General features: G+C 44.2%; 1 protein-coding gene across 2 annotated transcripts; it reads left to right on the top strand.

Annotated features, from left to right (window-relative positions):
* The first annotated feature begins 31,143 nt into the window (after positions 1-31,143).
* LOC140647594 (amine oxidase [flavin-containing] A-like) lies at positions 31,144-68,687 on the top strand. 2 transcript variants are annotated; one of them, XM_072852384.1, is made up of 15 exons: positions 31,144-31,259; positions 43,304-43,398; positions 45,962-46,099; positions 51,889-51,993; positions 53,249-53,340; positions 56,423-56,564; positions 58,425-58,574; positions 59,940-60,099; positions 61,383-61,479; positions 63,037-63,090; positions 64,012-64,069; positions 64,499-64,596; positions 66,101-66,212; positions 67,755-67,817; positions 68,317-68,687. In XM_072852384.1, exons 1-15 carry the CDS (start codon positions 31,181-31,183, stop codon positions 68,470-68,472), a joined length of 1,599 nt encoding a protein of 532 aa, XP_072708485.1. In that variant the 5' UTR covers positions 31,144-31,180; the 3' UTR covers positions 68,473-68,687. The 2 variants fall into 2 exon arrangements, with proteins under 2 accessions (XP_072708485.1, XP_072708488.1); XM_072852387.1 differs by lacking the exons at positions 31,144-31,259; positions 43,304-43,398 and having other exon boundaries at positions 45,986-46,099; positions 51,911-51,993.
* The last annotated feature ends 2,998 nt before the right edge of the window (positions 68,688-71,685 follow it).

Below are 71,685 nucleotides of genomic sequence, written 5' to 3'. Positions count from 1 at the left end.
TCAGCAGAGCTTGTAAGCACATAGCTTAATTTGATTGGAGTCCCTGGGACTATTACATTGTGTGTTATTAACCATGTGCTTACGTGCTTTGCCAGCCTGGGAAAGGACTTCCCAGTTTTCTAGATCTCTAAGAGACAGTAGGAATGTCTAGACAGTGCCCAAAACAACCATCGTTTTTCAGTAGTTGTTGGTAGAAGCCTTTCTTCCTCCATCTATTTTGCAATGAGGCTTTGCCTGGATATTGCGGTGAGCCCAAGAGCCCAGGGTCTGAACGCACAGGATTTATGCAAGTTACATCACTGGATCCTGAAGTCCCAAGCTCTGCCGTTTGCCACCTCCGATAAGAGAAGTTTCAGAGGAGGCTGATTATATAGCTATTTCAATCAGCCAGCTGTGTTGTGTTCTGTCTTTCCTGCTCCATATTGCATGGCACTACTGAAGTGAGCTATTGTGTCTGTAAGAAAAATTGTGTTGCCTACATGTTTTTGTGAGCTGGGTCAATTGCTTATTTTTCTCAACCTCACAATGTCAAGACTGAAGATGGCCGGTCCTCTACTCCACAGATCCGATCTGCCCAAGAACTGGTCTAGCTTTTTACCTTCTTTTCAGTTTTCAGCTATTTATTTCATGCATAGAAGATGACCGGGGATTGGGAGATTGTAGTAATGGAAGAGCAGTTCTTGCACCCTTACAGGACATTCCTTCATGCTGAGCCCTGATGGGCCTCTCTGTCCACTTGTTGGATGCTTTTCATCAGGGATGCCTCAACAGCACCACGAATGCCTCCTCATGAATGCCTACGATGAGGCAGGCAGGTGCTACTACCACGTATGTATCTCCAATGAACGTCTAAATTAACGAAGCATAAAAATAGACGCAGGTCCTTGAAATCAATCACAGACTTCAATGGTATGAAACCCTAATGTCAGAGCCTTTCCGTGGAAAATGAAATGTCTTCCAAGAGAACAGATATTAACATTATAAATTAAAACATACCAAAGTCATAAATATCTGTCAAAAAAATGATTGACCTTAGATCATAGAGCTGCTGTGCTAGAACACTCTCCTGTAAACTGGACAAGAGAGGGATATAGCATTTAAAAGTATTAGTTATAACATTTGGGAAAAGCAGTGCATTTTCTCTTCTATGTATCAGAAATTGAACATTTCAGTGTTCATTCCCTGGTTGTTTGTGCCGTTTCAAAAGAGCAATTGCAATTAAAGGAACATATGACCTTCTTTTGTCCTCAAAGAAGACTCATGTAGTCCCCTGGTGTAATGCAGCTGGGTGCAGCAAACAAGATCTTGTAAGCCAATTATCTAAGTATAATGGCGTCATACTAAACCAAAGAAAACTTCCTCTAGCCATGTGTGCCAATGCTGGACACAGGGATCATGTGAGAATATCAGATGACCCATAATAAAACTCATGTGGCTCACAACGAAAATGGAAAGCGTAGTAAAAATCTGTGGATCTTTTTCTACTCTTTGGACATTGTTTCCAATTCAGATTTGTCCCTGGCATTCACCTATCTAGATTTTTGATGAACATATTACTGATTTTTAATAGATACAACGGACTATAAATCCTAGGTCTTAGGTCAGCGCACCATTTGCCTCCCAAACCATGCAAAGCGGAGCACGTAAAAATGACCTGGGGGCTGCGTGTGTGTGTGTGCAGAGGTGCACTACAGATTGCCAAGTGATTCTTTGCAGTAGGACCACACAGTTCACTACCTAAACTAGAAGGTCAAGGTTTTTTTATGCCTGACTTAGGCAGGGATGAGGCCAGAAGAAAAAGGAAGGTAACAATGTAAGAGTTTTAGAATATATGAATTTTAGAAATACAGAAAGTCAGGTAACTAAAATAAAACTACATATCTCTCAATTGATGCAGAAGGGCTGCACTTCCAAGGCGTGTTCTGGAAATGCTATAAGCTTTTCCAGAAAATAGGAAATAGGAGAGCTGGCACAGCCACGGGGAGAAAAGAAAAAGACATAGGTCCCTGTGTCAGGCCCACAGCATACAGATTCAGGCAACCCCTTTGCAACAGAGAGGGAGGGATTCTACTGTCATTTAAAAAAACAAACCCCGAAGCAGCGTGGTCCGAGTCAGCCATACCAAGCTATTGTCCTAGTACATAGAACAATCAGAAGCAATGAAAAAGATCTGTGGGATTTTGTCTTCAGTTTGCCCTTCTAAATCAGGAGAAAAATGTGAATTGCTTTTTCTTCAGTGGGTTTTTAGGTGGAATTAACTGAGACTGGAGTTCTTTCCTTGTAAAGACAGAACCATTAAGAGGCAGATGTCCGTGGAAAAGCAAACGGTTCCCATTGTCTTTCCTGAAGGAGTAACAAAATGAGAATAGTTCCGTTTCTATTGCCTTGCCACAGGAGAGGGGTAAAAAAAATGAACCCCAACAGTAGGGATTCCGAAGAGAAAAAGGTACAGAGAAAGCATCATTTGGCTTTCTTACATTTTATGGCAAATTTTGCGGGTTTGAATTTGCAATTAGCTCACGGTGCAGCTGGATGAAACTAATACAACACGCCTGCTGGGGGCGGCCAGCTCTAAGCAAACCCTGCTGTAAACCGAAGAATCCAAAGGATGTGCCAAACAGAGGATGCCAGGGGCCCTCCGCGCCGCGGCCGTGGCGTGGAACATCCTCCCGTCGGAGCTGCGGTTGCCGTGGGAGCAGGGATGCTTTCCGTCGCATCGGCATAAAATCTGTGCCCCCGCGCTCTGCCCTTACAACCCCGTGGACCTTTTCTCTGCAAGTGCGGGTGACTTTACAGACTTTGGGAGTTCTCCATGTTTGTTGAAAGGAGGAGGGTGGACGACTCAGCCCTGAAATTCTTTTCTGCCCCGCTGCATTTATTTTTTTTTGGGGGGGAGTAGGGAGGATGCAGTGTCATCTTTTTCATTTGAGCGTACGCTGCGTGCGAAGGGCTCGGTGCCAGGCAGGGATGCACGGAGATGCAGGGGGAGGCGCGGAGCTGCCGCGGTCAGCCCAGCCCTGGTCCCGGTCCCGGTCCCGGTCCCGGCCCCGGCCCCGGTCCCGGCCTCGGCCTCGGCTGCGGCGCAGCGCGGGGCGGGGCGGGGCGGGGCGGGGCGGAGCTGCCGGCGGCTTTCCCGAGCCGATGCCGCCCTCTCGCGGGCTGCGGGGCCGGCAGCCGGTGCCGGGAGTTCCAGGCAACCTTATTCCTGTAGAGGAAGGGAAAAAAAAAACCCCACTAAAATAAATCCGGGCTGCCCTCTGCTCTCCGGGCAAACACCGACCTTTCCAAACGCAGGGCGCACGCATGGAGGCTTGGCAGAAGCAGCATTTTGTTTTCTTTTTTTCCCCGTTATACATTCATTTACGTACTTACGGATCTATTTGTATGCGCCTCCCACGGCTGGGATGTGCGGGGTGTCATAACTACTACTAGCACAGACAGAAAGCTCCTGTCAGCTGCAGCCAGCACAGGCGAACCATTTGTGGGTCTGCTGTAGTGTTTAATTAGAGATCTGCCGAAGCAAACACGCTCTCCCTTCGAATCTAACACTCACCAGGCACTGGCTTTCCCAGGCAGCTTGCTGCAGAAAGCACTGTGTGTGAGAGCTTTCCCATGAGACTACATTGTCACTGGTTTCAGACACCAAAAAGCCCCGCAAAAGCCCCAACTTGTATGTGTTCTTTAGCAGTTCTTATGATAAAGAAATTCTCCCTTTGGTAGCAAGGCTCCAAGAAGTAAGGCAATCTGGAGCCAGACGGAGGTTTTGGATGCTGGTTTAAATCATGTGACCTCATCTGGTCAAAGCCACAAAGGCCGATGGTGTCCCTGCCCTCTAAAAGACTTTTCGTGGTGCTTTAGGCAATGCCTGTGTTGCTGGGACTTGACCTGGGTGCCTGGATGCCTCTGAGATGATGAGCTGGGGGCCTCAGGTTCTCACCTGGAAAACAGGTGCCTCTCTGCTCTGCTTGCACGTACAGGAAAGAGTGAGAGGACTCAGCTACTGTGAGACAGGAGCTATGAAAACTACTGTGACAAAACTTTAAGCATCACAGACTGAAGCATCTCTAGAAGCAAACGTGGTGCCTGCCCGAGGCCTGGCTGCATTGTGTTGCCCGCTCAGGAACCACAACAGGTGAGTTTGCACTAGGAAGAAGGGTTTACAGCTTCCTGACTCACCTGGGCAAAGATGATCCATTCCCATGTCCTGGTTTTGGCTGGGATAGTGTTAATTTTCTTCCCAGGAGCTGGTATAGTCCTGTGTTTTGGATTTAGGATGAGAATAATGTTGATAACACACTGATGTTTTAGTTGTTGCTGAGTGATGCTTACACTAGTCAAGGACTTTTCAGCTTCCCATGCTTTGCCAGGTGCACAGGAAGCTGGGAGGGGGCACAGCCAGGACAGCTGACCCCAACTGTCCAAAGGGCTATTCCATACCATATGGTGTCATGCTCAGTATAGAAACTGGGAGGAGTTGGCTGGGGGGAAGCGATCGCTGCTCGGGAACTGGCTGGGCATCAGTGGTGAGTGGTTGCATCACTTGGTTGGGTTTTTTTCACCCCCCTGGGTTTTGTTCCTCTCTCTGTCTCGTTGTTTTCCTTTTCATTACTATTACTATTTTTTTTTCCCAATTATTAAACTGTTCTTATGTCAACCCATGAGTTTTCTTACTTATGCTCTTCCGATTCTCTCCCCCATCCCACAGGGGTGGGGGGGGGAAGGTGAGTGAGCGGCTGTGTGGTGCTTAGTTGCTGACTGAAGCTAACCATGACACCCATTATCTGAGCATCTACGTTAAATGCAAACTCCACTCAGCGATAATTTGTAAGTTGGATGTGCATATTCCAACAGCTGTAACACTGGATGGTCTGAGATATTTTCAGGCTGTTGTGCTCTGCAGGCATTTCTTGGTTGGCAGCAGGCTTCAGGGCTACAGCAACAAGAAAGGCTGCAAACCAGCAGCAACAAGGAAGTCCACGCTTGCACCCCTACCTGGCCCCAGGGTGCAGGGGACCAAGGAGCATGGAGCAGCTAGGGGAGTGGGCAACATTTTTTCCACTAAATTAATCTTTCCATGGAAATGGAGTGCAGGAGCTCTCGAGACTTCATCTCAAGAGCAAATCCTATTTATTTGCTCCGTTTTTCACAAACCCCTTGGATCAGTAGCACCCAGCTTTCCAGCTCCCAGCACATCTGTGCAGCTGCACCTCGGAGCTTGACAGCAGTTTGGGCACCACGAGGAGACAGTGCTGCAGAGTTGCTGGTCTTGGACAGCACAACATGGAAGGATGACAGCAAACAAATGAGTGCTAGTACAAAAGGTCTGGAGGATATAGCTATAGCACTAGAGGGACCTGTAAGCATTTTACACTGAGTTATTTGTCCCCAGGAGTAAATGTAGCCCAAATGTAAAAGGTAAGAAGGCACCAGAGAAACAACTCCAGTACAAAAATACACTCACTGGCCAGTGCTGAAAACCCTCCACAAGCATGGAGGTTCCTCCCAGAGACTTTATTGCTTGTTGTAGGCAATAACGATTTATTTCAGTGTCTTCACTGTTAGAGATAATAGCCAAACAGAGGTATGAAAGACCCAAGCTGACACTCTGGTTGAAATCTATTGCTCTGCCTAATCATTGTATAACCAGTCATGGCTAAACAACAAATCACCAGTGTGGCTATAAATTGTGTATTTTCATAAATAAATAAACAGGCAGTCTTATGCATTCAGCTTTCCCATTGCATCATGTGGTTTCTCTAAAACACTTCTGGGGGCTTCTGAGTCTTGCTTCTCAAGCTCTCAAATCTTGAGCGATACCAGGATTGTCAGTTTTTTACCAGGCTGAAAAGCACCAATATTTTGTTTTGCTGAGCCCAAAGAACATTTGGGTGCACTTGGGCTGCAACCATTTTAGAGAAAGGAATCCAAATCATGCGGAAGAGGAAAGATTTCTGATAAAAAACAGAAGAGAGGTCCTGGGCATCTGTGGTCACGAAATAATCAGTTACCCTCCTTTACAAAGGTAGGGGGACTCAGCACACTCTTCTGGGCGCTGCCCAATCCTGCCTCTGAACTGAAATCTCCCCTGCAGCTTTACTGTTGTGTGTGGTTAAAAAGCTCCTGTTTTCAGCCCACCATGGACGTAATTATTGCTATGTATTCTCATTTGTAGCACACTTTGGTATCTTTGGGAAACAAAAGACAGCAAATGCATACAGAATATGATTATCCATAGATTTCATATTTTCTGGATGAACAGAGGGAGCAGCAGGCTACTAATCACATCTATATGAACCTTTACATTATGTTTGCTCCGTCTCAGTCCCTTTGGTGTTTGTTATTCCTTTCCCTTTCTGCTGCTTGATACAGTGAAGTAGACTTGGACACTTTCGGGTACCTTTAATAGGCTCAGTGCAGCAAACTGCATTCAGCTCACGCATGCTTCCGTTGATTTCAGGGAAGGAAAAGCAAAGTTAAGGGCAACTGCACTACTGTGTGTTTGCTGACTTAGTGTTGTGGTTTAGCTTCAGTTGGCAACTAAGCATCACACAACCACTTGCTCACCCTCCCCCTCATCCCACCAGGGTGGGATGAGAGAATCTGAAGAGCAAAAGTAAGAAAATTCGTGGGCTGAGATAAGAACAGTTTCATAATTGAAATAAAATATAATAATAATAATAATAATAATAATAATAACAACAACAACAACAACAACAACAACAACAATAATAATAAAATTGTAATGAAAAGGAAAATAACATGAGAGGAAGAAAGAGGAACAAAACCCGGGGGGGGGGAACCACATGATGCAACTGCTCACCACCCGCCAACTGATGCCCAGCCCGTCCCTGAGCAGCGATCGCTTCCCGCCGGCCAACTCCTCCCAGTTTCTATACTGAGCATGACGCCATATGGTATGGAATAGCCCTTTGGCCAGTTGGGGTCAGCTGTCCCGGCTGTGCCCCCTCCCAGCTTCCTGTGCCCCTGGCAGAGCAGAGGAAGCTGAAAAGTCCTTGACCAGTGTAAGCACTGCTTAGCAACAACTAAAACATCAGTGTGTTATCAACATTATTCTCATCCTAAATCCAAAACACAGGACTATACCAGCTCCTGGGAAGAAAACTGACTCTATCCCAGCTGAAACCAGGACACTCAGTCCTTCCAATTTTGCTCCAAATCCTTGCAAGAGTTCATTTACTTGCATTTAATGTAGGCCTGTAAACCATCTCCTCACCTTAAAAATGGCCCTTTGCCACAGTTTGTATCTACAAAGACTGAAGCACATGGCTGTTTTCCCCATCTTCTTTCATAGACTCAGTGCCAGGATCTGCACTTTAAGTGAAAACACAAAACAGCAGGAGAGAAACGGAGGCTTGGGAGGTCACCATGAGAAAGATAATATGACAAAGGGATAAAAGACTTGGCAGATCCGAATCCTTTTTTTTTTTTAAATCTGTTCATCATGGCTCTGTTTAGATATTTGTGTGCATACTGCACAGGTGGTTTACTTTTTCATATTGTTAACAACATTAAACACGAGTTACTAAACATCTATCTGAAATAATGAAATTTGGCATTAAAAAGGCATCTAATTTTAAGTTATTCTGTTTCTGTGGACACAGTGTGGTCCAACAAAAGGCTCAACATACCTCACCAGTTTAGAAATGGGCTTTTCAGATCATCCAGTCCTCTGATCTGTGCCTGTTGTTCCAGCTGCTCCAGTGCCCAGGAGCCCTGAGAGCCACCAGCCACAAAAGCCCTGCAGATCTTCAAATCCAAGGTTAAGGCAGGCAAGTAAGGGGGATTGTGGCATTGCCTGGTTCATGTTAAAAACATGTGAGGAGGATCATGGTATTGCCTGGTTCATGTTAAAAATGTGTTTGTGTGCTGAGCCCCAGATGTGTTGAAGGAAATGTCATTCTTTTATCCAGCTGAAGACCTCAGTAAGAGATATTTACCAGCAAGCTGTTAACTCTAAGATTCCCTAAATAATTTACCTTCAGTAAATTTTTCTAAACAGCTCTGGGCAAGTGGTGCCTTGGACCTGTGTGACATCCATAGCACAACACCAGAAGACAGCAATGGTCGTCTGCCTCCTCTAACAACAGAGGTGTGAGCTCCTATCCTCCTACCCTCACCAGCACAGGGGGCATTAATAACACACATCAGGCCTCTTCAGAGGTTGCAGTAGCTAAAACACCAAAACAATCATTTGGCCAGTTATTGGCAAAAGCCAAGAGAAGGCCTCAGGTCAGTTTCTCAGCTTCATCACATCATGCCTTCCTGATGAACCTCTCTGAGGCCAGCCATTTCCTTTGCAGATTGCTTTAGGCCTCTTTGCCAGTGCACTGTATGGCTCTGGAACGGTACTAGCTGGTCTTAACTGCTTAGCATGTCTTCTACTAACACAGATAAAATGTCTCACCCTGTTTCTTCTTATTTTAGAAAAGAAAAGGACTCCACTAGCAACCCTGTCAGCCCATGACTTCTCTTGACCTGGCTTATTTTTCCTCTATTTCCACCCACATACCCACCAGATGTAGTCTGCTGCTGGTTTAAGGGAGACCAAGCCTTTCTGTCAGTCCAGCTTATTAATTCCAACATAAAAATTCAGAAAGTAATGCCAAACAAATTTTACATAAGCTAGCCACGTCTCTAGAGCTCCTGCCAATCTTTAAGTCTAACCTGTCTTAATTTCTCCCCTCACAACTCCTTCTGATAGGAGCTGATCATCAAACAAGACTGACTAACCTTCAGTCCGTGTCCTTACAGGAGCAGACCATCTGCAATAAACATACCAGTGTTCATCTGGCCAACACAAAGCACCTCTACACTTATTGATGTTGATGTAATTTTTGTTGGGGTTTCCTGTCATTACATTGCACTCAATCGATTAAACAAGGAATCTCGATTGTTAGTCCTTTTGCTGGTATCTTGAGCCCCAGCTTGGCTACGGTCTCTGACTGGAACCATCCACATGAGACATACTCCACTGAAACAGAGCATCTGTTGTACATGAGAAGAACAAAGCCATAAAACAACAGAAAGCCCATAGCATATTTATCAGTCTGAAAGAAACCAAAGCCTGAGTGATAAACCTGGCTCTTCTTTGTAAGGATGTAATGCTAAAATGACTTCTTCAGAGGCATAGCTTCCAACTCTGGGAGCAGACTGCAATGGAAGTTACTTACATTCTTGCTCTGTCAGGAGCTTGCAGGTTTGGGGCCATAAGAATACTTAGCTGGTACCAGGGAGGACCACTTCTCTACAGCCAGGCCCAGGCAATGTCACCTAGATCTGGTCCAGTGACCCTTCTCAGATGGGTGCTTAATTTTTTTCCACTAACTCCCTACCCCTCTAAAAGCCCATACAGCTTTCTTCTTATCAGTATTTGAGAAGGGGCAGTGTGGGTTCCTCATCTCAGGTGTTCTTCAGACTTTTTTCAGTACCCATTGGATATTTCTTCCAGGCAGTCCTGTCAGGGAGATGTAAATAAGATGCACCAAAATGAAAACTATTGTCAGAAGTGGAATATTTTATTGATCCTTTCATTCATTTACCACATAGCCATTTGGGCTTCGGGCAAAGTCAGTCAGAGGTTTTGGTTTTTTCTACATTACTCCCTTTTCTTGGTAATCCAAGTCATGCAGGAGAAATAGGGGTTAGCAGTGTAATTTCTTGCCTAATGAAGCTTGAAATTATCGGTGGTGTCCACTGATGAATTAATAGTGGACATTGATCCAAATCATGGAGTTTAAGCCTTTTTAGTTCAGCAATTCATTAGCAACAATTAGCATACAGCATGTGGGACATCAGGCGTTCTTCGCTACAGCAATCAGTTAACTCCCTGTGCAGCCTGCCAAGCAAGTCATCTCGGGGTGTAGCTCCGACAGCACAGGTGGGGACTGGTCCATGTGTGAGCACAAACCAGAAGAGCTGAGGAGGAGAGGGCATCCATAAGAACCTGATCCCGCATTAATGAGAGCATTGCTACGCAACCATCATGTTACTCATTGATGAGGACTACATCTAATCCTGGTCATCCTGGGCACATCTTTCCCTGTCCTGTTCTTCTTTAGCTTGGGCTCTCATGAGCCAGTAAGTAACCCCAGAGATATCCTGAGGCTTACTGTGTGGGGACGCAATGCAGATGCCCGGCTGCACCTTGACCTTCGTCAGGGGAGTCCCCCCTCACGGGTCAGCACAGGCCAATTTTCATGCCCAATGCTGAAGCTAGGTAGATGAGAGGACTCAGCTTTTCTTCCGTTCAACAGATACAAGAGCAGCTATTTGCAGAACTGTTTCAACAGCACTGAAGCATTTGAGATGTGCACGCCAGCTAATGTGCCAGTGCTTCTTCTAAACTCTTCCATAGCAGGCTCCTTCTCTTTAACCAAGCTCTATGCATCTTGCTGTCCTCTTGCATGAACAACTTGCTCTGTTGGAAACGTAGAACTGATTTTTTTTTCATAGTATACTTATGGTGCTAGCTAGTAGCTTGATTTAGCATAGCCTAGCATACGTGGCTGGCCACTCTGCAGAGTACACAGGTCAGATCATGAAGTATATGTTAGAAAAATGCCCATTTTTAATGCTTACACCTGATAACCCCAAATAGAGCTCTTCACACAAAGCAAATATTACCAAGAACCTTAAAACATGAGATTAGACCGCGTAAGAAACAAGAAATACAGAAATCCGGGGGAAAAAATAGTTCTTTGTTCCCTCCCCAGGGGAGCCACTAATCTCTCTCAGTGCTGAAAGCTAAAGCTAAACAGGCAGAAATGACCAAGCAGTTTCCAGTGCCTGCCCACAACTCTTCCTCCAGCCCCCTCTCCCCCTTGCCTCCCTCCACTGGCTTCTCACACCCTGCCCTGGGCTACGCAGCGCTGCAGCAGCCGGAGCTTGGCCATGCCTGGGTCTCCCTGCCCGGACCCACACGTTTCCCCCCACAAGCAGGAGTGCCGCAGCTCAGGGCTGCAGCCCAGCTCCAGCCAAACCCAGTTAATTGCTTCTTGTCTGCAGCACTGATGGTCCTGGAGTATCAATTAGTGGGAGTTTACACATCTCACAGCATCGGCCTAAAATATCCCCAGACAATCTCTGTCAATATTAAATACGCTGCACGGGGTTTTTCTTAGAGAGTATCAAAGTGGTAAAATAAGGTCTAATGCCGAAACAACATTTTTTTATGTACAGGAATTAAATATTCAATTAAGATAGAGCGGGGCTGAGTCAATTATATTGGAGGCTGGTCTGGGACAACCTTTAAGACAATATTCTGCTTCAGGGTGGTGCAGGCCACAGTCTAGGTGGGACGCAGGATGAAGAAATGCCACCAGAGTGGCTTCTGCTGTCTCTAAAGAGCATTGCCCAGTAGGAGCCTCAAAAACACAGGTTCCCAGAGACTGTCCAAGAGAGAAAGGATCATCAGATCTTTCAAAAGATATAAAAATTTCCAAAGTTCTTGTGGCATCAGAAGTTATTATATCTTCTGAGAGAGATGATGACATTTTGTGTTTCATTATTGTTTATCTGATTTGGTTCTATGCAAGAGCCCACTTGGGAAGGGAGTTTCAATACGTTAACAGTATAAGTGGGGAAAAAAAAAAGAAGCAAAGAAAAAACATCATGTCTGTTAATGTCTAAAATCTTAATTTGAGTTTAAAGACCAGGAGTTTTGTTAAAGATCCAGTACAAGTCTGCAGTTTTGCTTTTCTGGCAGGCAGCCAAGTGTGAAGGAAGATGCCGATGCCTTTACTGAACTATTTCTGAAGCTTTCGGAGAATCACACTTTATCTCCTCAAAACCTGAAATACAAGACAGCGGGTAGCAATGGGTATTGCAGCAGCAGAAAGTGGCAGGTTTTTTAAAAGCCTCATTATAAAGCCCCGTTCCTTATCTGTCAGCCAAGGGGCTGCGTGCTCCTATGCTGGAGAACATCTTTCACAGCTGAGGAGTGACCCATCGGGAAAGCAAATGTCCTGGATTTTCCAGCCAGCCCATCAGAGGTGGCACGGGGCCCACTGGCAGCCTGCTCAGCAGCTGGGTACCGCAGGAGGTGGCTCCCCCAAACGCAACTTGGCTGCTTTCCTTGGAGAGGCTTTCCCACATGGTTTGGAGGCAGAGCACCCAGCGCAGCCCATGGGCTGCCTGCCCATTTGGGACAGTGCCCTCCTTGCTCACAGGTTACTCACCCCTCGACAAATTGCATCCCTAAGGCCGTTTAAGGAGTCTACTCAACAGGAGTGGGGATGGTCTAACCCATCCTTGATCCAGTTTGTGAAGACACACACTACCAAAACCCGCTGATTAGAAAAAGCCCTCCAAATCAGTCTGACAAAAGGTGTGTGAGGAGGGGAGGGGAAGAGGGAAGGGGAGATATCCAAAGGCGCTGGTACCAGAGGAGACACTGTGAGCGTGCTGCAGGTGTCCCTGGGAAGAGCAAGTGGCAGGGCGGGAAGGGGAGGCTGCTGAGGTGCAGGTACAGTGCTTACCCCTGCTGAAGGGGTGTAAGTCCATTACAAATGGCAAACAGGCTACGTAAGCTAGAGGGAAGCTCTGGTAAATGGGAAGGCAGGCTCAGAGAAGTTCCAAGGCTAGGAAAATAATCTAAAATGTTGCCTTTCCATTTTGTACCTCAGAGCCCTCTCCCAGAGAGTGAAATACTCAACCAAAAGTAAGTTGCAACCTGAAAACTTGATCTTTTGCTTTCCCAGAGTGCATACTTTCTTTTCACTTTACTGCTTTTAGAAAGAACTCACCTGACTCTGAAAAATAGGGGGTATATTTTACTCCTCCAGAGGTATCCAGCGTTAACAGAGCTACTCTGCATGTCTACCACCGGGCAAGCAGGGCACTCCCAGGACACGACTGATGGCCCACTGTCATGGAGGTACACTAAAACTAACTCACACGAGGGACAAGCTCAAACAACTTTATTTCACAAAACAGCCAAAACCACACAACAGAAACCAACGAGAAACAGGGGTAAACCAAAATCCATCAACACTCCGATAACATTTAACACGTAACAGGTTCGAGGTGTCAGTCGGGGCATTGTTACTGCACGTCCATACACACAAGAACGATGATCCACAGTAGGCACACACACTCACTCAAGGGGGAAACTCTCCCTCGTGGGTACCCAGAAGACAGAATTGCTCACCTGGGCATGGGGTGAGGGCTCACTCAAGGATCTATCCAGGATAAATCACTCACCACAGGAGGTGAGGGCACTCAGTCCCGGGAAGCTTCCTCAAGCGGTGTCCCAGTCTGAGGGGAGAGGTCCCGAACACAAGCCCGCTGCTCTAAGAAGACCACTCAAAGTGGGTCTCCGATGGCACCCCATTTATACCCTGGGTCGGATCTGAGCTGTGGTCATAATTGGTCATGATCTAGAAGCTTCTCGGAGCCAAGGCACCTCACTGGCTGTGGACCCTGGCAAGGGGTCTCACTTCTCCTGCTCCCCATGCCAAGGTGTGTGCGTACCTGGGGGCACGGCAGAGCATAAAAGGTGCAAAAACGAGGTGTGACAAGCCAGTGATTGCCATGTTAAAAGCCCCGATCTTTGGGGGGCGGGGGCGGAGTGTACCTGTCTCACCCACCAAGCTGGCAAGTCACACAGTCCAGGCTGATCATAGAATCACAGAATAGTTTGGGTTGGAAGGGACCTTTAAAGGTCACCTAGTCCAACCCCCTGCAATGAGCAGGGACATCTTCAGCTAGACCAGGTTGCTCAGAGCCCCGTCCAGCCTGACCCTGAATGTTTCCAGGGATGGGGCATCTACCACCTCTCGGGGCAACCTGTTCCAGTGTTTCACCACCCTCATTGTAAAAAATTTCTTCCTTACATCTAGTCTGAATCTAGCCTCCTTTAGTTGAAAACCAGTACCCCTTGTCCGATTGCAACAGGCCCTGCTAAAAAGTCTGTCCCCAAATGTGGGGGTCAAGTACCAGGAGCTGGAGAGAAAGAGGCAATGGAGTGACAGCCTAGGACTGCATAACCCTTTATTGCCACTGTTTTGGCTTAGATATCTTCCTTACTGTAAATTAGTGGCTAGGGTTTACCACCAAGATTTTTATTCATGTTCTGGAAGCAGGAGAAGGGATTCAAGCCAGCTATGTTGGATCACAGGAATGTTATTTTTCTTCGCCTGTGAGGTATCTGTAATCCACTATTCAAGGTCTGTTACAAGGAGCGCCTGTAGCCCCGATGTTACTTCTTTAGGTTAAGCTTAGCCAGCTTATAGTTTTATCTCTGAATATCTACATATAAGCCACTGGTGCCTCAGCTGCGATAGTGGCTGTCACACAAGCACATACCCTGGTGTCTCTCTCTCTTCAGACACAACTGAGGTTGTAAACTCCCTTGTGAAACATCATGATGCGGGCTGAATCTTTATAAAGACGACCCTTTCTGGTATGTTTAAGAATATGAAGTCGGACACATTCTTTCTCATTGCCATGTTTTCAAAATGCCTCAGTTAAATGCCACTGAAGCGAAGGTGAGCATCATCCTTTCAATTAACAAGTTATGCAAAAGACCAGCAATGTGCTCTGCCACCAGTGAGATCAGCAGCCTCAGACAGCTTGTTCCCCTTTTGTGGCTCTTAGCATTTGACAAATTTAAACAGAAACAGATGTGAAACTCCACCTCTGGCTCACTTTCCCCAGCAGCACTTCTATGCCTGGGCCACCGCCCCTGTCCTGAGCCCTGGAGCACCCTGAGGAAGGGACCCTGGTGGCTGTGGGACTTTCCTCCTTGGGTCTATGCAGAGCTCATGAGGCTTGGGAACGGGAGTCCCGTGGCAGAGCGGGGTCCAACCCATGGTGACAGGACTTCGGGGGGTAATACCACTGTAGGTGAGCATGTCCTCTATCCCGGCCCCATGGTCTCTGAAAAGGAATGCGTCATGTCTTGGCTTCCATCACCGTGCCCTGGGACAGCAGTGTGGAACCTGGCAGGGGTGGCACAGGCAGGCTCCCATCCACCAGCGCTGTGTGAGGAGCAGATAAGGGACAAGGAGATCAGTGAACACAGTGACGTATTCAGTGTCCAGGTAGCCTGGGAGCCTGCTCTTGCTGTGGTCTCTGGGAGATAACCTGCCGTTTGTAGTGCCAGCTGTGTCTGTCCCTGCCTGGAAAGCAACACTTGGTTTATACTACCTGTCTTATAGTGCCAACACCATGCATTAAGTGGATTTTGCATAACGTATTTGCAAATGTTGTATAAATATTTCACATGTCATCCCGCCTGTGTTTTGGTCTGGAAAGAAAGCAAGCAAGCATTTATTACAGCTGAGTATTAGTACAAGCACTGTAGATAAGTGTGGAAGGAAATCCGTGTTTCTAATTGTCATAAAACATCTTGTCTCCAGAAGCTTGCTCCTGAGGGTGCCATACGTTTCTATATAAATCATTATGCTTGGACAGAAATCATAATTGCACTACTGGAAATGCTGTATTTTTGTACCAGATGCCTCGGGCCTGACTGTAGAGAAACAGGAATAAAAAAAACAACCCTTGAAAGCTCAGGATTTCCCTTCTAAGAGCCATGCCAAAAATTTGGGGTGTTTTCTCAAAGTTACTACAGCTGTTGGATTCTCCATACAACTGAGATGCAAAGCAAGTACTGCCAATTCTTCTGACTCCACCAAAAATCTTGTGGTTATAAGGCTTCGTCTTTAAAGCTTTGGATTCCAGGGTCTTATGAGTATATGAAAATCTTGGACTGTGCTGTTTTTAAAGAAGTGAGCTTCTGCTGTCCATAGCTGCAGAGAAAAAGCTGCAGTTATAACTTTGATATAGGCTAACAATGCAAAAGAAATAGTAGAAATACGTCTTTTCTTTCTGGATTTTTCTTTTTTTCGAAATCTCAACAGTTTTAAGCCCGTTTTTTGATTTAGCAGGGCCTGTCTCATGGTGCTTGGGCATATACCACCCACAGTCCTGGAAACTTTGTGAGAATAAGAGCATGTGTACCCCATGATTTGGGGGCAACCACTGCTCATGTGGTTCTCTTCCATCACCTGCCTACATCTCTGGTCATCAGGCTTTATACACCAACAGATGGCTTCAGCCTTGCCTTCACGGGCAGCTGGAGAGGGACTGCTTAGCCACAGAGAGGTCATTTCTCACAGCTTACAAATTGTCGTTGGGCAGGAGAACGTCACATCCATGGGCTGTTGGGCTTCAAAAATGCTCCCAACACCACTTCCAGAGCATGACAAGAAAGAGGTATGAGAGGATGCAGAGTCTCTCTGAGGCATGAGGTCTCTCTGACAGTCACCGCCCTCCTCCTCCCCACCACACAGTGGGACCAAACCCATTGCTTGGAGCTGCTAAGCCTCTGGAAGGAAAAGTGGATGCCAGCTCCTGTGAGAAGAGTGTCATGGTTTAACCCCAGCCAGCAACTAAGCCCCATCCAGCCACTCGCTCACTCCCCCCATGGTGGGATGGGGGAGAGAATCAGAAGGGTAAAGGTGAGAAAACTCCTGGGTTGAGATAAAGACAGTTTAATAGGTAGAGCAAAAGCTGCACACAAGCAAAGCAAAGCAAGGAATTCATTCACCACTTCCCATGGGAGGCAGGTGTTCAGCCATCTCCAGGAAAGCAGGGCTCCATCACGCATAACGGTGACTTGGGAAGACAAACGCCATCACTCCAACATCCCCCCCTTCCTTCTTCTTCCCCAGCTTTATATACCAAGCATGACATCATATGGTATGGAATAGCCCTTTGGCCAGTTTGGATCAACTGTCTTGGCTGTGCCCCCTCCCAACTTCTTGTGCACCTGGCAGAGCATGGGAAGCTGAAAAGTCCTTGATTTAGTATAAGCACTACTTAGCAACAACTAAAACATCCCTGTGTTATCAACACTGTTTTCAGCACAAATCCAAAACATAGCCCCATACTAGCTTCTGTAAGAAAATTAACTCTATCTCAGCTGAAACCAGGACAAAGAGTCATCTTTGTAGTATCTCAGCTTTTATATCCCGTCTTAATCAGACGGAGCGTGGCCAGAAATGCTTAAAAATGCAAAATAATAGGGGAGAACTATAGCCTTTATCAGCGTCAAAGGTTGAAATGACCATAAAGCTGGCTTTGTGGAGTTTGAATGGATTCATCAGCCATGTTTCACCCCCACACATCGGAGCCGCACATCTGCTTCTGCAACAGGCGCTGTGAGTGTGGCAGCATGCAGTCACAGCAGCAGCCACAGCTGCCTCCAAGTCAGGCTTGTTCTTCTGACAGTAAATAAAAGCCTATGCCATGAACTGTGTATACCAAATTGCACAAGGAAAAGTGCTGCCTTATGGCACTGCATCATTTGAATTTCAGCTTTGCATCACCAGTCTGATGACGAGATTTTAGCCCTGCCTATGCAATCTCCAAGACTTTGTGCTTGCTTCAGAAATCAGGAAGGGTTAGGAAAAATAAATTTTTCTTGCTTGCCTACTTTTACAGTAAGCGTTGTAGGCACCTACCTGCTATTCATGGAAATGAGAGAAAAGTTCAGCTAACTACTACATTATCTGTACTAAAAAAAGTTCAGCAGCTGCTAACAAAAATTCAGAAATCAATTATTTTTAGGAAATGAAATTAATGTTAATAACATGTTTAACAGGTACTCCAGGATTTTGATGTTTTCTACATTCATGCCACCACAGCTGCAATCCTAGACAAGAGAAAAGCTTTCTCACTCCTTTTTTTTCTTTTCTTTTACAGGTGCTTAAAAATACCTGCTGCCTCCTGGAACAGATTTCTGCTAGATAACCAAAAACCACATTTGTTAACTACCTAAATATTCTGTTTGTTAATGTATTAGTTTATTTATGATAGGCTTTCCCTTTTCTGAATTAGCATTTTCATTTTTAATGGCTTTGTCAGCCTCTGGTGTAATGGATTGTGGAAGTAATCTTAGCCCATAGACTCTTGATTCTAAATTCTTTCAGACTAGCGCTGAGCAGAGGCTAGTGTGTGCTTGAACCTTAAGGATTTTGTGGGCTTATGTGTGTACACATGTATGTATGAATAAAAAATATTATATGCACACAGTTCCTCTGTTACAAGGATCTGGGAAACAAGAATGAGATTTTGGCTACAGTCATCACAGCCAAGTGTTTGCTAGACATACGCTTGTCTGACAGATTTTGTGCTGCAATATTAGCTGGTCAATGGCTGGCAACTACCAAAATGCAGGTAAAACTAGAAGCATGAAAGCTGGATAGTTACCTGAGCTGTCCAAATACTTCAAACTAAAAACCAGCCTGTCTTTATTTATTTAGACAAACTTGGTGATGAGCTCAATAAGAAATTTCCCACAGGGAGCAGAATAAAGTCAGCACATCTGCCTTGGGGATGATAGAATGGGAAATTTTTCTCTTGGGATTTCAGCACTTCCCTTTCCAGTCTCAGCCATGCCAAAGAAGCACTGAAGTGCACAAAAATATAAGTAGGAGCCCTGATCCTGTCTCTTGAGCTCGTGCATCTCATGACTCTACATGCCCGAAGTGACAATGAACCTGGAGATGGCATCCCTACATGCTGTGCAGGGACTTGTCTGGTCCATGTCATTTCCTTTCCAGTTCTAGTTGATGCTGGAAGGACAGTTTTATTTTTCTGAAGGATCTTTATTTTCTTTGCAAGAATGTATTTATATTGCCTACCACTGTCACACTTTTACCTGTAAATACAACTTAGGCAGGATAAATTGTGCCTGTGCAACACACCCCTCCCTCTGTGAACTGTACAGACAACCTAGGTGTCTTCTTGTTAGATGAAATCGAGAGAGATGAATTGTAGTCAGAGTTGCTCTCTCCTTATTTGGCCTGGCAATAAGGCATGCTTTTGGTTATGGGTGTTCTAGAAATAAATTAGTAACATCTGTTCACATACAGGAGGCTTGAAACTGTTTAGTCCACCTGGGTGCTTAAGCAGAAGCCATGCAAGCAGGAGATCCAACTTCTCCAGGCTTGGGGAAGAGGAGCCCAGCAGACAGCATGCCCTGCAGGTCAGCAGCTGGTCTGTTGGTTGGCAATGGTTCCATCGCCCTTGCTTCCAACCTGTTTTGCTTGCCCCTGGCTACTAGACTGTGGCTTTTTTTCCCAGTCGGAGGGAAAGCCCCATGCTAAGTGTGGGCTGAAGGCCTGGGACCTCCCTGGGGGGGGGTTAACACGGCACTGGCAGGGGACACAGCTGCTGCGAGGTACTAGAGACACAGGCAACCAGATTGTCAGCCCCACGCCACGGCAGGTCCATGGGGTTTGTCACTGGATGGGTCCAAGTCTGCAGCGAGTTGACTGGGAGCAAGTGGCTTAGCTGCCCAGCTGTGCAGCCAGGAGGACCAGAAACACCATACCCTGCCCAGGGCGATGGATGGGGGGCAAAGCGACAAGGAAGACTGCATCAATCCTTGCACCTGGAAGTTGCTCCTTTGCTCGAGTCTCCCAGTGCAGCCTGCCCCAGTGCAGCCTGCCCCTGTGCAGCCGTTCTGGACAGCCAGAATGCCCGCTCCTGTTCCCTGGCTGTGGGTGATCACTGCAACCTGTTTCCCAAATCACCAGGTCAGGGCTGCTCCACCCAAATGGCCATTTGTTCTCGGACAGTATTATCCTGCCAGCTCTGCATCTGCACTGATCGCTGACTGCAGCAGCCAGGATAACAAAAGCTTTTGTATCAAGAAGGATTTCTACTTTATTGCATACCACTGAACAATATATACAAAAAAACCCCCACATGCAGATAATCAATATGTTTTACTCCATAAGTATCTGAATTACATGGCATAATACATGAACAGATATTTTTCTTCTGTGGAAAATAAGATAAAAAGATCTAGCATAGTCCTGATAGAATAATATTTAATAAATGGGATTGCTTCCAATCAGATTTGTCACCAAGGGATCTGAATGTGATCAGCACACCTCAGACAAACAAGAAGTCTGAGGAGATAGCAAGCATGAACTAGAAAAGAGTAGCTATCGAAATGAAAACAAGCATAGCTCTTTCACAAGGTTGTGATTCAAAGAGGCACAGAAGAACATACAACAAAGTGTTCTGGGAGTGGCTCACGATAATACCCACGTCCTAGCCCACAAATACACAGGAACTGTAGACCTAATACTTTATTGTTATTTTGTTTATTCTTTCTTTTTCCAGGAATCTCCTGTCAATAGTCATTCGCTCATCACATAAATGTTTTCTCTGGAAAAAAATTATAACTGGGTATTATGTCCTTAGAAATATACTTGAAAACCAGTCAAATTGCAGAGGAGGTAAAATTCTCTTTTCAAAAGACTCAGTGATTCACCACTGTGTAACCTTCAACACCTGCACACACAAAACACCCTGCAGGTAAAAAGTTCAGGCCAATATAAAACCTCACATACAGGAGGTTCCCACAGTTCTAAAAGTGTATTTTCACACTAAAGAGAAAACACAGTGTATTGGTTATTGCTGTAGGCTCCTTTTAATAGCTCTATGACATTCAAGATAGTAAAACTAAAAACAGCCAGAAGTCAAAATCCAAAGGGCACCAAATAAGATATATGCTTACTTAAGCATTGTACAGTCGACACACAAAAATAGTCTTTATGCTGAGGCATTGCATTAGGTAAGGCAAGCGGCTCCAGTGTGGGCACCCCAAATTCCTAGAGGCTGGCAAGGCTGCAGGAACTGGTCTCAGGTGGCTCTGTCACGTAGACATGAGAAAAAGTCCAGAAAGGGAAATCAGGGTACAGAAAAATATGAAGTGAGATCCACAGTCAGACTGCTTGCTAATGCTGCTTGCACCTTCTGGCTTGGCAGGGCACTTCAGCCTGTGCTGTCACCCTCAGACAGACTCTGCAACCCATGGAGAAGTGACAAGCTTCCTCCGAAGGGGCAGAAATCAGTCTCTGGAGTCACCGTCTTTCTTCCAGTGCCTTCTTAATGCTTTGCAAATGCACAAGCAAAGGTGCTGTGAATCACTGCTCCCGGCCAAACCCTGGCGTAGGCATCATGTCACCCCGGACTGATGGTGCAGTCCCCTGTCCCTGCTGCCTCCCCTGGCACTGGATACCCAGACTGGCGGGCAGAGGGTTTCACCATGAGAGGTAGCTGATGGAGCCATGTCCATGGCTGTCCAGACTAGCATCGGGTGATTTTTTTCTCTCCTGCTGTGAGCAAAAAGTAAACGTACACTCCCATGTATGGTTTTCCCTCAGTCCTCTTTCCACAAGTGTAAGATGAAGACTGAACTCATGATGATGCCTGTATTTCATAACACTGCTCACAAGAATAAAAAACACTTTTACAGTTCCTTAAGAAAGACCCCAAAATATTTAGAAAATTGCACCAATTGCCCTCTCTCTTAAGCAAGTCATTAAGAAAAGAGACAACAGGCAGTGCATTTTTCTAATGACTCAGGAGTACAAGGTACCTGCAAAGCTACCTGCTGCTGCACCCCTCATTTCCAACTCTATGAACGGATGTGCAGCTTCATGGTCTGGTCATACGGTGACAGCAAGGACTTTGCCACCCCGACCTGGCACCTGCGCTGGCACTACAAGTACTGCACTACAAGTACTGCACAAGTACTGTAGCGTGTGCCAAAGGCGTAAGCAGAATATAAATACGACTGCCTCCTGCTGCTGTAAATTATACTTACATCCGTGCTCGACATTTTGGCTCTAGGTAAATCAGGGCCACTGAGGCAAGCAGCAAGCAGCTCACATTTGAGAACAGTTTTCCCACCCTCTGTCTCTCTTGCCCCGACACTACAAATTGAACTTGGATTGCTTTGCTCTGCCTGTATCGTATATGACCCTATGAGGCCCTGCAGACTCACGTTGCTTGCTGTGTAGAGTTGAAAGCAGCAGGGCTGCGTACCTATTTGTTAACCAAGAAGGTATGCGTAGCCAGGCACTTCCATTTGCCTTCTGGGACTATCTTTTTGAAGCTGGCAGTGGCTACTGCTGAACAGAGCTCTGAGAAACTACACAAGGTGCTGTTGATGGATATCATCACGGGGTACAGTCAGGTTTTTTTCTTTTACCGGAAGCACATTGCCAGACTTACCTTGATCAGAGATTAATTTCAGGGTTTTTTTTTTAAAGCTAGAGCCAGATTAAGACATTTTTTCTCTGAAGCAGTCAAAAAGTTTAATATGTTACTAAGTTGCAGGAAGCTGAAGTAATCAATAGCATTCTAGAGCATGTTTTGATATCACCAGATAAGCGATAGTGACTATCATAAATACCGCTGAGATCATATAGTTACACCAGAGGTCAATAAAAATTACTAATAATTCTCATTATTTTAACTTTAACCAATTTATTCACAGTTCTTAACTACAGAATCTGCTAATTCATTGCTTTGGTGAATTTCTAATAATTTATTATCTGAATTTGAGTAATTGTGCAAGGGAAAAGGATGCACTTCTCTCTAGGTCAGTCTTAGGAACGAGCATGATGTTATTTCCAGGGTTTGTTTTAACACCTAAAATCATTGCTTAGAAAGCTAAAAACTCAGTTTAGGATCTGAGATTCTCTATTGGGGTTTGCAAAAAGGAAAACACGCTATGAATGTTATTTACTCAGCACGAAAACGTGATTCCTTGGGTCACACTAGAAAGAGTGCTGAATCTATAGGGTAACTTCCAGACAAGGTCTTCCAAGAAAAGAAGAAATGGCATCTTGGAAATGCGCCTTTCTGTCTTTCTCAGTTCAGCTACCTGACAGAGATGGGGAAACATGTCTGTCTGACTGATTTCTACCTGGTGGTACTTAGGGCTGGGTCCAATTGCAAAGTGCCTGGGGTCACTGCACAGGCAGAGGAGGGCTGGCAAAAAGGGCTGTTAAGCTCCCAAACCCCTGCGGTAAATTTGGTTCTCGGGAGGGGTGCTGAGGGTTTTAGGTATTCGGTGAAGTAGTCATTAATCTGGAAGAGAGATGAAGCTGTCTACATGGCTTCGTCTGACTCCATCCCATACAGGATTTGCTGAGGAGAACAGCCTTTATTTCTTTTTGGATGCTTTCTATAGGTTTCCAACACTGTTTTACCTGATAGACAGTGAGAGGGCATGACAAATTTCTCTGACCTACTTTTAGCAAAGGTTTTTTATTTTTTTTGTTGTTGTATCAAAGGCTGGAGTTCAATGGCTCTAACTGGATTCTTTATTCCGGTTGGCATTTCCACCAGGCTCTTTCTTACTCTCGGATCAAATCTTACTGTACTCCTTTGGTATTTAACTGCACCCACTAATGATCTCCACTGATCTCCCCATATTCCTATAATGGCTGCTCTACTTCTAAAATCCTGTTCAAACTGCAGCCAGGGTTTGTGATCTATAACCAATTCTTGTTCTCCAAATGTACTATCGTGTTCACATTGTTGTTATCTCTTATACAAGCTTTGATCTAATCTCAAATGATACCAGCAATCCATGAGCTATATACAAACCACTTTTCTATGGATTTGGTAATTAAAGGAACATTTTGTTCATATCACTGAAAGTGCATTGTAAAACCTGATGCATAAAAATTATCTGATAGTGTGATGGTGGTGAAGGACACAAGGATAGAAAACTCGATAGCAGCAGTGACACTGCATGGTATAAATCTGTTTCATGTGCTTTAAAGAACATGAGCAAAGTTCAGTTCTTCACATAAAGTCCTATCCACTAGCTGGAGCATATGTTGTGCAATACCAACACTCCCCCTCGAAAGGTCAGAAGGCATTTGTCATATGGTATCTAAAGCCTGAAAAGCGAGCCTGGGCAGATCAGAAGGAGCTGCTAAACTAAGAATGGAATTAAGTCAATGTAATATGCCCTCAGAAATATAGTAGCGTAAGTCTGGTACACAGTGATGGAGCCAGAGACCTGAAATGTACAGGTTGAATGTTAAACCCATGCCTGCTGAGGAGCTGAGTCCTGGAGGGAAGACTCAGAAAACTCTCCTCATGTCTGGAAGCAAGGGCTGCTCTGCCACGGCTGCTCCTTGCCATCACCTACACGCCTGCCTGGGGTCTTTGTGTGCCTTTTGGCCAAAACTCTTGCAGAAATCTCCCAGTGGCAGCTATTTGGGCAGCTCCTTTCAAATGCAACCCCTGCTTGCATAGCCACTTTGGCTCCAGCTTGCTCCTTCTGTTGTGCAAGGAAAGCACCACGTGTGCTGCCTAGCAAGGTCTTCCCCCATGAAGATGGGAGGAAGGAGCTCCAGAGGTTTGAGCAGTACCTGGAGCCCTTCTAGATCTTCTTTGCAGTCTCTCCCACCTACTGACTTCATATTGGAGCTTATATTGAAGCTGAAAGTGTTAGTAGAACTAAGCATCCAGAAGGATTTATTTAATTTGAGCTTGTTGAAATCATTTCAGGGCTTCTTTTATTTGAAAGCAAAGACAGCATACACGTATTTTTGAAATCCGTATTACTACAGTCAGTGAATATATTTTATCTCATAGTTATTCAAATAAACTCCCCTTATAGGCAAATGAGTCATGAAGATAAATTAGAGAGAAAGGGAAAGACTTCATGTCTGTCGTAACACTGGCAGAACTAACGCACGTAGTTAAAGACAAAGGCTAGTGAGCTAAAGAGGTTAAAAATGAGTTACCAGCATAATCTTTTTAGTCACACATACTAACTTTAATTTGAATTGCCTCCATGTGTTTTGTTAGCGTGAGTCATATGCCTGAAACTATGTTGCTTTCACATCTTATGTAAAAAAAAAAAACCACCCACACACGGGGATTGTAAATTTTTAAAAGCAACAATAACATTTTGTGATCTCCTAGTACAGCCCCCAGAAGGTGTTTATCAAGAGGTTGCCTGGAATCTGCTGGTGCCACTGTAGTGGAACTTAACTAGTTATGAAATTATAAAGATATCTTAAAAATCGGTGTTTTCTTTCAGAAAAGCTGTATACAGAGGAAGGCCGAGTCCTGAGGAAAAAAAAAAGGCCTTATCACGCTTCACCTACTTCTTCCTGAAGCACTGTGTATCTGTCCTTTAATACGAGGAAGCAAACTCTCCTCACTCTGCCTGTGGCCGTATGGAACAAGCACTTTGTGCGAGAGCTGCCTGGGCACATCTGACTTCTTCTGGTACGCAGAGGTTTGGGCTTTATTTCACCCACTGATGAAGCCTGCCCAATGCTCATTAAAATGATGCTCAAATTTTCAATGTCTACTTCATTTAAAAATATTTCACGATGTTGAGATTTACACAAAGAGGAGAATTTGGGGCTGTTAAAAGATCAATAACGATTTTATTGAGCCTGCACAATCATTCAGGGAAGTTACTTTAAAAAAATTTAATGAGGTAATTCCGTTTCCTTCCCAAACTATCTTCTGAATTTTGGTACCCCACATGCCTAAGTATATTGTATTATAAAATGAAATAAAGAGTTGGAGTATTTCACAAAATGTAATTATTGATGGTGCCCGAGCACAGAAAGAAAACATATACCTAGCTCTTTGGTGGCTAAAACCACTTAAAACTTTATTGCACATTTTTGTGAAGTCAAAATATCTTTTGGTGGCCTGAGGTAGTGAGACTTTATCCAGTGAGTATGTAAGAGATTTCTTTGAGGGAACAGAAAACTTCATTGTGTGTGGCTGAGGGCGTTCCCCTTTAGGGCACAAGTCTCAGATTGTATTTTGTTATTCTGTTCCCTGGTGTAGAGGAGCACTTTGAAATTTGGATGAATGTTTTAAATATATTCTAGTAGATTTACCTAGGGACATTAAAGTCATAGTAGTTGACCTTTTCCTCATGGCTTTAAGAAAACTCCTTACATGCAGTCACCTATTTTGCCCATCCCCACCAGAAGTTTCCAGGCCCCCAAATGCAGTGCAGCCACATGAATGATGCCTTCTGCATCCGGCACTGCGGAGGCGACTAAGGTCTCCGGAGCGCTGCAGGGGATGGAAAGCAAATAAGTAGGTCTAGTGCCGATCGGTCACTGAAGAGCAAAAATTCTGCCAGTGATGGGGGCTGGCTTGGAGCACCCCACTCCCCACGTACCCCTCCACGTCCCACTGCCACTGTCTTGTACTCGGGACAGGCACCGCACCAGAAGGTCTGTTGGATGCTCGGTAATTGAGGAAGTGGGAAACACGGGTCAAGGAGAGGGAGAGCACTGAATTTTTATTGCCGGTGTTTATATTTCAGAAGGTTCCTGGTTGTGATTATAAGGTGAAATGAACTAATCAAATGTTAATAGCCACGAGCAATGATAATTTGCTTCAAGGTGCTTATTCATTGATTAGAGTTTAGTGCAGTGCCTGAAATAGAGCTAGCCAGGAAGCATGAAGTCGCTATAGTTGCTGAAAACACAGCAGTAAAAAACGAACAGTGATGAATAAACATGTCACAGACATCTTTGTGTACAAAAGCATTTCTCATACCAGTGAAGACTGTTTTACAATATCAGACTGGTGATTGTTTTCTGATGGTTTGGAATACACACCTAAGTAAAAAAGTGGACTTGAAAGCTAAGAATATAAATCCTGGTCAATAAAAATGTCCATTAATACTTTACAATACCATTCACAGCTTACCAGTTTGATTCTCAACAACCTGCCGCACAACCTCTTTACGAATCCCCTACTGGGGCCATTCCAGTTGGTCTAAATAACTACCTATTCGATGGACCAGAGAGAGGCAGAGAGGTTGTATGAACATCCGGTAGGATGGATCTGCCGGATCTGCTTTGGGCAGGAGGCTGGACTTGCCCCTTCCTTGCTGTTTGGGAATACATGTTTTCTTTCTTTCCACTTTGATAAAACCCTTGGAGAGACTTTGATCTGGGGTTGGTTGTTTGGATTTTGTTTGTTTCAGAGGAAAGCACTCTAAAGCTTGAAACATTTTAGAGAACAATATTTTCTTTTTTTTTCTACTCACAGTGTACAACATCGTGTATTTACATGTGCTACATTGCCTTTTATCATTTCCCTGACTGATAAAGTCCTTGGAAAAAAAAATCAATAACTCTGTAAACATCATCACCACTGTAAATTAATTTATGACCCCAAATTTAGCATAATGTAGTCTAAGATACTGTTCCAAGATAGAAAACTGTCCTTAGAAAATACAGTATCACCTACAGCTGAGGCTTGAAGTTACTCCATACTGTGCATGCTGTTGCCCAACAAATGGAGTCCCAACAGAACTACTGAGTCTGATGTTTGGAAGAGTTTGGGTGATTTTTCACAGTTTTTCATATTTCAGTTTGATGTAACACAGAGTACTAACCATATAATTACCAGAATTAAAATGTTTGGGAATGTAAATTCATGTGAATCAAGCTTTGCAAAAGGCTCTTAGACTCTCTGGAAAGCTCATCGTTGTGCCTGCAGAGCAGAGTGATAATCAGCACAGATGATGAGTTAAAGGCAAAAATTTCAGCTGGCGGTAACACTTAAGATGGCATGTTCTAGGATATTTCAGATCAGCTCTGTTGATATCGTTAAGATACAAGAATTGTTTGACTTTACAGGTGGCTAAGTGGTGGTAATTATGATCTTAATAATGACAATCAGTCTTCTAGTGATAATGCATTCTTGCCTTACAGCACTTAGGTTTTCTCTATTTACCTCTCAAAAGACATTCATAAAACAAATAAAGAACTAAAAAATTATACTGTATACACGAATGTACAATAGATAATGTTTCTTATTTTGACAAAAAACATTTTGTTTTAATGCCAGGGAGTTTCCCTATGTTTGTGTTGCAATTTTCAGATGCATTGGCAAAATAAAGTAAATCAGTGAAATCAGGAAGGAATGCAAAACAATTGTGACTGCCACAACGATTATGACTGATTTTACTCATCGTTTGGGGTACTAAGCAGGTGCAAAATAACACGTAACTGTGACTACTGATGACGTGACCCGACAAGTTTGACTTCCTCACATCAGTAGTTGGTAAACTGAAAGCAAAACACTTGTAGTACAATAAAGAACTTGGTGATTACACTTATCTTTGGATATTTTTCTTCATGTTCTTTGATCAAGAAATTGATGCATTTTTGCCCATTCTTGGGGCTACATGACAATTTTTATTGCTGCTGACAGAGCTGTGGTCTCAAGTGAAAGCCTTGCTCTGGATGTTCCATTGTATTTCTCAGCAACTTTCAGTGTTTTTTTCCTGGTAAATGCAAAATTCTATGTCAGTCCTGTGACTTTCTATACCTTCACATTAATGATCATGCATATTCTGCAAGATCAGCAAATTAATATTACAAGCCATTCACTGAAGCAGACATAAATCAACCAGACAGGTGGCTACGAAATGGCTTCAGCAAGAGTAGCTTCCCATGCCCACCCTTCAGACTTGTCCCATTTTTTTATAGTGCATAAGGAATAGGGCCCATTGGCAAGCATTTCTTTATTATTCAAGTCTCTGTTCTGAGCAACAATTAACTTATTTCCAAATAAAATTTTATCTGCCTGGAATAAAATTGCCTTTACTGTAAAATTTGCCATCCCTTTATCTTCTGTTGATTTCTGACCACATTTCAAATTTCTCCTTGAAAATGTGGTCATTACATTTAGGAAAGGAGGATCACTCTCAATATGACACATCACCTGCTTCCTTTCCTGCTTCTTGCATTTTCATCAAGTCCTCAGCAAACCCTGCTGGACCCAGTTGAGAGGTTGACAAGATCTCCTTGATCATCTCCCATTGGGTTCATCCCATTCTTATCAAGCAAGGCTTCAGTATCTGCTTGCTTTTTTTCCCAAATCCTAGATGTCTGCAGATCTGTATGAGTTGAGGTAGAATTATTCCGAGGTCTCTTATTTGTATCATGCAGATGCTAAGAGCTTAGCAGTTATGCGGTTCTGACAGCCATTGCTACCCCTGGAGGCTGCTAATGCCCAATATATTCCTTGGTAGCCCCTTAGATATTTTTTCGGTCTTTACTCTGAGGGTTGAGGCAACCACAATGTGTACAATTCATACTTTGATGTCATCTCCCATTGTTAGAGCTGCTCTAGGTAAAACCACTTAAATCTCTATTGCTCTTTAAAAAGCGCATTGCAGCTCCATTTAGCACTAGAGAATTTTTGGCAAGCTTATCTATCAGCAAGTTATCTAGATACACACAAGTTTCCTGTTCTTATCACAGAGGATGTTTTTGTAGTTTTCCTCCAAACTTGGCTTCTGGTTTATGAGGGAGGTGCCATTTAGTGAAGCTTTTTATTTGTCAGATTCCCTGTGACCTGCCTAATAGGCCCAGCAGAGCTGTGAGAGCCAGTATCCTTATCACCCTCAAGAAACAAAGACTTTTTTTCCCAATAAGCGCAGACGGCTGTTGGTACATTACATTTTCTGTTTCAGAATACATATCACTCTCACAGTCTTGGACTGTCCCCTTTTTGCTCACCTTTCTCTGGTATGGAAGCAGCAGCAATCTCAGTGATAATGAGCTTCTGTGTCAGTAGATGATCTCTCAGAGCAGTAGGGATCTTGTTGTTCTTGTTTGCTATAGCACCTGGCACTTGTGTGTCTGCAGCTAGTGCAACACACTTAATTAGCACTACACATCTACTTTACTTTTTAAAGTACCTGTCTTTATTTTGGAAGAAGATCCATTATTCTGTCTCTCATATTGTTGATCTACGTGGAGCTTGATGATTTCATAGATATTTCTGCCTTCAGTCACTGTTGTCATAGACATAGAATGGCTTGGGTTGGAAGGGACCTTTAAAGGCCATCTAGTCCAACCCCCCGGCAATGAGCAGGGACATCTTCAGCTAGACCAGGTTGCTCAGAGCCCCGTCCAGCCTGACCCTGAACGTTTCCAGGGATGGGGCATCTACCACCTCCCGGGGCAACCTGTTCCAGTCTTTCACCACCCTCATCGTAAAAAATTTCTTCCTTTTATCTAGTCTGAATCTAGCCTCCTTTAGTTGAAAACCATTACCCCTTGTCCTATCGCTACAGGCCCTGCTGAAAAGTCTGTCCCTGTCTTTCTTATGAGCCCCCTTTAAGGACTGAAAGGCCACAATAAGGTCTCCCTGGAGCCTTCTCTTCTCCGGGCTGAACAACCCCAACTCTCTCAGCCTGTCCTCACAGGAGAGGTGCTCCAGCCCTCGGATTGTTTTTGTGGCCCTCCTCTGGACCTGCTCCAACAGGTCCATGTCTTGCTCATTTGGCACAATTAGCACAACCCAAAAGTCCTGATTTTTCCCACTGTAAGAGAGCCAAGGCATTTCTGAGGACACCGATTGTGTAGTATTGCACTCTCATTCAATTCTTTGGTCATACCCAGGTATGGAATGTGATTGCAGAATTGGGCAACTCTCAGAACTTATATCAATATTTAACATAAAGTGGCACTAGGATTTTCTGTAATTGTGTGAATTGTAAAGGTCTTCTGTGCTTACTTGGAAGGGGATGGACAGGCTCTCTATTTTTTCTACTTAGCTTCACAGAGATGACATTTACACTTTGGCAATAAAAATTGTACGAGCTGTAAAATGCATGAAAAAAATCACAACCATCATGTATTTCAGAGCCGTAATAGTAGAAGTACAAACAAAATTGGTATTTCGGCAACCAGTTATTATTTCAGGCATTGTCTTTGGGAAGCTACTTTCGTGCAAAGGTTAACCCTTCGTTCCCTGGCTCAGGTTTGATTCCAGTCCAAGGTGAGGCTTGTATACTGCTGTAAGCTGCGACGCTCTAGCTCCATGGATCTCCTCCTCTCCCACACTCACCGCTAGCATACTTCCGAAGTTCTAGCAAATAAAAAGGGGGTAGCGAGTGCAGGCTGCTAGAGCTGCTCCATTCCGCAACGGGCACCCTGTCGCCTGCCTGCCTCCAGCCCGTCTGCTGCACCCGGGACGGGCCTGTGCGAAACCGAGCCGGCACCGAGCCGGGCCCAGGCAACAGTACCGAGCCGGGCCCAGGCAGCACGTTTACCCGCAGGCAGGGAGTGCCAGCGCCTCCCCGCCGCACCCCCGCCGCCCACCCGCTCCGCGGGGCCGCGCCGGGCCGGGCCGGCGGGGCGAGCACCGGAGGGGCGTGGCTATCATAGACCCCGCCCCGGGCGGCGCCCATTGGCCACGGCGGCGCGGGGCCCGCCCAGGGGCGGGTCCGGGGCGGGCGGGACGGCGCGGCGCTATCCGCCCGCCAGAGCCGGAGTCGCCGCCGCCGCCGCCGCCGCCGCCGCCGCGGGAGCGCGGGATGGCGACAGCGGCCGGGACGGGGAGCAGCGCCATGGCCGAGAAATACGACGTGGTCGTGGTCGGGGGCGGCATCTCAGGTGGGTCCGGGGGGCGGCGCGGGCACCGCGCATCCGCCGGCCTTCCCCGGGGCATCACCCCGGCAGCCGTCCCAGAGCCCGTCCTGCGCCGCGGGCGGCGGGGGGCACCGGTGCTCGGGGCCGGGGTGCTGCCGGCTGGGCAGCGCGGGGCCTGGGAGCGGCGGGGCCGGCAGTGGCTCGTCCCCCCGGCTGGCCCTAAGGCTTGGGCGATGGTTAACGAGAGTGTCGGGTCTCCAGGGGCTTCAGATACACTTGGGGGACAAGAGGGGAAAAATGATCCAGGTCGCTATTTTAGGATGAATTTGCTTCTTCTTGCGTTGGTTTGTACTTCGTGCTCATCAGAAGAGAGTCTGGAGGAAAGCTGACTTTACGGTGTCCACAGGTGCAGGGATACAGGCTGGGATTTTTGCATCCCGAGAAAGACGGCATGTTGAAGTTGTGGTTTTTTAGGTGGCTCTTGCAGTGCTGGCAATTGTATTCTTTTGATAAATACTGCAGAAAGACATCTGGGAATATCTGTAAAAACAGGTTAGGTTTTGTTACTGTGAGAAGAGCTGTACTACAGACAGCCGAATTCCCCCGGTGGGATGGGCTCTTCACACTTTACTAGGAAATACTTCCCAAAATACGCTTCAGATCTACTTTAACGCTAGCAAGTGCATTGTGGCCCCTGATCCTCATGCTTAAAAGAAAGAAGTAATTATTCTTATGGCATCTGATGAGATGAGAATGTACCTAAGATGAGAATGTTGCTGTGTTGAGAAAATCTGTATTTGGTTTGTCCATCAGATAAATACTGTGTTAGCAGCTTCGGCCAGGTTGCAGTTTTCAGGGAGTCTTTACTTCACTAATGACTCGCAAAAGGCGAGTTATGTGACTGAGTGACTTCAGTGATACTACAACCATTATTGCTATAGGTACAATTAGTTTTTATTAGAATTGAGAAGGAGTCAGAGGCTTTCCTTTCTGTAATCTGGAGTGAATTGAAGCACGAAACAGCAAACTGTTTGCTTAATTACATTATTTCATTTGCTAAAACAACAGTATTTGTTTAAATCATTATTTGTGACAATGTAGTTATGTAATTAATCTGTAGTATCGCCGAACAGAAAGAAAGAGTTTGGACCTAGTTTTCCTTGCTTTTTAGTTTTACCGGATGCCTGGGTATTTTCCTGCTAGCACAAGTCATTTGGTCTTCATCCTTAAGATTTCTGTAATGCACAGAGTGCCCATAAGGAATTACCCACCGGTACTGTGTGCAGCTGATGGCAATGTGATCTCAAAATGGTTTTTAGGGCTCTGAGAAGCTCTTCTTCCCTTGAGGGTACCTTGCTCCTCAGGCTTTCCAACCTGTAGCAGTGTTCTGGAAAATGCATCGAGCATTTCTTAGTGGTATCTTGCCTCAGTAGTATAAGAATCAGTAAGTTACTTCAGAATGCTTATGCCTTGGACTAAAGCCTGGTGTGGAGTCTGAAATGGAGCCAAGCAGGAAATTTCAAGGCGTTACAGTCCCTGAAAATTTGTCAGTGGCATTAGGAAGACAAATAAACATGTCACAGCACTCTTGGGGTACAGGAACATTTTTCTTGCCAGTGGTAACCCTTATGTCATGCCAGTGGCGTAGAAATTGGTGTTTGCCTGTTACAAATTAGAACAGGCATCATTTTAAGAAAGCAGCCTTAGAAAAATGAACAATAAATGCTTTATTTCATAATTAATCCATCTTTGTAATTCCTATCAGCTCTTGGTTCGTTTTGCTTTTCATGCAGCTTCTCTCTCGCTACCGTTCCTGTACCAATATACCTACACCTCAGTTTTGCAAGAGGTTAGGCAGTGCTGCTTTCTGGTCTTCAAAAAAGTAATTTGTATCTAGAATTTTGGTTCTGGTGAGACAAATAGTAAAAAATGCTCCAGTATGGACAGGGTTTCGCCCTCTACACCTCTCTGACTCCAGTCTTGACTCGATGCTGCTTGTTTCTCTGAAGGTATATTTGCAATTGCCTTGTCTGATAAGATTACTGTCTTCTCTCCTTCTACTATATTTTAAATACTCATTACCTGATGCTTGCAAGAAAGGATAGGAAACTTTGGGATAAACTAGTTCTTTACTAGAAATACATGAAATATGTATCAGGTATAAGCAAGCTGCTTGTTATATTAAGTGTGAGCTTCCCAGCGGTGAGATTGTTGCCTTTTAAAATATTTGTACAATATTTGCAAAATGTAGCTCAAATCCTGACTGGCACCTCTGGAGACATCTGTTCCTCAAAGTGAACCATGGTCTTGAGACCTGGTTTCTGTACAACGTAAGGCACACTTCTCGTCCATGCCTCTGGCCTCTGCATGTACACGTCTGTACGCGGTCATTCACAGGGACACAGAATCCACTCTGCCTGTAGGAAGCTGCAATCTAGGGATGGAGGGAGCTTCTGCAAAGAGTGCTTCACAGTAGCGAAGCTCTTGGAAGATGACCCTGGCTCTGGTGGCTTCTACTGCTGAGATTTGTCTGCTGTACCCTGTGGAATCATGGTCAAACTGTCCAGACTGCATCAGCAAGTATGTTTGGACCCCTACAGAGAGGGAGCTGCAGAGCTTGGGCTAGATTCCTCTTTTTACATGGGCATGCATCTTAAAAATGTGGATGGTGCCCAGGAAAGGCCCCAGGCACATGTTTGTATCATTCTTAATGGATAGTGTCCCCCATAATACCGTTAATATTAATTATAACATTTTATATTCAAGCATATTAAATAAACTGATGCCTGAAGTTCAAGACTTCCCCTATACCCACAAGGACTTCTTATTTATATGCCTAGAATATTGCTCCTATTTTCTATTTATAGGGCGTTTCTACTGAACTGAAGAGAGTGTTCTGGTTTGGATTGATTTTTGACCTTTTTCTTGTGCATTTTGGTTTAGGCTATGTAATTCCCTCGTTTGTTAAACACAGCAAGCTGAAAGCACATGACGTGCCGTGGATGCGTGGCTGACTGATTAGCAGGATCATAACCCTGACATCCCATCAGACAGTCCTCTGATACTTGGGTTAAGGGGCTGTACTAGTTGAGGACTAGGAGATTGTCATCCTCTGTGTGGACTAACTACTGTATTGACGGCTTCCAGAAGTTGTCCCTTTTATGCAGCAAGACACTGCCATACTTCTCCTGACACATCCTCCCCATCCCAGCTCCATTATCTGCTCCCCCAAGCTAAGGCCATAATTACAGGGAAATTCAGATTTTGACTCCATAGCCCTAGGATGGAGCATACCTGCTTGCTCTGAGATATGAGATGGGTTGTAAGGAGGTCCGGGATGCTCAGTCACTCCTTGAGAACTGCTCATTAACAACTGGACAGCATTAAGTGCTTGGAGAGTTTTGACAGAAACCTCAGATATTTCAGCTTTTGAGATCTAGAAAATGGCTGCTGCCTACATGTGACCTATAATTCCTCAAAACTTTCTAACTGACCTTATTGGGGCATATTTTCACATGGATAACAAAACGCGCTATGTTGACTCAAAGGCTACCTCCTTGCCAAATATCAAGTTGCTGCTAGAACTTCCAAAATAGGGGGGAAAAAAACCAAAGCCATCGGTTTTCAAAATCAAAGAAGAATGTTTGTTTCCTGGAGGTTTAGAAATAGCCAGCCAATTTTGACCAAGATTTTCCAGCAAAAAAGAATCAGCCTGGAAAACACACCCTGAAAATTCAAGCTTAAATAGTTCAAAATTTGGCAAAAAAAGAATGTAAGCAAAACACCCCAGCTTTTTCAGCAGGAAGCTTGGCGCACATTCATATGCCAGCCTCACCTTACACGTGAATTTTGGACACTGGAAGCCCAGTTTATCAAAAGAAGGCACGGAGAATTTAGAATGTTTGTCTACATAATGTAAGCCAGAGATGTGTCAGATATGGAGAAGTATGTCCAGAAGCAGGCAAGTCCAAGAGAACTTGTATGCAAATATCTTTTGGAAGAAATTTCAGCACATCGTGTTACAAGCACAAAGCACAAGGGAAACACAGCCTTAATTGAAACTTGCACTGAAGATTATAATTCTTTGACATGGATACTTCTTATTTCCAAATAAAACCACATTTGTTCTTAGCTCGAAACGAGATCTCATGGCTCAACAAAACAGATTTGCCAGCCACATGCAGGAAACAGCACTGTTTTCTATTGCACTTATGGAGTGGTCCAAGGGCCACAAATTGTAGGAGAAGCTGGGTTGTAAAAATAGTAGTAATTAGTCTTTATATTGAAATAAAACATATGATATGCTATTAAGGCTTTTTTTTTTCCCCTCTCCATGGAAGAGCGCTATGCAACGGCATCTCCTGCTCCACAGTGTGTGATCGACAACCTTACCACTTGAGCTACCTACGCATTGGCTGTGGTCTCTGAGTGAAATACTGAATAATGAGGAAATGCAGATTTTCCTTGCTTGCTATAACAGCAGCACAACTTATGTTGTATACTACTCTGTTTTGACAGCATGCCAAGCTGCTGGTGGGTGGTAGTGTCAGATAAACTGTCAAAAACACAGTTACTGGTAGAAGATATGATCAGTCCCACCTGTGTAAACCTGGAGTAGTTTTCAGTAGATTTTTTTCTACTGTTACTTCTAAATTTACCCAGAATTTGACCTGTAAGAATGCAATAGCTGGTTCCTAAAATGGATCCTGTGTTTATCTCTTTACATCTGCCCTGTGCTGGGCTCCGGCTGCCTGGTTCCTTCCCGCTGTCTTTCTGGATCCAGCAGGAAAGCTGATAATCAGTGATAATATTGTCACTTGGTACCAGAAACTCCTATAAGGCATTTTTGGGGATGCAGCAATAAATAGCAATGTTTCGCAGAGCTCTCAGTTCCCCATGTACTGCTAGCAAGCTGACTGCCATTACGAGAATAATTTACAGCAGGAACAAAACAATCAGACCCCCGTATAAAGTGTAATGGGTGTTATGTACAATACTCACAAAAAGCAGAAATACCAGTTTCCATTTGCCGCCTTCTTCATAATGTGTTCTAATGTTTTGCTACTAAAGATGCAAAACCTTATGACGTGGGGCATGGGTTTTGGTTAAGACACTCCTTTGTGTTATGCTCAGTGCTAGATGTTTAGTTTTGGCTAAAATATGGTTGTGATGTGTTCATTATATAACCAGATGTAGAAATATTATTATTTTCTTCATCTTTCATCATATTCTTCATGTGTTTTTCTATGGTAAATGCATCATCTATAAACATTGTCTAACCCAGGGGATAACCTGAATAGTCACAGCTGGTTCTGCTCCTGAATGAAGAATGTGTCAGGTTTGTTTCTGGCAAAAACAAAATGTATACCAGCATGATTCATAGGTTAGCAAATTCAGAGCTCCTAAGAGAGCACTGTAAACCTGTGGTTTGTCCTTGAGGAACAGATTTTGCACCATGCCTCAGGCTTAGGTGGAAGGTGTTGGAAGGTAGGAAGGAGTATTGCTGTTAGCTAGGTAGGTCTGAAGTCTTAAGAGTGTTATTTACTCCAGCGAGCAAAAGAAATAGCCAAGTAGTTAGAACAGATCTCTAAATATTCTAGCATAACAAAAACAGGCATGGGACAGGCATTATGTCTTTCCCAGGAATACCAATGCTGATGGTCTTGATATTTGTGGTAATGATGTTGACCACAGTTTTGCAGCAACATTTTTTCACATACATATTTAGCTGTAGATCACCGGTAAACTGACAGGAATTTATTCTGCATACTAACCAAACCAATTATCAATAGTTAGAAAATGTGCATAATTACCTTAGGTGTTTCCGTAAAATAGACGGAATCAAACCATCATCATTTTAACTGGCCCTACTCATTTTAATACGTAAGGCGAAGGAGGTTTTCTAACCTCATGCTTACACCAGTTAACTTTTTTCTGCCTTTGTTTTGGGGGGAGGAGGAGAGAGTTACTCTGGGGAAGAGTTGTTTACTGCAATGGGCTTTGGACTTGAAAATCACAGCGGGTGTGTATGGAGGAGGGGATTCATCCTTGGGATACAATTCCCTCTTCCTGCCCACTGTGTTTCTGTTAACATTGTCCATGAGAAACTGTCTTTGTACCCTTCAGAACAAGGCTTGCATCTGTTGAAAGCATTTAGACAGTAGCGCCATTGAAACCAGTTAGAGTGGCTTGGTCTCAGTTGGACAATGTAGTCTGTAATACAAAATATTTATTCTTTTTTGGTTGAAATCTTTGCTAAATCAACTGGATTATTTTTGCTAGAGGGGAAAAAAAGAATTGATGAAAAATAAATTAAAAACATTTACCTGAAAATGACAAAATAAATAAACGCAACCTCATCCCCAGTATCAAGTATTCTACAACAAGGATTGTGAAAGAACATATGGAAAGATAAAATACAGTTTCTGACAGAGTTAGTGATGTCATGGCATTAGGCAACATTGAAGAAGAAATGAATGTAGACTTGTGATCTGTACTGTGTATTCTTGCTGTTTTGTGCAAATTTAAGAGGCTGTAATTTAATTAATAAGTTTTTTTCATTTTCAGTGACAACTTGAAACTTCAAATCCTTAGTCTGTGAAGGAAAACAGTTCTTTCATTCTCAGCCTTCTATATGTTGTTGCCCATTAGTGATTTCTCTGGTCAGTCTGATGTAACTGAGTACATTTTAACTATATTTTAAAACTTATTTAAATACCATAGTGTGCACAAAAATTCCAATGAAAAGAAAATTGGGGAGGGGGGAGAAGGAGAAGAAAGAGGTGAGGAAGGGAGATTTTACCCTACAGCCATGGTAGAAATGTTTTGCGTCTCTTATTGACAGGTTCGTGTTTACTTGGCAAAGAGACTTCTAGTTGAATAACGAGAGCTGATTCTAAGGTGACCATTGCCAGATTTAATTACTCAATTGTGTTTGGAAAAAGTTAGGTTTTCCATCAGGGAAACAGTAAAAATAATCACAGCATTAGCATGCTGTTACAGTGGAACTTTAATGAGGATATATCGACAATTGTCTCACTTTACTGATGTATTATGAGAAAAAAAGTTTAAAAATTATTCCCCTGCTAAGATCAGAAAAATGTAGAGATTTTCCAGAAGGATTTTTTTTCCTCATGTTATTCAGTTAAAGATTTTTTTTCCTTATGTTATTCAGTTAAAGCCTCCTAGAACACTGCAGTAATGGGTTAGTAGTCTTTCACACAATGTAATTATCCCACTCCATGTACAGTAGGGTGGATTAACAAGGATTTTACGAAGGAATGTTGTATTAGCCTGATTTTGGTAAACTTTCAGCCCAATAATGGATTCATAAAAGGCAAATGCACTTTGTCGAAGAAGCTAGCAAGTAAGCAAACGACGCGCCTAGGAAACCAGCAGACAGTTACCTTTTCAGTAGCAACAGGTAATTTTCTCTGCCTTTGTTTTGGTGTGCTCAATATGGCACATACATAGCGGCCTCAGTTTGAAGGGTTAAAAGGTTAGTGGTATCAGAGTGTCGTCTCTCCCCTTCACTGCCCTTCCTTACCCTGTATGGGTACTGCCCTTGCATGTTTTGGAGATGCTCAGCATACATCACGTAAGAAGTGCTGTCTCTGGGAAGAGTGCTAGTGATTTTTGCTTCTGATCATGGTTTATCAGTGAATCTGTTTGATGTACTGGATTTACAGAGCCTAGATTTTGACCAGTAGAATCACTGCACTATTACTACAGAATTACTGTCACACTTCCCATAAAGTAACTTTTTTAAAAACTTTTTTGTGCTGCAGAACTCATATCTGCTCCTACGCCCTGTATCAACCCCAGTACTGAGGCAACCTGGAATTGCTCTCATAAACGCTAGTCTTACAAATGCTTCCCTATGAAATAGGGAAACATTTCCCACATTATGGGACTCAGCTGGGAATCAAACTCGGGTCTCTTAAGTCCCAGTCTTGTGCACTACCTGTAGAGTTGAACCTTTCTCTCTTATGAGGTAGAGACATGCTTTGTTGTCTTTTCCATCAGGCTACGTACAAAATTCAGTGTTGTTCAGCATCGCTATGTTTCAGCCATGGTGTGTGTCTGGTAGTCTGCAGATTGGCATAAATTCATCTTAGTTTCTATTTTTTTTTTTTTTTTAACTGTATATCCAGTGTTTTGATGCACTTGAAACTACTTTGCTTGATAGGATTATGACAATTTTCTGAAATGAAAGCAGCGGCAGTATGATCTGTAGCAACAGCAATTCTGAGTCCTTAATAGCACTGCCAAGTCAATAGGAGTAGAGCTTTCCTGCATGGCATCTTCAGACGGGGGGAGCTTGGTGTGAGATTGCCATAGAAACCCTTGTGGAGGATGTATAAGTCATCTCGCCTTGTTTATTCTCATCTAATAACAAGTGAATTTCTACATAGCCAGATACTTCAAATGAGGCATGGTTTTGGCAGGCTCCTTTCATCTTTCTGAGGCAAGTAGTATATTTCTAATTCATAGGATTAGGGTGATATCTGGAAGGAGCACAGCCAGTAATTTGGGGTGGTTTGCAGCTTTATCTCTAGGCTACACTTGGAGGAGGTGGAGGAGGCAATGGGGCACAACAGTGGCCTCGGCAGTGACAGCCACGTCTGTGCTGCAGTCATGCAGCCATACGCAGGCGTGGTTTAAAATGCCGCGCCCGAGTCTTCGCTGCGGCCTGAGAGGCCACGGCCCGGCGCTCGGTTTGGCCTGGTGTAGGTGCTCGCCAGACACTGTGGAGATCCACAAAACGACAGGACATTGTGGCTGGTGTCAGAGCCCACGCGTGGCCGAGGACCATGGCTCTAGAGCAGCGCTCGCGTTGCGGGAGGCCCTTGTGGTATGAAGGTCCTGTCCTCCCCCTTGGCAGCTCCTGGAAGGTGGGCGATGTCCTCTGGGGAAGTAGCGGAGATGTTGGAGAGGAGGTGAGAGGCTAGCTCCGTGCAGCCGAAGGGGTGCTGAGCAGGCAGAGACGGGGCAAGGAACTGGAAAGGAGAAGGTCTCGTTCATTCCTCTCTCATTCTCACCCCATTGATCAAACAGAAATAAGTGGTCACTCTCTGGTGTCCAGTCCTGTAGAGGGTACTGGAACAGCAACAAAAGTCTTGAAAATTCAAGTTATTGAGAAGATAAAGGGAAAATATGCAGTCTATTTGGAGGTTAATTGTGTATCAAAAGCACGTAGGCTTCATGACCTGTGGGATGCTTAAGACATACCTGTGGAAACACCTGTATCTGGTGCACGTCGGTCACACCAGAAAGGAGCTAAACAGTTGGGTTCAATAGACAGCTACATAGAGATACCCCGTGTGTGGGTGTTGTTGCTAGTCCTCCATTTTGAAAGAAAATGGTTTCCATGCTTTAAACAAATGAATGTGTAGTAACAATCTTTAATCAACATATTTTGCATTGTTTTTATTTCTGAGTCAGGCCCTCTTCTAGTTGCCAGTAAGCCATCACTGTCCCAATGTATCTCTTGCCCTTTCCCAGTCTGTGTAGCTCTGAAGCCTTTTTTTTTTTTTTTGGATCAGTGTCTACAATGACACTTGGGTTAACAATAATGAAACTAAAAACCTGTAAGGCTGGAGCGAAAGAAGTACAGTTTAACAAGCAAACAGGTTGGAGAACCTCAGTCACATTACCACATGTTCTTCATCCTTTAGCAGTCCTTCTTTATTTGGATATATCATATAATTAAGCTATAAACCAGTAGTAAGCTTAACTTCCAACCCAGGCCAGTGCAACCATCATTCTTCCTAAACAGCTGTGGCGTGAATATAGCTATAGTATATAGCATGAAATGATGGTCCTAGGCACTGAGGATTTGCATACAATTTCTTTTCTTACCTAGGCCAGATTTTTTACTGCTTCATGTTCCGTAGGGTAACACATGAATGCGCTGTGCATTTTTTCAAGATTTGTATAGCATAGAATCATAGAATGGTTTGTGTTGGAAGGGACCTTAAAGATCATCTAGTTCCAACCCACCTGCCATGGTCAGGGACACCTTCCACTAGACCAGGTTGCTCAAAGCCCCATCCAACCTGGCCTTGAACACTTCCAGGGATGGGGCATCCACAACTTCTCTGGGCAACCTGTTCCAATGCCTCGCCACCCTCATAGTGAAGAATTTCTTCCTTATATCTAATCTAAATCCTACCCCCTTTTAGTTTAAAGCCATTACCCCTTGTCCTATCACTACATGCCCTTGTAAAAAGTCCCTCTCCAGCTTTCTTGTAGGCACCCTTCAGGTACTGGAAGGCTGCTGTAAGGTCTCCCCGGAGCCTTCTCTTCTCCAGGCTGAACAACCCCAACTCTCTCAGCCTGTCCTCACAGGAGAGGTGCTCCAGCCCTCGGATCATCTTCGTGACCCTCCTCTGGACTCACTCCAACAGGTCCATGTCTTATGTTGGGGGCCCCAGAGCTGAAATATCTACAGTAAACTTTCTTACAAAGAATAACCCAGTCATGCCTGAGTGTCCAGTGGTATTTACGCAGAATAGAGAAATTCAACCTTTTATTTTATATATGTAGGAAATCCACTTTTTTGTGACAAAAAACACTGTATATTTTGAAAAATCATTTTCCTCATATAAAACCCAGAAATATTTGTAAGAAAATACTGCAGGTTTTGTTTCCAGCATTATAGACTTGTGTCTTCTGTGTTTGTGTTGAGGAAGAAGAGAACACCATCACCAAAAGGATTAAAGAATTAACATTGTAAAATGTTCTCTATAGACTTTCATGAAGGAAAAAAATAATCAAAAACTACTGAAAGAAATTAGATCAATTTGTAAGATGTTAACTTCACTGACAAATGGCTTGCATTTTTAAAAATTAGAATATTAAATAGATGGAAGAATTAAGTATACTTCTGCTCCAGCAGCAATCTAAAGAATATGGTGCAAGGATGTAAAGTTATTTTTAGATGAGTATGGAGATCATATCTGTAATTTTTGTCAATGTAAGACATTTGCACTTCCTCAGTTCTGGTTTCCAGTGAATGGTGTTCCACTTCCCCGTTAAAAGATTATGTGCACAGAAGTTTATGGGCTATTCTGTATTGTCCTCAGAATAAAGGAGTACACTTAACGCTGTCCAGAACGGTTCCTCTCCTCTGGTCTTTTCAGATGTGCGTTCTTTGTAGGCTCACGAACAGTTGCTTGTAATCACATTTCGAGGTAGTGTAACAAACATGAATATAATATTATTATTCCTTACTGCAGGGTATCTTGGAAGTTCTGATCAATAAGGCTGGCTTTCCTATACTTAAGGAGGGGAAACAACTCCAAAGAAACAATGCTTCAGTGCCAAATTGGCCTGCAGGGCAATGGGATAATCTGATTTCACAAACTCATGATTGCTTTTTACAATTTCAGCTTGCATTTGTCAAAAGCAAAAAGAACTCCTGTCCTATTGAATTTCCAGTTGTCTCTAGTGCCTCCATCACGAAGTCCCATAATTAGATGATTTTTGCTGAGACCATAACTCCTTTTATAAAGTATCTGCATTACAGCCTGTTTGATTGCCATGGTCAAACGCTATTGCTTAAAATGAATCTTGACAGAGAAGCAGACTTTCTTTCTGCATGTGAATGAGGACAACGGATAGCAATAGAGTGGAGAGTTGATGAGTGAGAGAACTTGGAAACCTACCTTGCTGGAACACACCTATTTAGTATATTATTATTTCTATCACTTTAGCACTGCAAGCCCTACAAGCTGGGTTCTGCCTTTCTATGCATTGCACAAATGAAGAGTAAGGTGTGTGTCCCTTAATAATTGAGACTTTACTGTTTTTAAAATGCCAAAATGCTAACCTGAAGGAGGAAACTTCATTCTGTGAATGCTACTTATGGAGATGGTTATAACATGCAGCTAAGCAGCAGCCACATGATTTCTGTGGTAAGACACCATGAAAAGTTTCTGACTTCTCTCAGGAATTTTTGAAAACAGTATTGAAACCTGTGACCTTGAAGCTTTGGTTCAGTTTTTGACCATTAAGGTGGCTGATTGCTGCCACTTGCTTTAAAGTGCTTTCTCTTTTTCTGGTAGGTTTGTCGGCTGCCAAATTGCTGTCTGAGTCTGGGGTCAGCGTGGTGGTTCTTGAAGCCCGGAACAGAGTTGGAGGAAGGACATTCACTATCAGGGTAAGTGCTTCATGAGATGCTGGACTCTGATTTGTTCTGTTCTACCACGTGGCAAATGTCACTCCTGTCTTCAAGAAGGGCAAGAAGGAGGACCCAGGGAACTCCAGGCTGATCAGCCTCAACTCAGTCCCTGGGAAGGTGATAGAGCAACTAATCCTGGACACCATTTCCAGGCACATGAAGGACAAGAAAGTCATCAGTCAGCATGAATTCACCAAGAGGAAGTCATGCTTGACCAAGCTGATAGCCTTCTATGATGAAATGACTGGCTTGGTAGATGAGGGAAGAACAGTGGATATTGTCTACCTAGACTTCAGTAATTCAACACTGTCTCCCATAAGACCCTCACAGGCTGATGAAGTAGGGGCTGGTTGAGCAGACAGTGAGATGGACTGACAACTGGCTGAACAGCCTGGTCCAGAGGATGGTGATCAGTGGTACGAGGTCTAGTTGGAGGCCAGTAACTCGTGGTGTACGCCAGGGGTCAATACTGGGTCCGATCCTGTTCAACATCTTCATTAATGATCTGGGTGATGAAGGGACTGGAGCATGTCTCTTATGAGGAAAGGCTGAGAGAGCTGGCACTGTTTAGCCTGGAGAAGAGAAGGCTGAGCAGGGATCTCATCAGTGTATGGAAGGGAGGGAAGGAAGGGTGCAAAGAAGATGGAGGCAGGCTCTTTTCAGTGGTGCCCAGTGGCAGGGCAAGAGGCAATGGGCAAAAACTGAGACACAGGGGGTTCAAACCATCTGAACATTAGGAAACACTTTTTTAATGTGAGGGTGACCGACCACTGGCACAGGTTGTCCAGGGAGGTTGTGGCTTCTCCCTCCTTGGAGATATTCAAAAGCTGTCTGGATGCAGTCCTGGGCAAATGGCTCTAGGTGCCCTTGCTAGAGCAGAAGGGGTTGGACCAGATGACCTCCAGAGGTCCCTTCCGACCTCAACCATTCTGTGATTCTGCTGGGTTTGACATCATTAGCCAGGGGGAAGAGGGGGAGTAGAGTTCCCAAAGAAGACAGGTGTCTCAAGTTGCCATCACTTTTGTCAAGTAATAGAGCTCTGTTCAGACAGGTTACATTGCATTATATGCCAGTGGGCTTCTCCTGACAGGAGGTGCTTTAAAATTGGTCTGGAAGCAACTCTGAGAGCCATCAAATGGGATTTGGGTGCCTAACCAGAAGTGTGTAGTGCCATTTTAGCTGCCCTAGGATACCTTGCCTGACCTCCAGCTGCACGTCTTCTGTGGGTTGTGAGTCAACTTTATCAGCCTTGCACAGAAGTCTTGGATACCTTGGGCTGTCTAAAATGGTGTTAAACATCTGTATTAAGGTAACTGAATTCCACCCATATAGTCCATACCCTTTGTCCATGGCAGGATCTGCTCTGCCTTTAACATTACAGAGGGAAACTATCATCTGAGACTGTGAGTGTCAAAGCATTTCTCCTCTCATTCCCATCTCACTTTGCATACTGTAACAGGCATGATAACTAAGAGCCCTATAAGAAGCAGCCTGAGCAGGGCCAGACATCGTTACAGCTCAGACATACATTTTAACACGGCTTAAAATTATCTGAAATAATACTCCTGCTTCTAAAAACGGACCATGTCTCGATTGCCATTAAAAAGAAGACGAAAGAAATGACAAGTCACCTGTGGCTCAGGGTAATGTAATACAGGCATTACCTCTGCTTCCCACCCTGGAAGTAAGGGACATTTAAATTAGGTCAGATGCCATTGCAGGGGAACCAGAGATAAACAGTGGTGTTTCAGCAGAAATCATTGTTCGTGAAACATGAAGCATAAACACCATCCTTCTGTGACACTGAGAATGCCTAGCTTAAAATGCTCACTATAAACAATGTTAAAAAGAGTTACTATCTTGGGAAATCAGCCTGCTTGTAATAGTATGCGTCCCTGAAACTTTTTGCTTTCTTCCTGCTTCCCAAGCGAGCGCGATGCTGCTCTGAGGGGTGTGCGGAGCACCTTCGGTGGCAGGCATGGCTGGGGGCTGCTAGCCAGAGCACACCAGCCTGGAGCCAAGGTGTGCCGTGCTGGAAAGGAGATTACTCTCCTTGAATAGTGCAGTGCAGTACTCAGCATCTACAGCATTAGGTCTAAGCAGATATCTACAGAGAGAAAACAAGCCTTGGAGCTGGAGATGGTTTCAACTTGACAAATGTTTTGCAAAGACAAGAAAAGTAACATGAATTCTGAAAAAGTGAGGTTAGACTTAGCCGAAGTATTGATTTGGTTGGATTTTTCTTCATATTCTCATGTCTTTTGTGAGACTAAAAAGCCAATACTGAGTGCTATAGTGAAATTTAAACAAGAGTTACACCCAATTGCACACATGTACATGACGGAGTGAAGACACTGTGATCTCTCTGTTTCTGTCATTACAGAGCTCAATACTGCCTACTTTTAAGTCAGTCAGTACACATTTTCTCCTGTGCATATAGTTGCAATGCTAGTCAGTATGGAATAATTCTTTCTACTTCTAGATGTTTGTACTGAGGAGCTTCCTGCACAGCTTCCAATTCCTTTATTCCTTCTTTTGACAGAACAGTCAAGTTAATTACGTAGATGTTGGTGGATCGTATGTGGGACCTACCCAAAACCGGATTCTCCGACTGGCAAAAGAACTGGGTATTGAGACCTATAAAGTGAATGTTGAGGGTCATACAATCCATTATAAGGGGGTAAGTATTGCATCTTTCACGTTTTACCTACCCGCTACACACTGGTATCATGCTGTGATGGTGAGTTGTCCAGGTAGGGATTTGTGCTCTCCTGGCTATAGGTGTGCCCCTCATCTTCATTAAAGATGTTCCAGGAACCCGAGCACCTGGGGTATTTTCTAGATGATAGAAAATGTGTTAGCAAAGAGATTATTTGATATTAAAGGATCGTTGCCCCAGAAATTAAATATTAATCTGAAAGATAGATGTGTTCAGCTTCTTGGGCTAATACGCTGTCAGCCGTAGGCCAGCTGCTGCCTTTCAGATTTGAAAAGTATGACTAAAACTTTTCTCCTTGTGTCTCATCTGCTATTTCTGTCAGCTGATGGCTGTCAGGGAGCATGTCGCCGGGGCCAGACAGGAACGTCTCTTCCCAAGGGCATTTCTCCAAAGTCCGCAATGCTGTGCGGTTTGTCAGAAGCGAGAGGGAGAGTGTTTTGAGGAATGACTAAACGTGGCTTTAGATTTTGTTGTGACAGTCATTCAATTCTATATAATCCCCAGCATCCTCAGATTAAGAGCTTTTTGGTCTTTTGTTTACTGTACTAATCAGTTCAGTTTGGCTCTTTCTGAAGGTTTCCAGGATACTGCTTGGATTGAGTTAGGGGAAAGTGGGGAAATGGTTTATCTTAGCAGCAGAAGCAGCCAAGGGAAAGTGGAAATCCCCGGAGGGATTTCATGAGCTTCTTTGCTCAGAAAGGAATTTTTCCCATATGTGTGTGGAAAAATTTCATGTACTGCAAGCTTTAAAAACCACGTTGCTTCGTGTGGGCAAGTCTCCTTTGTAGTTACAGTTTATTTGAAAAATCCAAATATGTAACTATTGTTTATCTTTTTGTTTGTTTGTTCATTCTTCCCCATCAGTTAGCATGGTAGTGTGGACTGCTTTGATATCAATCAGGAATTTGTTTGTATCCTGTCGTCGTAAATCTGTAACTTCAAACTGTAGATTTTGTTATTTGTTATTTCCAGCCAAATTGCTCTGTGGCTACTGTCCCAGAATTAATCAAGAGTGCTTTAGGACTGAGAAAAGACAGATGTGCTGGAGTACTCCCTTCCCAGAAGGGGCAGATAGCTTTTTATTCTTACAGAGGTCCTTGAAGGTCATGCTATGCTCCGTTTTCACCTTCTGTTTAGTAGAAGACCCTAGAAAGTAAAGGCGTTAGGGCCTTGGCGTGGTATTAACCTTCTCATATAACTGCAGTTCTCTAATATCTGGCTGCAGCACCCAGCTCTGGTATATGTAACATTAGTAAATAAGGACTGCTTTTGCTTATTTGTTTGCTTATGATTTTCAGAGCAAGGTAACACTTGACAAAAGATAAGCATTTTTATGCAATGCTTCACACTGGCCATCTAGTCTTTCTTTTCCTTTGCCTAGCTTTAGGATTAAGAGATTAGGGTGCAGCAAGTAAGTCTGTGACTAAGCCTGTGCAGGTTGCCGTAAATCTGCAGTTCGGACATGGGAGTCACAGACAGTCCACAGCACTGCAATGCTTGCAAGGCTAGACCTGCCGGAGGTATTGAGCAGGGAAGGATGCCCACCTGAGGGCTCACACCATACAGAGCCACTGTTCTAGCCATGCATGCCGTGCACGGCCCAAGGGCAATAGCAACCCCTGCTCTGGGGCGCAAGGGATGCTCCTCCTGTGCTTCCTGACATGTAGCTCATCCTCAGCACAGAGGGCAGGAACCAGACATGCCTTTCTCAAGACTGGCAAAATTGTCTGCTCCTCTTGCACATATTGAAACTTGGAGTGGTGTCACAGCTGGGGAGGCTTGGGCTTAATTCCTGTTGTTGCGGCTACAAGCCACAGCGTAGCCCTGGGCCGGGAAAAGAGCACATCTCTGCAAGAGCACATCTCTGCAAGATGTGCTCTTGCAGAGCACATCTGTCTCTGCTGCCTTCTTTCTAGCCACTGAATCACCGTGCTTGGGGATATTGTTTCCCTTGGATTGGTGTGGGGTAACTAATCCAGGCAGCAGCAGGACTCAAATCAGAGGTCTGCAGGAAAGCGTTTGACACACCAGGAAATGAAAAGAAAGTTAGATAAACTCTGTGGGTCAGTCAAGCAGCCTTGTGTTAACATGGGAGCAAAGCCAGTAGGTTATTTGCCTTTCAGTTAAGAAAACAGTAGTTCTCAAAATAATACACCCAGAACACTATAAACTTGTTTAAAAATGGAATATTGTAAGACCTAGCCTGCTTGCAGTGAGCTCCTCTGTGAAACATGCAGCCAGAGCTCTCTGCCTAGTAGGGAGGCAATATTAAAAATAAACTAATAACTTACTGGCCTCAGGTTATTTGGGCTAGATTTATTCTCTGCTGTGGAAATACTTGTGCAAGAACGAGAGTTGAAAAACCGATGTGGCTAAGGTTGTTTGGTTAACGCTCTCTGATGGGCAATGGGAGTTTCTCTCCTGGAATTTGTTAGCATTGGGCTTTCCTCCGATCAGCTCCCACCTTTTATAGGTTCAGCCCCCCTGTGCAAGGAGTTAGTGTGTCTGTGAACTGTTTCAGGCTCTCTGAATTCAGTCTCTTCCAGGTCTGTTAGCACAGTTGTATTTTTCCGACTCTTCCTGCCCTTGGTCTCCAGTCTTACTGAAATTACGTTTTTTTGCATGCCGAAGAGAGCAACAAGTAATGTGACTTCAGCCTGTTAATTATCAGTTGGCATTTCATAGTTCTCAGGGCATAAAATATGTTTTCCCATTGATCTTCCTGGGCTATGCCATTGACCGAAGATATGGGGATAATAATATTTTCAGATCAGTAATGAAAGGATAGTTCTTTTTTCAAATAGCAGATAAATGAATACTAATGTGATACATGTCATACCAGTGGCTGAAGTCATAAGATTTCTTGATCAATCCTCAGCAGTTTGTGGTTATGATGGTCTAAAGCTAGTATCGAGGTGGAAAATTCAGAGGAAAATATTAGGTAGCCAGGCAGCAGGCAAGTTCTCTCACCAATTGCCCGACCTGCAGCAAACAGGATAGTTTGGGAGTTCCTGAACCTGTAGCTGTTGAACATGGTAGAGTTAATACTGGGAGATGGAAAAGCTGTTTTGGCACAAACCTCATAGAGTTACTGAGAGAGACTTTTCTTGGGCTGTTGTTTCCAGCAATATAAGGAATAGATTTGGCTGAAATCAAGAGGAGGAGAGGAGCCTTAGAAGAAGTTACTTGTTTTACTTTCTTTTTAAATAAGTGCTTCTTTTTTTGAGTTAAGTAAGCCAAGGATAGGTATTTGCAAGTTACAGCACTCAGTGCAAGTGCAGTTACTTATCGAAAAGCTGTGTGAAAAGAGGTCTTACTAAACAGTGGAAAACTTTGGGAAGTTTTCCCTGCTACTCCTGAACGGCGGGCTTATCTTGTCCCTTTGTCCCCTTGCAATATTGACGTGACAGAACTTCAGTAATAACTTATCTTCACCTGTTGTTGGGTGGCCTGGCAGCATTGCTCCTCACCTCTGCTTAAGGGCAGGATTATTGGTGTTAAAGCACGTCAAGGAAGACACATTGATGGCACCTGCATTCCTGACCAGAATAAAAAGTCTAGCAATAAATGAACTTTGAAGGAGCAGTATTTGATGATCTTTTGGGAAAAAAAAAAAAAAAAAAGTTGTGCAATAAGAAGAAAATTATTAGCAATTTATTACTGCTCTGTATCAGGATTTCCTTGTTTGATACAGCATTGGTTTCTGACAGTAAAAGCTGTAGCATGCAGTATATCACTTTGCATGCGTTTTTTGGTCCTCTTTTCTGTGGCTGAACACACAGTGCTTCAAACTGGCAGTGAGAAATCGTGCTCAAGGAAAAGGAAGAGGCAGTGTTGTGCAGAGGATTCCCTTGCTGGTAGTTCACAGGAACATTTTTCTCTGTTCTTGCCATGGCAGAAGTGTGTTTTGCATATGCACGTGCACCAGGAGGAGGCTGGAGCAGCAGCCTCCCCCACCCACCTTCCTCCAACATAACTCTCTAAAACAGGAAGAAACAGGGATAAAAGAAAGAAAAAAAGTACACAAGATTAAGATTACATACCCAGAAATCCAGAAGTAACCAGCCACCACCAGAGGCATCCTGGTGACTTGAAAAGAAAACTCAACATTTGTTGGAAATTTAGAAAACACCACCTTTAAGCACAGGGATCTCAAGCTGAACTAAGTGCTGAGATCATAACCTTGTGCTTTGCTTGGCCCGGAGCAGAGATTACTCTGTCTAGACTAAAGAGGAGAGCATTTTTGCTGTTGCCCTCACTGAAGATGGGGAGGAGGTAAGGCACAGTGGGCTGCGGGCCCGGCCAGCCACTGGAGCTGGGGCACCACTGCAGCTGTCCTCTGGCGAGAGAGGGACCAAGCAGTGCTGGCCATAGCAAGACTTCTGTCCCCTACCCGTGTACTCTTCTCTCCTCCATTTTACCTGCCCTGGGGATGACAAAAGTTGACCAAAATGTGCGAGTTTGGCTTTTTTACTGCTTTTACCAAGTCTGAAAGCTCACTATGGTCTCCAAGTTTCATCTTGCACCTTTTATCTTTGTTATGATCTTTGCAGAAAAATGTTCTGAAGAATATCAGAAATCCATATGTATTTACACACACGTACACAATTATCAGTGGTGAAGACTGATAAATTCTCTCGCGCTGAGTGTGGGGAAGGGGCATTTGGCTCCTGCTTCATGTGCCCCTGTCCCTGGGTCACCATCTCGCGCATTTGTGGCACTGCAGCCTCTCACTTGGTCTGTGACTCCCACCTGCCAGGTGCAATAGGCTGGCATGGTATACATTGCACTGAAAAGCATATTGCACACAGCTTAGCACCACAGCTCCTACCTGTCATGGTCCAGCGTGTTCACTGCATCCTGCCACGTAACCTCATGCAAACTTTTGACACACCTGGAAGAGCAAACATTTAAGAGGTCTGATGAGAAATTTGCTGTTGAGTTACATGGGGGAAGGTTCAAAACAATTTAATAAGAGAAAATGTTGCCTGCTCAGTCAGTTCGTCTTTCAGATTAAAGTTATCACAAAGAACCAGCTGCTGTTAGATTGTTTCGCTTATCGTTATATCGCAGGATTATCTGAAACAGTCTGTATTGCTGTTGCAGCTATGTGTCATACACGTTGTAAGTACTGATACCATTTTTGCAAGTGTGTGAATTTTTTCTTCCTGCAGCCAGAATCTTTCTTTTTGGCAATTTTTTTTTTTTTAGGCTAGGTTTCCCCAGGTACTTGTCATAATAAAGAGGTATGTTTGCTTTTTATAGGTGAGGTGTACCATAAAGGCGCTTAGATGATAGTTTAGAAGTTTAAAATGCATGCAATTTTAGACCCATGCAAATTTTAGGATACACATTTCAGCAGGCAGGCAAACGTTAGCTTCATTCATATGTAATAATGAAGAATGCTTAGGAACAAGGAATATTGCCTCCTTGGCCATTGCTTGAGTCTCCTTAGCCCAGAATTTGACAACCTGCTCAGTACAAATGTATCCCTCCCTATCCCCTCTGAATAAAAAAAAAAAGTGTTATTGTCCTTTTTAATGTCAGCCCAACTGCTGTTTCCCCTCACACTTAGCTTCATGCATTCCATTGCTTACATGCATATGCAGGGGGGAAAAAAAAAAAAGGAAAAAGAATAGGTCTTTTGGGGCAAAAGGTCAACCATGTGATGACTGAGAATTTTGTGTTCTTGAGTAATGAAGATATGCTCTGTTGTGTTTCAGTTGCTTATGTTCTTATGTGTATTTTAGGGAAAGTCACGCTATTTCACAGGTATTTCCCCTTCAACATGGAATCCCTTAGTTTATCTGGATTACAATAACTTCTGGAGGACCATGGACAAGCTGGGAAAAGAGGTAGGCTGCGTAAATTGCATGTTTCCTACAATGCTCATGTCACCATGAGTAAAGCTGGTTTGGTTTTGTTTTGTTTTGTTTCTGGCAGGCTTTTTTATTGCTTCTTTAATATAAAAAAAAAGAAACATCCATCAGGAAAGATATCTAATTGCCCAGGAACTATCAGGAATAACAGGGCTTCCTCACTGAGAGGGGGTTGGACTACATGGCCTTTAAAAGTCCCTTTCAACCCAAACCATTCTATGATTCTATGAGAGGATACAAAAAGATCTGGAGGTGTCTAACATATCTGAAAAAAATGAGGTTGAACCTCAGTGTATGTACTTTCTCATGCCAGGGAAAACCACTCCATGAGCTGGGAGATGAGAAGGGTTTTTCCCCTTCCCCTATGACAGCCTTTTTGAGTAAGGATGATTGGTTTTTGTAGCTGCCTAAGCTGGGCTCCAGTTTGGCTTCATAGTAAATTTATTTCTAAAATTCTTAAACAGTAAATGCCTTCAAAATTCAAGCAGTACAACTGCAGATCTTCCTGTGTGCAAAAAGTAGCCCCTGGAGCGTCATGCTGTCTTTCAAATATTTATCAGTTGCTTTACAACCTGGCTACAAACCAGGGGCCCTACCTTAGAATAACCTTCAAGCATAACTAACTGTATTCCTGCAAAGTTCATCGGGCTTATGTGGTTTTGCAGAATCAAATTTGTACATGATACTACACATTTTTTGGTCAGATAATACATATTTTTTAAAGTTTCAAATATACGGTAGTGTCCTCCCATGTCTTGGTACTCACATGCAATGGATTATTATTAAGAATTTAACTGTCTAAAAATAGTGTAATAGTCTAGACATTTTTGCTCCCTCTGTAGTTAACAGAGAGACACAGGGGCCTTCGGATACCCATCTTGTAACTGACTGAATGTCTGACTGGAGAAAGAATTTTTCCCTCAGCTGTTAGAGGACACCAAGATGACTACATTAGAATAGACACCTCACTTCTGGATGGTAAAGGCCAGACATATGGATATAATTCACTGGTCAGACAAAGCCAGATTTGGTGGTCATGGTACAATTCATGACCAAAGGTGTGAATTGAAACGATTCCATTTAGTGAATTTATTCCAAATTTACAGCCATGTGCAGGGGGCAAAAGCAACTCCTGGCCAACATATCAATCAACTCTGTGCTACTAACTAGCTATGACTAGGCAGTGATATAGTACTGAATAATTTCTTGAATATGTTGCCTCTGTCTCCAGATTCCTCTTGAAGCACCATGGGACGCTCCGCATGCTGAAGAATGGGACAAAATGACCATGAAAGAGCTGATAAATAAGATTTGCTGGACCAAGTACATAACTCTTTATTCACTTTGAAATCCAGCTGTAGAATTATAGTGGCTCTGTGGCAAATTCTGCATACAGCTGGGGTACAGGTGGTGACAGAGCAGGAGGTGTTTGAGATGAGGCCGGTCTTTGTGATGGGCTGTTGTCAGGCGGTGGGTGAGGACCTGTGGAGAATAAGGTGGTACACAGAGCTTGGGTTGGCTGGCAGGTGGGATTAAAAGTGCTGGGGAAACCTGGGGTTTGCCTCACACATGCACACAAGAATGACATGCACGGGGCCCATGCACACAAGAGTGACAGCACGGGCTCTTCTCACCATGCTTTCACTTCCCTCAGTTGGAGAATGTGTGCCTTTGTCTTTAGGAAAAGCAACATGTAAATAAAACCCTGCTTTGAGGGCATGAGTAAAGGTCACTTGCAGGCACAGAAATGGAGGCAGAAGGAGGTGAGGGGGCTTCCCCAGCCCCACGGCAGGCTAGGAGATGAGGAGTGATGCCCTCTGACTCTTGGCTGTGTCCTCTCCTGCACAGTTATAATTGCTTTTACTGCGTGAGCTGCATCACGTGTGCCACGGAGCAAGCAGGTGCCGCTGGCACATCGGAGAGCAGCACGCCATGCCAGAGGGCAGCTGCTTTCCAATGGTTGTGCAATGGATGGGGCAGTGCAAGACCCAAGGAGGGGGGGAGTGAGCAGCTGTTGGCTGTGGAAACTCTGGAGAAGTTCAAATGCTGCTCCTTGTTTCAGCAGTAGTACCTGCTGGGCCTCCGAAACCCTTGGAGGGAAACAAGGCAGCTGAGGCAATCTTTCTTGTTGCCTTTCACCTCCCTGGCTAGTTTGTGCCTGAGCCTGGTCGGGAGCTCCGTGTTCGTCCCAGCAAGCCTGTTGCTGCACTTGCTCAGGTCTGCCCATTGCAGTGCACCCTCCCTCTGCTCCTGGGAAGCTGTCCTTGAATGCCAGCCAATTCTTCTGGGCCTCTTTGCCCTACAGGGTAGTTTCCCATGAGATGCTGCCAAACAGGTCCTTGAGAAGGATAAAATCTGCTCTTCCAAAATCCAGGGTTGCAATTCTGCTGTTTGCCTTAGTCCTCTCAGGATCTTAAACTCCACAGTCTCATGGCCACTGCAGCCAAGGCTGCCCTTCACCTTTGCATCATCCAACAGGTCTTCCTTGTCTGTGAGTAGCAGGTCCAACAGAGCATCAACCCTAGTTGGTAGGAAGGGGCCCAAGGTGTTGTATCACCTAGAAGATGACCAGTGTGTTTTATATGTCTGTGAGGGACCACACTGTATGAATAGAAAAAGGAACAATGTTCAATATGAGGTGATGACAACTGGAAATACTCTTTTCTTCCTTTCCTTTTTCAATTAATTCTCTTTATAAGGCAAAGAGAAGTGTGCTCATTGAGCACTTGTGTCCCCGCTTGCTGTGCCGGCCCCTGTGCTATTCTGGAACGCTCTCCTCCCTTGTATTCAGCATCTTTTATTTGTGCGGCTGTGCTCTGTTTGCCCTTTCATTCTGACTGTGGTTTAGCACTGTGCGTGCAGCTTCCTGACCGAAACTTTCCATTTGAAATTTATTTTCCTGGCTTAAATCTTGCTCCAGCTCCATGTGATACAAGGGTGCAGTCATTTGGACTTTCTCTTGCTCTCTGTGGCATTGTAGTTTTCTTTACAATTAGTTTTATGAGCAGTTTGCCTGCAAACTTGGTCACTTTGAACTACCCTTTCTGTTGCAAGTGCACTGGCTCTTCCTCTTCTAGTTTTTACTGTTCCTCTTAGTCAGGGAGCCAGTGGAGTACAAGCAGAACTGGGTTTGTAGTGATCTCTCCTGTAACATGCTTCTCTGCAAGATTGCTTCTACTGCCAATGGTTTTGTGGCACCCCAATTTTAAATGGATGTGCTCAGCTGAAACATGTTCAAAAACTCAGTAAAAAGCCATTTTAGATCTTCAAGCTGAGCCAGATTTTTCTACACATAGTTAAAAACTGTAGTGCCCTAAACAGAAAAACTCTTCCACAGTATTTTCTGTATGACTTGGGTCAAGATTATAAAAGAAGATTTGTTTCTCATGTGTCACAGATCAACATCTACTGATCCTGGAGGCTCTCTTCACATTTCTCAGGCCTGAACCTGCTGCAGCTGTTTAGTGTCTTGGTGCTTGCAGGATTGTTGCAGAGGGTTCTTGTGTGCAGGATGTTTTCATATCCTGGCTAATGAAATAGAGGTGTCTGGACTTCATACCTGGGGAAATGAGGTTATAAAAGTTTATAAGTTACATATTTTAGCCCCGATGATAACTTGCAAAGTTCCTTCCTTTAGCAGATGATGATAAATTCATGTTGTTTTATGAAACTTCATCCAAGTCAAAGACCTTTCACCTTCTTTGCAAAATTATCTCAATTCTCTTAGCAATCCACAGCCAGAAATGGAAGAAATATGAATAGCCAGGTTCTCATTTGCTGCTGCTGTAACTCTGTTTATGTTCAGAGGGCTTATTGTGGTAGACAGCTGACCCTCTCCTTATATTTATGGCAATGATTGCCAATTTAGCAATTAGGGTTATTTAGCAATTTAGCAATCTGGGTTATTTACCATGTCTGATTCCTGGTTTCACAAAAGTTCTGTGCAGCAGTGTTACATGGTTGACGGAATGTCTTGGCCATGCAGCTAGTTGAGTCCCGTGGGACCCATCAGACCTTGGAAATGATGTGCCCGATGAGCTCTCCATGGAGGAGAAATGCAGAAGAGTTTCACTAACTGGTTACTAAATGCATTTTCCTGTTGAGAAAAATATTTGTTCTGATGAAAGGAATAGCAGCTGGGAAACTATTTAAAGAAATAACTAAGGTGAAATCAGTGGGATTTCAAACTGAATGGGTAAATGCTTTGGGAGGGAGGGAGGGAGGTGCTGATATAAACCCATTGAAACAGTCTCGCTACAGGCTAAAAAATAAGACAGATATAAATCATCTTGGCTTTTCTGACTTTGCGAAAGCAGCCCTGATCGAGAATAACAAAGAAAATCCTGAAAGCAGTCAGGAAGTCACATTTACTCACTGCGTGTTTCTGCTCCTGTGTCTCATGTAGAGCCGCTAAAGAATTTGCCACCTTCTTTGTGAACGTCAATGTCACCTCTGAGCCTCATGAAGTCTCTGCTCTCTGGTTCCTGTGGTACGTGAGGCAGTGTGGGGGCACAGCCAGGATTTTCTCTATCACCAATGGGGGCCAGGTACAAAATGTCTCATATTCTTCCTCCTCTCGTGAAACCATAAAGAGCAAGTGGAGTGTTGTACCTGTCAAAGCCCTGCAATTAATGAAAAGAGGATGAAACACCAAGTTCATGTGGCACCAGAGACAATTATTGTTCTCATGGGGTGGAACAACCCTCTCAGCTAACTCTGTACAATAAGGAATTTTATTAGCTAGGCTTTGGGATAAATTGGGACAATTTAATCGATTGTTTTTTCCTGCATTCACTTCAGCACAGTCCTCTGTTTGCTGTTTTGTTGCTTTTTTGCCAGTTTGTTTTCTATATGTTACTTAGCACATTTGAAGGTTTTCGAGAGTTCAAAGCAAGTGTACGTCAGAGTGAAATACGTCTTTTTGGCATTGAAGCCTCTAATGACAAGAGTTGGAAGTAGATAGCAAAAGGCCCTTGCTCACATGGCAGCATGTTTTATGAGCTATTTCAGACTGTTTCTTTCCTTGGTCGTGGCACATGCCTGGTTGCCTGCAGAACATCATGGTTTTCATGTGAATGTTCTGGATAAAGTTTCAGAAAAGGGGGGAGGGGGCTGTCAAAGTAATTTGGATGTGGTATGTGGGCACCCTTTACTAGCCTCCTACCTCAGTTAACGCAGTTGATGCAGCCTCAGAAAGCACATGCAGCATTTCAGACTTAAGCTACCAACAGCAAAGGTGGAGACAATACCACACCCTTCCAAGTGTGCCGGGATAGGGAGACATTAAGACAAGCTGCCTGGAGAGATGTGAAGTCTCCATCAACATCTGTCCATTAGGGTAAGAATAGACAACCATGTGTCAGGAAGGATGTAAGTAGAGCTAATGCTGCCCTGAGGTAGGAGCAAGACCCAAGAGCCTTCCTCCTCAGGAGCCCCTCAGTCACATTTGCTGTCCCATATCAGCAACTGCTAGATGTTGCAGCAAGAATGAAAAATAAAATTAATTCCAAGATACTCGTAGCTAAACAAGACATGTGGAGAGGGGAAAGCTAGCCTGGGAAGAGCACTTCCTTTTCTTTGTGCCTGGATGGGGCAAGCTGTCTTGGTTTCTACCATCCTCCCCTCTCCCCTCACCCCAATCAAAATCAGTTGAGCAAAACCACTAACACTAAGGGTTTCTGACTTAGCAGCCATGATGAGTCTTATAAAACTTCTTCAGGCAGCCATTTCAGTCTTTCAGCACAAGACTTTGTGGATCCTTTCCTCCCTGCCAGTACCAGCATCTTATATGTAAAAGTGAGCTGCTTGATATAACGCTGCTGGCTGGTAGATAAAAGAGGGTTAGTGCTTCCCCTGGGCCTCTGCACAGACATCGCAAGGAAATACATGTCACAGATTGTGCTTTTTCCAGACAACAATGTCTTTGTGTCTTCCCAGGGACAGATAAAGCTCATTGCCTGCTGCACTCAAGGCCAGACACAGTTAAAGATCTGTCTTGCTTCTGGGCTGGTGCAGCCTTTCGCTGTACAGATGCAAGTTGATGTCTTTGTCACACATGAGGGTTTTGGTAGCACGGTAATGGGTAAAATACCCAAACCCTCTTTTTTATGAAGTGATATGTTTATGCTAGCTAGTATACCTGCATTATATTTGTTTATTCTCTAGGTTTCATAAGTCTGTAAGCCAGCTGATTGAGGAAGCCATTGCAGAAGTGGCTTGGGCAGCAGTCCCCACTGAGGCTCAGGTGTATGCCTTTGCTCTTCTGAAGGTCTGAGTCTCTTTACACACCCTTAGGACTCGCAGATTTGGCCTCGATTTTCTTGATTATGAGCAGAAGTCATCTTCAACGTCATTGTGATTAACGCTGGTGATTTTTTGTTTGTGTTTCTTTTCTGTTTGTTTTTTAGGAGAGGAAGTTTAAAGGGGGTTCTGGTCAGATATCAGAGAAAATAATGGAACGCCTCAAAGGCAGAGTTAAACTGGAGCGACCTGTGGTCCGTATTGATCAGACAGGTGATAATGTCATTGTGGAGACACTAAACCATGAGATATATGAGGTAATTTGATCAGAATAAAAGTAGAGTATGCATTTAGTGGGGGAATACATCTGCTGTAGCTCTTAGCCAGATGTGATCAGGAAGTACCCATTTGTGTGTGTCTGTTTCTCAGACTACCCTGACACTCTGTGAAACCTACTTTACAGATTTATTTATGACTGGGTCACTTCTTGGTGTTCTGCTAGTTTGTTTCTGTCATTAGACTGCCTTTCCTGTCCTAACTTTTTCTGTGATTATATATTTTTACATTTTAGTTCCTCATTGAGACCATTTCAAAGAAAGGAAAAATAACATTCTTGTTCATATCGAAGTTCATCGTTTGCAGAAAAAAAAAGACATTTCAAACACCATTAATAAGATCTGCGAGGTCAGCTTGTCACAAGTTAGGAGAGGCCAGGGCTCAGCCTCCTCTGTGCAGCAGCGGCGCTGTGAAATGCTCCGTCAGTATGTGACTACCTGCCATGGCACCCATGGGGCAGAAGCTCCCTTCTGCATGCAGAGCCCAGCCTGCCACGGACGTGAGGGTGGTTTGTGCAGGACCGTTATGGTCTGCAAGACCCCCATCTCACCAGCGGCAGCATTTGGAGGACATTTAGAGGAAGTTAGCAGAAAGGGAAGGGGCTGTTTGGCAGAGAAGCCAGTCTAAGGATGTCCTGGAGGAGGGACTCTCTCCCTCCCCCAGGGATTTTTAAACCCTGGAGTTAAACCACAGGCTTCTCCCTCCATGCTGGCTGAGCAGCAGCCAAGTCGGAGGAGATGGCCTTCCTGTACTCAGCGGCCCCACCAGTGTGAGAGCACCTGAGAGCAGCAGTGTCTGTAGTGATATAGTGTCACCCTGAGCCCCGAAGCAGAGCGTCCTTCATCCCTCCAGTCAGGCACAGGACCTGCAAGAGGGACGGAGCATGTTCAGGAAAGCCAAAATCACCGTCAGTGTCGCTTGTCCTGAAATAGTATCCTGTGAACGTGCACAAAAGTGATTTTTTTTTTTTTTAAAACACCTTATAATTTGGACAAATGTGGGTCATATTTTCCTGGGGACGATAAAAGGCAGTTTTACCTATGCCGTAAGATCTGTCTTGTCCCATTCACCCACATGTCTCCAGACAAGTGTCATCTCTGGTCCTGTAGTGTCCGGAAAGCTGTCAAGAATAATCTAACCACAAAACAATATGTTTTTCCCAACTCCTTTTTCTGAAATGGCATAATTATTTTGGTGACCTGGAAATATCTGTGTGGGAAAGGCAAGTAGCAAAGTCAAGTGTGGGAAGGTTGTTGACTGATAAGAGCATCTTTGAAAGGTGTCCTGTGGGGCAAGCTCAGTGAGAGGCAGCGCCTCTTCTGTACTGACTGTGTTTTACATTTCAGGGCAAGCATGTGATCAGTGCTATCCCTCCGATCATGACAACAAAGATTCATTACAAACCAGAACTGCCACCAAAGAGAAACCAGTTAATTCAGCGTTTGCCTATGGGGTGTGTCATAAAATGCATGGTGTACTACAGAGAAGCCTTCTGGCGGAGGAGGGGTAGGTGGGGAAAGTGAAGGGCTGGGGAGCCCAGTGCTATGTGAATTTTGAAGCTCTGCTGTCTATCAGGGAATAAATCCAAGGGGGGGTTAAACGTGCAAAACCCCAAAACCAAACACACAGAAAAGGGAAGGTAAAGCTCCCTCGAAAGGAGAGCTCTTCCTTCAAGCTTGAGTGCATGCCTCCTCCTGAAGGTGAGTCCAGACCCAATAGGATCCCAAATCTCACTGTTGTTAGCTGAGGAGGGACGACTGAGAGAACAAGCAAGGTTTCCCCGGGAAGCATTGCTGAAACCTGCAATGCACAGAAGCAGTGCCCCTGCAGCAGCAAGTCCCTGCTTCTCCCCGCCAGGGCCAGAGTTAGGGCAGCCGAAGAGAATTTACAGCAGATGACAAGGAGAGCTTAAGGTGTAAGCAAGACCTTTCCCTGTTTTTAATCCTTTGTTCTACAGACTTGATATCTCAGAGGACTGGAGAAAGTAGGTTAGCTTTTTGTTAAGATATTTTTTCCATGTGCTGCAACATCATGTGTTTCTCAGCTTTGATACCAGTTCTGGAACTATTTGTATGAACAGATTAGTTTCCACTTCCTATGTAATGATATTGAGAGTTGCACTGGGCAAGAATATTTCTTAATCAAAAGAATATAATTTTGCATGTTTCAGGGCATAAACCGGCCACTGGGATTAGAAAGAAATGTAGGCAGGTTTATACATTGTTATCTATATGGGGTTTTTTGCATGTTCATCTGAAACATGTACTGATGTGATACGAGATTAGACGGCCCATGTTTCTGTTGCATTACTGTTACAAGACACCATTCCTGACAGTCTTATTGTCAGCAAAATCAATACAGGGTGTAACTTTGAGCCCGCAGTGACCAGATGTAATTACGCTGGGTTTTGTTGCTGCTGTTGTTATTTTGGCCAAAGTTACTCATGGAATGAACCATCACAGTTCTTGCTAGATCCGTTTATTTTTAATGTTTAGTGCCTCCAATATAGAAAGCCAAAGGGACTTGCAACAATCCACAGAAATTCCTTGCTAAGTAATAATGGAAATTAAATATGACTTTCTTGAGTCTGTGTACAAAATTTCCAAGAGTCAGAGGGAAGAGAGGAGAGAGACTGTTACAAAAACACTTCAGACATGTAGGTATTATTGGTGACGAAGGAATTACTGTACAATTCCTTTTATGGATACTTTTTCTTGCTCATTACTATCAGAAACAATGACCATCAACAAGTTTCTCTGATAATAATTTTATTTTCTTTCCCCCCTTAGGTTATTGCGGTTCCTTCATCATTGAGGATGAAGAGTCTCCAATTGGAATAACCATAGATGACACGAAACCTGATGGATCTTTCCCTGCCATTATGGGGTTAGGAGCTTCTAGCCTATACTTACAGATGTGTATTTATTTTTCTATGAAGGAATGGGAGGAGGAGGAAGAGGGGAAATGGCCAGGTTACACCAGTTGTGCCCACTCCCACAGTCTTCATAGATGGAGGAGAACACTTCCGACAAGCCTCTAGTGCCTCTCTAGGCTGTATAAGCTTTTAGGTGAAACTTCTACAAATAGCCTAAGACAAAGAAAATGGTTGGGAAGGAGTTGCTGAATTCAGCTGTAGTTCATTTTAAGCATTCAGTTAATGTTTTTTTGCTGTGGAGTAGATTTAGAAATAAATCCCTTTCTTACTCAGCTTTGTGAGCCTGTATTCGACTTATGGTGGGCATTGTATTTAGCACCTGGGCCAAAATGAAAATACAGTTGTCCAAGAAATCCTCATTTGCCTCCTTCCCGCATTGAGCTGAGGCAGGCCAACGAACATCAGCTGGTGCTTGAGCCGGGCAGCAGCTGTGCAGTGAAGAGATGGGGATTTGAAGAAACTGCCAAGTAAAAAAGTTGTAGTTTGGACAAACAGATGGGAAAATATGTAACAGCATTGGCTGGTTTTTAAAATAGGTTAAGCCAATGTGAACAAACAATCTTTACAAATGTTTCTGCTGTAATCTGAGGTGAGACTGCCAAAAAAAGGCCAATATAAATGTCAGGCAACTACTCCTTAAGTATCTGGCAAGGAAAGCTTGCCACTTCTACTGAACTGTACGTGTTTATGGGCATGTTCAAGGCTTAAAAACTTCCATGACCTGAGAGCAATAAGCCTCCTCCAAACCCCATATGGGCAAACAGTTTCCTGCTTTCTCCTTGTGGATTTATGCAACTTTCTAAAAGAAAGCAGGAACATACTTCATACCCCAAGTATCTCCACTAAGGTCAGATGAACTAATCACCAAATCTGTTTCCTTCAAGCTGAATAAATATTAATCCCAATTCTTACAGGACTGGTTCATGACACTGCAGTGCTTGTCAGAGCAGCAAGCTCCCATCACTTATCACCAAATGGCATGGGCAGTGGTATGGCCAGCTGTCTGCGAGACTTCAAAAGCTCAAGAAAACTCAGGGCCTCAGTCCTTTTGGATAAGACCTAGGTATAAGAGGGTAGGCAGTGCAAGCTAGTTTGCTGGACATTGTTGTCTCTCTGCCCACTTTGGGTATAACTTTGCTCTCCTGAGTCAGCAGGGATGGAGAGTTCATTCCCACAGAGCAACATGAGGCCAGTGCTGGCAGCTTTGAAAACACACTTGCAATCCGCAGCTTTCTCATCTGGTAGCTGCCAGGCAGACCTCTGCGCCTGCTCCCTGGAAACGCATGCCCTCCCTTTCAATTAACTCCCCAGGGTACCCCGCACAAGCCTTTTCACCGGTGTGACCTGTAATTATTAAGTGATGAGGTATGATGAAAAAATGTCAAGCCCATTACGTACCGGTAAAGTGCTTTGCCTGTCTTTTTATAGAGTAATTTCAAGCAAGAGCTTGTGGATCAGCTGGGGTGCTGAGACTGCATGATATTTATATGCCGTATTTTTCTTTCCAGTTTCATCCTTACCAGAAAGGCTGTTAAACTGGCCCATCTCACTAAGGAAGAGAGGTAAGAGTTCAGAAATTGTAAATATTTCAGAAATAAGTCAGTTCTCTGGGGTGCTTCCCCACAGGAATATGTTTGTGGATATGTTTGTGCATATGCACATATACACATGCTCAGTGCAACTACCAACACTGGAAATTGGGGCAAAAGTTGAGCTTTTAGCATAAACAGGCCAAGACGCTAATGCTAATATCCATCCAGTTATGCATATTTCTGAGTTTCCAAGTCCTGCCCCCTCTTCCATGTTATGACTTATCAGCTCTGTGTTTCTATGTGAACTGAGATTTTTCTGAAGATGTTCCCAGACTGCATCCCCACTGAGTGATGCTTCACCCCAGGGATACAGGGAGCGCTGACGTGCATAGCTTTGGGTGTCCTTCACATTCAGACTGGGTGATAAAATTTTTAAACCTCCATGTTTACAACAGTATGGTTTCTCCAATAGTCTGTGAAATGAACAAACAGCACTTTCTAAATGTGATTTTTGGTACACATGCAAGTGAAGGAGGAGTTCTGCTTAGGAATGTGAGTAGTATTCTCCAGCTCATATTTTGTTCTCAGCTATAGTAAATCTGTAGGGATTTCATTGATTTATATTGCTTCTCTTCTGGTCTTACACCAGTGAACATGAGAATGAATTGACTCTGCATCCTAAAATAACTGTACAAAGATTTATTTTTTCAGAGCTCATTGCCAAAATCAACCTTCATTTCCCATTCCCTGGGTCCATTTTGGATGTCACATTTAGGCATGAGCATTTGAAATATGTATGTTAAGAACTTGAAATCAGACTTAAAAACAAAGCGAAACCCAACTTTCTTTCCAATGTATTGCAATAAATGTGATTTTTTTATAAGAAGAGCAATAGCTGAGAGGTTTTTTCCCACCTTTTTTTAATCTGACTCTGATTTTATTTTCATGTAGGAAGAAGAAGATCTGTGAGGCATATGCCAAGGCAATGGGGATGCAGGAAGCTTTACAAGTAAGAAATGAATGCCTTTTAACCTCTGTTGTACAGTAATGTTGCTCCTTTGTTCTAGAAGATGAAGTCAAAATTCCTGGTACCTAAAATATGTACCTAAAATTGCATGTTGTGCCATTCAATCTGTACTCCCAAGGGGAGGGCAGCAGCATCTAGTACAGGAAGAAAAGAGCTGCCAATCTCACTCCTTACAAGAAAAGAGAAGGCAGTGCATGGTTTAATTTGTCCTGTCATTTCCCCATGGGAAGCTAGTGCTTCTGTAAAAGTGCAAAGATTTGTTTTGTGCAGATGGATAGCATTAGCCAGATGACATGGCACTCCTTTGACAGGTACCCTTGGCCTGTTGTTTCCCTCTTCAAAGGAAATTTGTTTTTTATTTCCAATTTCTCTGCCACTGTTTCACCCTCTAATGTTTGCTAATACTTACAGCCTGTGCATTATGAAGAAAAGAACTGGAGCATGGAGCAGTATTCAGGGGGTTGTTACACAGCCTACTTCCCACCAGGCATAATGTATTCTTATGGAAGGTAAGCCAGAGAATGCTTTGCTTTCTGATTTACATTTCTTAGCTCGTGTACAATGATATACCTTATGCAACAAACGTATGGCACATGTAGTATATTGGGGAAACTCCAACCCTCTTTCTGCTCCCCTACTCCCCAGCTAATAAGGATCTTGCTATTGACTTCGGTAAGAGCAGAGTTTCTCTTGTGACTTTCAAGGAAACAAAGCACAATCACAAAGGGACCTGCTAGAGCCAGGAAACCTTTCCCTGCTACGTTACGTACAGTATTTGCCGCTATGCAGTATTTGCAATAGGTCCCTTTAATGCTTTCTAAGTCCTTGAGGGCACACATCTTGGACAGATGAAGAGTCTCCACTGACTGTGTAGGTGGAGTATCAGGTTCTGGTGAAGCCCACTGGGTCACATCATGAGGGGAAGACACAAAACATGAAAACTCATTAGCTCCTCCCATCCAGCAAAGCCTTCCATGCCCTCCCCACACAGAACTGCTGTATTCCTAAAGGAACGTGTTAGATAATACTGATTAACACTAGGTATATCACTGAAAAGTGTGTGGGAGGCACAGTTCAGCATGCTGAACATGGGAAGAAGAAACAGGAACAACCAGACAAAATCTTGCATCCATAGCCAAAGACCAGACAAACCACGTAGCACATCGCAGCGTGAGCTCCTTAGCACATCCGTCACGGAGTTACACCTCTGTGCCAAGTTACACCTCTGTGCCTCTGTGCCAAGGTGCGTGTGGGAAGAAGTCATCTCGTGCACAGCCTCTTCTGCTGTAATTTATCTGAGCACTTGGGCAGTGATGGATGAGGCCTGTGACCTGGGGAAGCTGCTGTCAGGCAGGCAGGGAAAACCTAGTCGGGGGTTAGATGGGAGCCCTTAGAGCAAGCATGTCTCTCTGTGGGAAAGGGGTAGCTCATTACCTGTGGTGGGGTTGACCGGGATGCTTGTGCAGCTTTGCACGGCTGAGGGGCTGGCTCATATGACCAGGTGGGGTGAATGCAACTCCCTGAACGCAGAGGCCTTCAGCTGCCTTCCCCTTTTGGCAGGGCTTGCAGCCAGGCAGGTCCAACCTCCAAACAGAAGCTGTATTAGTGACCCATCACTGCAAAAACATCATTCACATCCCATTGTAATGGCAGGATAACAACAAAGCTGCCATGCAGAAGACGTAAATCTATCAATCAGCTGCACTGCATTTCTGGAGGCTGTTAGGATTATCCCTTATCCCAGCACTAAAATAAGGCTCGTATTATTTTGCACGGAAGCTGGGTACACTGATTTATGCCTTAGATTTTCTCTCTCTCAGATCTTGAGTTTTGTGTACAGAAGCAGGTAGGTGGTCCTGCAGGGACGGCTTATTGCACCGTGCTCCCCAGCCCAGGTCTCCAGGAATTCTGGAGAACTGAAGTTGAGCGCTCCATCAAAGCTCATAAATTGCTTTTAGAAGGATCATCGCCTTCCTGTTACTTGTCATCTGACATTCTCCATTTGTTTTGAAGGATCATTCGCCAGCCCATTGACAGAATCTACTTCGCTGGCACAGAGACAGCTACTGAATGGAGTGGATACATGGAGGGGGCTGTACAGGCAGGAGAGAGAGCAGCCAGAGAGGTACAGACCATTGGTTTGCTTTCAACATCTCTATTAAAAGGTTAAAAAGGATTAAGTACAGCTCGGAGGGTCTGATTTTGTGCATCACACCCTGTAATTGTGCAGAGGCTCCTGGAATTGATGGGGAAGAATCCCAGAAAAGGATGTGAACCAAAGCCTTTTTTTTTTCTTAAACTTTACTTAGTTTGCTGTTGAATAAAGCAAAGCCAAGAATCTCACCCAAATCAGAACATTATGCAGTGCGTTGCTGCACTGGAGACTTAAAATGAAGCTCATGCTGTATACCTCATGTCTAGAGGAAAAACCCTCCAACCTGATGCTGCCTTAGATATACTACCACAGTTTCTAACTAATTAATCACTGCATGTTTAAAAAGTAATTTAAGTCATTATAAATGCATGCAGCTATTTCCTATGCTGCAGTCTGGAAATCTGAGCATTGTTCTCATTTTTGATCTATCCATTCTGCTTCTCCTTTTATGAGAGGGTACCGTTAGCTCGGCTTTATGAATTCGTAATAGGCGGCTCTGATAATGTCTAAATCTCCTCAGAATGACACGCATTGGGCCAGGTTCCCAGTCACAGTGAAATTCCTTTACAACAGTCTGGAGGGAGGGAAAAAAACCATTAAAGGGTGTACATTACAGTTACAACTGCTGTATGGCAGAGCCACAGAGCTGTTATTTAAGGGAAAATCAGCCCTTTGCTTCTGTTTGACAGAACGTCATGTTTGCCTTATAATCCTCATTACTTGCTCTGTTTCAAGTCACCTAACTTCTCTTTTCTTTTCTCCATGCCTGTGAGCAGTAGTAACAAAGATGGTTAGCTGTCTCGTCTGGAGACATTCATTTGCCCCTGAGAATCTCCATGATTGTTACAATCAGTCAGTTTATTCTCAACAAAAATCCTCGATGAGCTTTGTACTGCCTGAATAGCCAAGAGATAACTTTGTAATTGTATGCTTTGAAAGCCCCAGAGTTGTCTCTCTCCTCTTTCTAGTTTGTGGTCCAAGCAGCATCATTCCTAACAGGCTTTGCATCCCAAGTGCGTGGCGGTAACGTCACCTTGCTATTTCTCAAACTGTCATGTGAAAAAGCATTTTTACTTGTACTCAGAAGAAAATTTAAAATAAACATCTGGAGAAGCTGTAGTTTGTGTGGATTTCTGAGTGAATTCCTACTTTTTTCAAATGACTCTGTGAAACTGTCCTTTTATCCTTAAAACACTGGTTAGGCACACAACCGTTTGATGACCAGCTGTTATATATTTACACAAACTACCAAAACTGCCTCCTTCTTCTCTCTTTGCTGATATAACCAGAGAAATCACTATACATTTGCTGGTTCAAGGCACTTTCAGCTAGTCATAGTTATGCCTTTTATCAATGTCACCTTTCTCTGACTTGCTCTGCTTTTCCAAAACTGAAAGTAGCGCGGGAAAGCTACGTATTTAATACGTATTAAATACGTATTTAATACGTATTAAACGTATTAAAACACGTTTTAATTTTTTCTCACATGGTACAAATAATTTTTTCTTCTAGGTATTGCACAGTATGGGGAGGATCTCAGAGAATGAAATTTGGATGCCAGAGCCAGAGTCGAAGGTAAGCCAGGCTTTCTTGTCACATGGTCAGGCACGCACCCCTCAAGCAGGCTGCGGTCCCTGTTTCGGGGATTCCTATGGGGCCTGCCCCCGGGCAAGGTTTTGTTTACCTCACATGCTGATGGTATTCATTTTTTTGACTCATCCGAGGAATATTGTTACCCCTGTCTGAGGGGTGGATGGCCAAGAGCCACGGACAAAGATTTCGGAGCCTGGGGGAGTGCAAAATGCAGGAAATCAGCCTAGTTCTGCCCAGTCCCAGGCCACGGTTTTAAGACAAATATAACCTCCTCCCAGTCACAAGTAACTCTACCTTCACTGTCCTGTGGCTGTTCAGGATGACAGAAGATACACGTTTCACGGCCCTGACCCTCCTTCCCACCCCCAGTCTGGTCCTCGGGAAAACCTGTGATCTCCCTAGCCTAGTGTCGGATGTTTGCTGCCTCCCACTCACACGGTGAGGGAGACCCTGCAGTGGTACCATCTCTTCTCTCCCCCAGGATGTCCCAGCCCGACCGTTCACCACCAGCTTCTGGGAGAGGAACCTGCCGTCCGTGCCAGGACTGCTGTGCCTGCTTAGCTCTACCGTGTGTTTCACCTCTGTGGCTGCTGCGGGGCTGTTTGCCTATAAAAAGGGACTACTAATTCGAAACTAGTGGGCACCACACATCCAGTGGAAGCTGCATACTCTCTCTTCTTCCCTTTTACCAGATGGGTGTTATTTTTGGAGAGAAGTGGCACGGACAGCTGGAAAGGGCAAAAGTTGTTCTCCTTGTGATTTTTCTTTTTAGCACCATAATTAATGCATCAAATCTACTGCAGTTGCTACCAGCGAAACAGAAATAAATCAACTGTGGGGGCATTTTTCAAATTTGCATTTTCCTTGTCCATTTGTTTTGATTGGACATGATAATATCGATGGTATATTCCTAACACAGGGAAGGCAAAATGCAGATCACACCTTTCCTGAAAGGCAGAGAGGCCTTGGAGAACGCATTCGTTTCCACTCGCTGCTTTGTTTTTTACCACACGAGATAATAAATACCCTTATGTATTCACCTCGGTTAGTGGCTCAGAATATCCAAGGTTATTCCTATAACATCCCTGCTGCACAGAAGAGATTAGCATGCCAATCAGACATAGAATTGCCAAATTAATTTTCCAATGCATTTGATTAATTATTAATCATCACAACGTGAAACTTAACCACGAGCTGGTTGAAAAGAGGTAATTAGCATGAAGCAGCTCGCTAAACGGTGAGAGAGGAAGCGCTAGTGGACTTTATTCTGCCCGCTACTGAGCAAACATCCATGCTTATCTGTTCTGCAGGCTGCCTGCGTCAGCGTGGCACGGCCACGGCGCGGCTCTCGGTTGCTTCCTGGCCCAGGAGCATCTGATCCAGCCCGGCTGTTCGCTGTTGAAGCGGAGTGAAATGAGTTAGCGAAGTTAAAGCCCCTCCAACTTGCAGCAGATGCTAGCTGTTATTTTCCAAATGGCAGCAGCTTCCTGGCTCCCTGTCAATTTGCTGCCCCTCGTTCTGCTCGTAATCTGTACCGCCTTCCTCCACTAAGGAGAAATATATTTGGGGCTTGAATTACTGCCTTGTAAATTACAGTAATTGGATGCATCTGCCTGTTCCGCTCTTATTATGTACATGAAACACTTAAAATAATCACTTTAGTGTTTAACTGAAGTCTGGAATATATGTTTCACAACGTACCATCATTCTGTGGTCTTTTTGCCATGAAATGTGAGCATTGTATGTGTCCATGAACTCAACTGTCATTCAGTATGGGTGAAATGTGCCTTTCAATAGTCCTGAAACCTTGATAAGAGGAGCTCTTCTATAAACTTTTCTTCAGATTCTTTCTCGCGTTGTTTTTTTGTGAGTTTGCAGAAGGTGGTGTTTCTTTGCGCCTGTGTTAAATCATTAGGCACATCACATGCAGCAGCCACCGACCCCTTGCTCTGCTTGATATGACCCATTTGTATACGCCAACAGAAATACCTACCTACCCAAGATGACTTCGCTCCTGGCCTCTGCTTCAACCACATTCATATGTCCTCTCCCTTTTTTGTACAAAAGCCTTGTAGACGCCATAAGTGCAGACCAATCTCAGCAGAGGTGCTGGTGGGCTCCAAACCAAAGGCCTTTCCAGAAGGGAGGGGTGCTTCAGGCAGCCCCTTGGCATCAGATGTGAGCAAGTGCTCACGGTGCCAGTGTTAAGGACCGTACAGAAAAGGTTGTACAGACAGTCTCCTGAGCTACTTTGTTCATTGTTTGCAGCCCTTCTTCGTGAGGATCAGCCAGCCACTACCAATTTCTCGGGGGGGGAAAAAAACCTGAACAGATTATTTATAAGAAGACTATCTACATTTTCAGCTTCAGCTTTCCCATCTACCTTGAACTCACACGTGGACTTCAAATTATCCACACTGGAAAGGAGAGAATAGTCTCAGCAGGAAGCAGCAATGTTGGATTTTGAACACACTAAACTGTAGTATTAAATGCTTATTTAAAGGATTTTTGACAGGTCATTTGACAGGGCAGTTTACCATCCACCTTAGGAATGTTTTAAGGGGGGGGAAGTGACTAACATGAGTTGCTGTTTGGCTCGAGCTCCCTGCAGTTTTTCTCCCCAGCTCCAGCCATTGCCAAGCAGGGATTCCTGTGTGCCAGGGCTGCCCCGTGCGTGCAGCCTGGCACGGCCACAGTGCCCGTCTGAGGGCTTGGGGAGGGAGCACAGGCTCGCTCCTGACAAGCCTTTTGTGGCATGAAACGTTCTGCCCCGTTACACACTTTCCCCAGGGGGATATTTCCACTGCCTGAAAAACACTGTCCGTATCTGTTCAGAAATATTCATCCATACGTGTACGTGTGGCAGTCAGAGCCATTCATTTTTGTGCTGACTTTAAACTTGACATCTGAATTTCGCAGCTTTTGTGCGCACATGCAAAAGGGACCCCCCAAACCATCTGGAATACACTCATGGGCCAACACCATCCAGCTTCGCTTTTCACCTTGTCCACGCACATTTCTATTGCAATTCGTTTGGATTTTGAAGTGCAAGTTCAATTCAGCTGAACTAGTCTCAAACTGTTAAACAGGGCCAGGTACAATGTTCCCCGCTTCGCAGGGAAAAAGCACGTCTCACTGCTGTTGGAGTGGTAAGCAGCAAATGAAATGAAAGAGGTTGATTAAAATTGGCATTTCTGAAACTCCTGCGGCTCCCAGGCACCACGCTGCTGCAGAGAAAGGGCAGCGTTTGTCAGAGATTATAGACCGGTTTCCATCCTGCTTTAATGCCCTTTCTGACAATCAGAACAATTTCCCTGTTTAAACATTAAACATTTAGCTTAAATATTAAACAGGCAGGCATCTTTCTTAAACCAATTTTGAAACAGAATGGGACTGAGTTTATCACCACTGACAACTCTCCAAGCTGCTGTTATTAAAAGCATGAGGCTGAAGCACCGTGGAAACACTTCTTTCTGCTGGGGACTGAGCGGAGTCCGCACCCAGGCCGTGGAGTGGGAAAGCCTTTGGGGACCTTCCCTAACCAGCGGTGCTCAGTGCCCCAGTTTTTGGAGGAAGAGCCCTGCACTCCCTCGGCAGAGGTGGGAGATGCTCTGTCCTCTCAAAGGAAGGGGTGAGATGGGAGAGGCCAAGGTCCACCCCAAGTCCATCAGCACCAGGGTGGGAACTGAATTGCCTTGACATGCCTGGGAAATGGGAAAGCCTCAGGTGAAAAGGCTGCTGTTTGATGCTTGGAAATAAAGCAAACACCAGAGCAAGCACTGGCAGAAGGAGCAGCAGAGGGGAAAGAGAAAAAAAATAGACTTTTCCTCCATACTAGCAGTGAAATAAG

This window comes from Ciconia boyciana, chromosome 1, assembly GCF_034638445.1.
Source record: "Ciconia boyciana chromosome 1, ASM3463844v1, whole genome shotgun sequence".
NCBI lineage: Eukaryota > Metazoa > Chordata > Aves > Ciconiiformes > Ciconiidae > Ciconia > Ciconia boyciana.
Note: the sequence above shows the minus strand (reverse complement) of the source record. Positions and strands in the feature narration are given on the sequence as shown.

Coding starts and splice junctions, on each gene's coding strand:
- LOC140647594 (XM_072852384.1), top strand. CDS start 31,181: ATGGCGACAGCGGCCGGGACGGGGAGCAGCGCCATGGCCGAGAAATAC. Junction 51,994..53,248: donor TGGACAAGCTGGGAAAAGAG/GTAGGCTGCGTA, acceptor CTCTGTCTCCAG/ATTCCTCTTGAAGCACCATG. Junction 61,480..63,036: donor TCTTTCCCTGCCATTATGGG/GTTAGGAGCTTC, acceptor TTTTCTTTCCAG/TTTCATCCTTACCAGAAAGG.